Below are 72089 nucleotides of genomic sequence, written 5' to 3' on the forward strand. Positions count from 1 at the left end.
TTAGTTTAAAGAAAGTAGATATAATTATGGGTTAACATATATGAACCCCATGATAACCACAAATCAAAAATGTACAATAGATACACAAAAGTCAAAAAGATGGATCCCAAGCATACTATAAATAAAATCATCAAACCACAACAGAAAAACAAAAAGAAGTGAACAGAAAAAAACTACAAAAACAACTGGAAAACAGTTTTAGAATGGCAATAAGTCATTAATAACTATCAAAAATTCCTTTACATGTTAATGGACTAAATGCTCCAACCAAAAGACACAGGGCAGCTGACTGGATAAAAAAGAACAAGAGGGCTTCCCTGGTGGCGCAGTGGTTGAGAGTCCGCCTGCTGATGCAGGGGACATGGGTTCATGCCCCGGTCTGGGAAGATCCCACATGCCGCAGAGTGGCTGGGCCCATGAGCCATGGCCGCTGAGCCTGCGCATCCGGAGCCTATGCTCTGCAACGGAAGAGGCCACAACAGTGAGAGGCCCGTGTACCACCAAAAAAAAAAAAGAACTAGAGCCTTCAGTATAGTGCCTTACAAGAGACTCACTTCAGGGCAAAAGACATACAGACTGAAAGTGAGGAGGTAGGAAAAGATATTTCATGTAAATGAAAACAACAAGAAAGCAGAGGTAGCAATACTCATATCAGACAAATAAACTTTGAAAGGCCATAATGAAAGACAAAGAAGGGCATTATAGAATAATAAAGGGAAAACAAAAAGAGGACATTACACTTGTTAACATATACACACCCAATACAGGAGCACCTAAATATATATAGCAAATACTAACAGACACAAAGGGAGGACTTGACAATAGTACTATAATAGCAGGAGACTTTAAAACCCCTCTGACATCAATGGGCCAATCATCCAGACAAATATCAATAAAGCAACAGTGGCCTTAAATGGGACAATAGACCAGTCGAATTTACTTGGTATCTACAGGACATTACTTCTAAAAAAAATAAGAAATACACATTCTTTTCCAGTGCACATGGAATGCTCTCCAATATAGATCACATACTAGGTCGCAAAACAAGCATCAACAAACTTATGAGGATAGAAACTATACCAAGCATTTTTCTGACCCCAGTAGCATGAAACTAGAAATCAGCTAAAGAAAGAAAATTGGGAAAAGAACAAACATATGGAGACTAAACCGCATGTTACTAACAAAAATGTGGGTCAACAATGAAATCAAAGAGGAAAAAGGAAAACACCTCAAGACAAACAAAAATGGAGACACAGCTTTCCAAAATCTAGGGGTTGCAACAAAAAGCAGTTCTAAGAGCGAAGTTCATAGTGATGCAGGCCTTCCTCAAGAAATAAGAAAAATCTCAAACAACCTAATCTATCAACTAAAGGAATTAGAAGAAGAACAAAGAAAGCTGAAAGTTGGCAGAAGGAAGGAAGTAATAATCATCAGAGAGGAAACAAATGAAATAGACATCAAAAAACAATAGAAAAATCAAACCAAGAACTGGTTTTTTGAAAAGTTAAACAAAATTGATTAATCTTTAGCCAAGCCCACCAAGAAGAAAGAGAGGACCCGAAAAAACAAAAAGTAGAAATAAAAGAGGAGAAATAACAACCAATTCCACAGAAATTCAAAAAATCATAAGAGAATACTATGAACAATTATATGCCAACAAATTGGACAATGTAGAAGAAATGGACAAGTTTCTAGGAGCATATAGCCTGCCAAGACTGATTCAAAAAGAAACAGACAATATGAACAGACCGATAACTAGAAGTGAAATTGAATTTGAAATTTAAGAAGACTCCCAGGAAACAAAAGTCCAGGACCAGATGGCTTCACTGGGGAATTCTACCAAACATATAAAAAAGAATTTATACCTATCCTTCTCAAACTATTTCAAAAAAGTGAAGAGAAGGGAACACTCCCAAATTCATTCTACAAGACCACAATTACCCTGATACCAAAACCAGTCAAAGATAAAAAAAGAAAATTATAGGTGGATATCATTAATGAATATAGATGCAAGAATCCTTAAAAATATATTAGCTAACGAAAAATATTAGCAAACTGAATCCAACAATACATAAAAAGAATCACACACCATGATCAAGTTGGATTCATTCCAGGGTCACAAGGATGATTCAACATATGTAAATCAATTAATGTGATATACCACATTAACAAAAGGAAAGATAAAAATCACATGAATATCTCAATAGATGCACAAAAAGCAACTGATAAAATTCATCATCCATTCATGACAAAAACTTTCATCAAAGTGGGTATAGAGGGAACATATTTCAACATAATAAAGACCATTTATGACAAACTCACAACAAACATATTACTCAACAGTGATAAGCTGAAAACCTTATCTCTAAATTCAGGAACAAGACAAGGATGCCACTCTCAATGCCTCTATTTAACATAGTTTTTGAAGTCCTAACCACAGCAATCAGATACAAAAAGTAAATAAAAAGTATCCAGATTGCAAGGGAAGAGGTAAAACTGTCACTATTTGCAGATGACATGATAGCCTATATAGAGAACACTAAAGTCTCCACACAAAAACTATAAGAACTAATAAATAATTTCAGCAAGGATGCAGGATACAAGATCAATACAAAGAAATCTGTTGCATTTCTATAAAATAATAATGAAATGTCAGAACAAGAAAGTAAGATAAAAATCCTGTTTAAAATCACATAAAAATAATAAAATACCTAGGAATAGACTTAATCAAGAAGGTGAAAGACCTACAGGCTGAAAACTATAAAACATTGATGAAAGAAATTGAAGATGATTCAAAGAAATGGAACGATATCCTGTGCTCTTGGGTTGGAAGAATTCGTATTATTAAAACTGCCTTAGTACCCAAAGCTATCTACAGATTTAGTGCAGTCCTGATCAAAATACCCAGGACATTTTTCACAGAACTAGAACAAATAATACTAAAATTTATATGGAACCCCAAAAGACCCCAAATTGCCATAGCAGTCCTGAGGATAAAGAACAAAGCTGGACGTATAATTCTTCCAGACTTCAGACTACATATACGACAAAGCTACAGTAATGAAAACAGTGTGGTATTGGCATAAAAACAGACACATAGATCAATGGAACAGAATACAGAGCCTGGAAATAATTCCACACACCTATGGTCAATCTCTGAGAAAGTCAGCAAGAATATGTAACAGAGAAAAGAGTCTCTTCAACAGGTGGTGCTTGGAAAACTGGACAGCCACATTAAAAACAATGAGATTAGACCATTCCTGTACATTATACAAAAATGAACTCAAAATGGTTTAAAGGTTTAAATATAAGACCTGAAACTATAAAACTCCTAGAAGGGAACATAGGCAGAACACTCTTTGACATAAATCACAGCAATATTTTCTTAGATCAGTCTCCTAAGGCAAAAGAAATAAAAGCAGCAATAAACAAATGAGACCTAATTAACATAAAACCTTTTGCACAGGAAAGGAAACCATCAGCAGAACAAAAATACAATCTACAGAATGGGAGAAAATATTTGTAAATTATCTAACAAGTGGTTAATATCCAAAATACGCAAACAGCTCATACAATTCAATATCAAAGAAAACAAATAACACAATCAAAGAATGGGCACAAGTCTCAAATAGACATTTTTTTCCAAAGAAGATGTACAGATGGCTAACAGGCATTCAAAAATATACTCAACATTGCTAACTATTAGAGAAATGCAAATCAAAACTACAGTGAGGTATCACCTCACACCTGCCAGAATGGCTAGCATCAAAAAGTCTATGAATAACAAATGTTGGAGAGGATGTGGAGAAAAGGGAACACTTGTACATTGTTGGTGGGAATGTAAATTGGTGCAGCCACTATGGAAAACAGTATGAAGGTTCCTCAAAAAAATAAAAATATGATCCAGCAATTCCTCTCCTGGGTATATACCTGAAAAAAATAAGAACAGGCTTCCCTGGTGGCGCAGTGGTTGAGAGTCCGCCTGCCGATGCAGTGGACGCGGGTTCGTGCCCCGGTCTGGGAGGATCCCACATGCCGCGGAGCGGCTGGTCCCGTGAGCCATGGCCGCTGAGCCTGCACATCTGGAGCCTGTGCTCCGCAACGGGAGAGGCCACAACAGTGAGAGGCCCGCGTACCGCAAAAAAACAAAACAAAACAAAACAAAAAACAGTGAGACTATAAGCAACCTTGTTTTATTGCACTACCCTTTAATGTGCTTTACTGATACTGAATTTTTTTTTTACAAATTGAAGGTTTGTGGCAACCTTGCATTGCTAGATGATGGTTAACATTTTTTTTTGCCAGATGATGGTTATCATTTTTTAGCAATAAAGTGTTTTTTAACAAAGGTACATAGTTTTTTTAGACGTATTGCTATTGCACACCTAATAGACTATAATATAGTGTAAACATAACTTAAATGCACTGGGAAACCAAAAATTTCATGTGACTAGTTTTACTGAGATATTTGCTTTATTACAGTGGTCTGGAATTGAACCTGCAATTATCTCCATAGTATGCCTACACATCAAACTAAAAAGCCTCTGCACAGCAAAGGAAGTCATCAACAAAATGAAAAGGCAGCCTACAGAATGGGAGAAAATATTTGCAAATCATATATATAAGGTGTTAATATCCAAAATATATTAAAAAACTCATACAACTCAATAGCAAAAAAACAAAACCCCAAAAAAATCCAATTAAAAAATGGTAGAAGATCTGAACAGTTATTTTCCAAAGAAGAGAAACAGATGGCCAACAGGTTCATGAAAAAGTGCTCATGATCACTAATCATCAGGAAAATGCAAATCAAAATATCACCTCACACCTGTTAGATTGGCTATTATCAAAAAGACAAGAAATAACAAGTGTTGGTGAGGATATGAAGAAAAGGGAACCCTCCTGTACTGTTGCTGAGATTGCAAACTGGTGCAACCACTATGCAGAACAGTGTGTAGGTTCCTCAAAAAACTAAAAAATAGAACTACCATACAATCCAGCAATTTCACTTCTGGGTACTTACCCAAAGAAAACGAAAGCACTAATTCAAGAAGATATATGCACGTCCATGTTCATTGCAAATTTACAATAGCCAAGATGCAGACATAACCTGAGTGTCCATTGATGTCTGAATAAAGAAAGTGTGGCATACACACTATGGAATATTATTCAGCCATAAAAAAGAATGAAATCTTGCTATTTCTGACAACACAGATGGACCTTGAGGGTATTATGCCAAGTGAAACAAGTCAAAGACAAATACTGTACAATCTCACTTAAATGTGGATGGAATCTAAAAGAAAAATCTTTAAAGTAAAAATTTTATACAGAAAATAGGTTGGTGGTTACCAAAGGTGGCAGGTGGTGGAGGTGGGCAAAATGGCTGAAAGGGGTAAAAGGTACAAACATCCCATTACAAAATAAGCAAGTCATGGAGATGTAATTTTAACAGCATGGTGACTATAGCTAACATCATATTGCATATGCGAAAACTGTTGAGAGTAAATATTAAAAGTCCTCATCATAAGAAAAAAAATTACACGTGGTGATGGATGTTAACTAAATTTACTGTGGTAATAATTTCACAATACATAAATACCAAATCATGTTGTACACCTCAAACTAATATAATGTTACATTTCAATTATGCTTCAATTAAAGAACAAATTTAAATGAATTTAAAATTTTTAAATGTTTTAAAAAATATTGATATTTTTTTCCTTCATTCCTAATCAACATCATATCTCGACTCTTTTGCCAGATTGTACCAGGAAACACATTCCCAAACAGAGGAGAAATAAGCTCTTCCTTCCTCCTCTCAGAAGATTGTGGGCTACTGAGTTAAAACAATGTGGTTCAAAGCCTGACTTTATTGCATACTAGCAATAAAGTCTGAAGCGCCTACCGGAGAGAGATGATGTAAAGATTAAATGTAACATCATTAAATTTCTCCCTTCCCTTTTCTCCCTTTACCAGATTTTTACTATAAACTCCAATGTGCTCTGAGCACCCTTTCCCCACATCAGCACTTGGGTCGGATGAGTTCAAGTGCAAAGCATAACCCTGTGTCACTTTTTCTTGAGCTGAAATGTACTTTATCAAGATGTTTGTCCATATTGATCCTGCACCCTCACTCACCCTCTGTTTTACTCAGATCCATGATCTCTTCCCAATGATTTTTCCTTATTTCTGTAAATCCTTGACTGTACTTACAGCATCTTTGGTTCAAGGCCCAGTGAAGTAGAAAAGTTCCTCAAAGATTACAGAAATCTCTACCCTATTCTATGATGCAAGACAGAACGGGTTGTCCTATTGTTTGTTGGATTTATCCTTAAACCAGTTCCCTGAAGCTGGCAAAATAGTTAAAACATTTCCACACTTCACATTCACATAATTTAGTCCCATGAGATGAAAAAGTATTTATTTCAGTGACTCTCTCCAAAGAGCAGGCAAACCTTTCCCAGAAATTCTCAGAAAAACTCCCATGGCATTTCATTGGCCTAAGTATGGTAAACTGCGTAATTTTAAGCCAAGTCCTGGCAAAAGGAATGCCATGCCCTGATTCATGAGTTCCTAAAGGAATGGGATAACCCTGGCCAATCAAGTTCACTCTCTGAGGATGGGGCCAACTAATCCTGAATCACATGGGTTCTAGCAGGGTGGAATACTTTGGTGATAATTGAAGAACTGTTAGGATGGATAAAACAATGAATGGAGGCTATAAAAGAAATCAGTAACATTCACTGTGACTATTATTTAGAATTTATTAGAGTCAATGGATCTGTTCTCAAATTCTCTCTCAAGCTATATGACCTCACTGCAGTGATGAAAAACAGCTGCTATAGTACAGATAATGTACGTTTCTAAAGAGGTCTGCTTACAAAGTAAGCAGTTCTTATACAAGTTTTTCTACAACAGAATATGATTTTGAAACAAGAAATGACACAAATGGAGATTTCTTACCCAAAATCCCAAAAGGAAGTTTATATATAGTAAATGTTTTATGTGCATTGTTTTGAAAACAAAAATTTAAAAATTGAGTATTTTGAGCTTAAAATTAATCCCAATAATATTCTATCTCCATAGACTTCAGTTAAAAACTCTCAGAAGGGGCTTCCCTGGTAGCGCAGTGGTTGAGTCCGCCTGCCGATGCAGTGGACGCGGGTTCGTGCCCCGGTCTGGGAAGATCCTACATGCCGCGGAGCAGCTGGGCCCGTGAGCCATGGCTGCTGAGCCTGCGCGTCCGGAGCCTGTGCTCCGCAACGGGAGAGGCCACAATAGTGAGAGGCCCGTGTACCGCAAAAAAAAAAAAAAAAAAAACCCTCTCAGGAGTTAGAGGAAAACTACGATTACCCCCATAGTAAAAGAAATCTTTAATCTAAATAGTATGTTCCCATAAAAAACACATTTCCTAATTTTCTATCAAAATTCTCATCCACTTCTGAAAACCACTACAGATGAAGTGGGTAGTAGGAATTTTTGCATTCTTATAAGCCAGTTGTTTGCCCATTGATTATTTCCAACCAAAAGTACTGAGCTCAAATTCCAAAATCATTAAGTCCTTTGAAAACTATCTGAGGCTAACTGCAGCCTCCTGTCTTTTACCACGTAATTAAAAAAAAAGTTCCTTTGCGTGAGTTTAGTGGACGCCAAGATCTGGAACAGTTTTCTGACCTGACCTGTTATACCCTGAATATCATTTGTAGGAATGAATAGTCTTTCAGGTGTTACAGACAAGTTTAGGACATAGAGAAGAAACTGAAAGGGAAACACAAAGACTTAAGAGCATGAAAAGGAGAAAAAACTTAGATGACCCATAATACAGAGGATAGAATACTATGAATTGTTTAAGTTCTAAGATACCTATTCCTACTACAAGGAACTTGAAGTCTAAAGGTTTGGATGAATAGTGTCACATATGCCTCAATTTTTAATATGTACATCAAATTACATTTGGAATGTTTTCTATCCAAATCAAACAAAATTTTAAAAGTTGAGATAAAATGACCCATGTGTGAACAGTCACCCTTACCTTGCAGTCAGGGAACTCTAGCATAGTCAGTGAAATGCTGCAAAAACTCATATTTCCTTATTATTACATACATCGATGCCTTAAGATCATAATTTTAGTGATATGACAAAGCAGGATCTATGTCTTTCAGTCGAGTGACCAAGGCATTCTACAGCAGGGTGAAAAGAGACATCCAGGAACAGAAGGAAGCTATGCCTATGATGACAAAATATTCTGAGTGAAAAATCAGACACAGAGATATTAGTTCTATGAGAGAACATGCATTTGTTTACTTGTCCATGTCATTTGGGAACTGTCGCTCCTGATGTAATTCCAGTGGCACTGACATAATAGCCCCAGCTTCTCTTGCCTCCAGTGCTGGCTAGTCAAAGAACACCATTTCCCTGGACACACACATTGGATCAGAGCTGGCTCCACGAAACCAGCATGGCTATTCAGAGTTCTTTTGTGGAACTGATATGGAAACTTGTTGGAAAAATGGTCTCTCTCCTTCTGACACTGAGAACTATATGGATAATAGAAGCCTGGAGATGGTAATGGCCATTTTTGGAATACTTTATAGACTATGCCTAAGAATAAAGTCATTATAGAGGAAAGCAAAGCCAAAAGACAAGTGACATACCTGAATTACATTTCCCTCCCTTGAATTTTTCTCCACCTAATAAAAACCCTGAATTTCTAAACTCTGAATAGGGAATTCCCTGGTGTCCAGTGGTTAAGATTTGGTGCTTTCACTGCGGTGGCGGGGTTCAATCCCTGGTCAGGGAACTAAGATCCCATGCTGCCAAAACAAACAAGAAGACAAAAAGAAAACCACTCTGAATAACAATTTTGTTTGACACGAACATGCTGCTGATGTATAGATTTTTACAGTCAATATTGTAGAATACATGGAAGAAACTATGCTTCTCACAATAAGGAAGGCTGTCATAAATGTCTTCAAATAGCTGATCAAAATTTCCATTTTACACTTCTATAATTTGATTTCTTTGCATAGGAAAAAAAATTATCAATCTTTCACATCACGTTCCTCTGTCACTTTTTTCATTCAAAAAAATCATGAGGATAAAAACCAGTTATTGTGAGGAGTAAATCAGCTAATATTAAGTATACATAATAATACGTGATAACATAGTAAATCAATAAATGTTAACCTTTTAGAATAGATTAACTGGATACTAAGCATCTTAACACCTAAAATACAAAGCACACGTTAACATGTGATTGGACACTTCTTTTAATAAGGAAGCTTGAAATGTTTAATATCCTTAGTAGAACCCAGCACCATCATTTAAAATATTTATTATTTTTCTACTTTTTCCAAATGATGAGATGGCTTCTTCAAAAACACCAAACTGGCTGAAATACATGGGTGGAATCTTGGCTCCATCAATTACCACCTTTATAATCTTGAGCAAATTATTAACCTCTTTGGGCCTGTCTCTCCATGTATAAAAATACAGAGTGAGATGCTATATGAAGATGAAGTCAGTACGTGAAAGCACAAAGTGACTTTAAATACAAAGTGCTCAACATGATGTATATTTTATTATTACTATGATTATTTCAGAAAGATGACTTTAATATTACCTACTTATCTCATAAAGTAACATTTTTGGTGATTCCTCTACATTTTAGAAATTCTTCAGACTTTAAGAACTTGAAAAGAAAACCTTAGATATCAACTTGTAAAACATACTGATGAATACAAACAAAATGTCAGTGAAATGACTTACCATATATTACCAACTGGTTTAATCAAAGGCAATGCTGAATCTAGAACCCAGGTTTCATAATACAGTTAAATGTTCTTTCTTCTCTACCACACTGCACAGATTTAAAATAAATCCTTATGCTTTATTTTTGAAATAGGTAAATATACCTACTAATTGTAAGTGAATGGAAAAATATTCTAAATATCAGTGAGCATATGAAAGCAGTAAACTGATAGTTTTAAATATCCTTCAACAGTGAAGTTCCTGTGTTCTTGAGACTAATATAGAATAAATATAAAACTGTAATCATGATCTGGTACAGAACACAATTATGACAATGTATGAAAACAAAAAAATGTGGTCAAATATCCCAAATATTTAAATATTCAACATAACAAAGGCTAAAACTATAGGTATAACTCAAAATAAAGTACAAAAAAAATCTCTCATAAACTGTATTTTATACAGCTTGTTACTACTGAGAGGGATTGATGATTAACTTGATTAACTTAAAATAAGTAACTATAAGAGAGTTAAATTTTAAAAGTGTATTCTAAAAGTAAAATAGAAAATACCTAAAGTAGCTAACTTATCAAAGTTACACACAAACCAACACAAAACCTGAAAAAACAATCCTATAACCAGAGGAGATCCAAAAATGTTATCAGATGAATACTTAACCAAAATACTAACGAAACTCCACTGTGTACCATTAGTTCTTATATTAGAAATAAAAGTAAGCTTTTAATATAATTGACATAAGTTAATCATTTCTGATAAAATATGCAAAAAGAGACAAATGGGGTTCCCACAATTCCTGAACACAAAGCATTCTTTTATGTCCACTAATATATAAGGAAACAAACTTGCATCCAGACAAGAAAGAAATACAAGACATAAGTGTCAATCTTTACCAATTTATTTTATACAAAACAGTAGCAATGTAGAATATGGGAATTATCTTCCGCTGCCACACACGCAAGTTGTGAACATTCCAAGCCAATGTATACAGTTTGGAGGGGAAGGCTAAACAATAGCATCAACCATGCTACTGAACATGGGAATTTTTTATCTAAAAAGACTAAAAATTAGATAGCAATGTCTTCTTAATATTGCTGTCATCATTGAAGACGGAAGAAACATAAAAAGTGACTTTAAGATTAAAAAAAAGGAAAAACCAAGAGGCTGCTACAACACTGCCATACAGTCAAACCATCATATTTCAATATTTGCATACTTGATAGCAGCATTATTTTTACTGAACCGTGTGCACCTACATTTAGAAATACATCAAAGCAAAATATTGTGGCAGTCATCCATCAAGATCCAAAAGAAAGAAAACAAAAAATAACTCTAGGATGAACATACTATATGTAGGTGAACATTTATGGAGACTGAATCAATATCTACATTCTTGGACTGTTCCATTCTGCCCCAATAAAAGTCTCAACTCAAATTGTCAACTGAGCATTTTTTGGAGGATTTGAGTTTTTCCAGTTCTTATTATACTGCATGCTTGGAACAAAGAGGGTCATAATAAATCCTTCTACACAATGAACTTTAAGTAGACAGTTGAAAATAAATTTACTACTTGTAAACACACACAAAAAGAAAAATACAAGATTCTTTTTATTTTTAAACAATCAGTGCTTCCAAAAGCACATTATCTTCTATATCGACCTCTCTCCCCTCGGTCTCTGTCCCGATCACATAATCGCTCTCTTTCTCTTTCTCTATCACGTCCTCTATCTCGTTCTCTGTCTCTCCTGTTATCTCTAGGGCGGTCTCGCTCTCGCTCCCGATCTCTTTCACGAGGTCTACTTCTCCGACCACTGACAACAGCTTGTGTTCGACGAAGGAAATCATCCACCCTCATATCATAATCATGCTAGAAAAGGTAAGAAATGGGTAAGGTATGTCAAAAATCAAATGGAATTTATGTGTTCCTTCATTGTAGAGAAAGAATCTAAAGAAATGCCCTATTAATTCACAGAATGTAATTTTGACATTGTTTAGAGAAAGGATTTTGATGTCTTACTAATTAGACACCTACAACAGAGGATTATTCAAATCTCATTAAAAAATCACTTCATGCAGTTTTCTATTTAACTTTGATGATTTCTCCATCCAATCCCTTTAGTAAGATTTATGCCAAAATAATCAGCTGATGACCATCAACCACATGATCAATAAATACATCAATACATGCTGTCAACTACACTAAATGTCATCAATGTTTTTCTGCAACAGGTGAGCTCTACTTATTTTTCCTCCTTTGAGTCTACAAACTAAACCAAACCAACTCTGCCCTCTAAAGGTGAAATTAAGAATTCTTCCATTCCTGATTTTTTTCAAACTGAATCATTCATTGTTAATGACAATTTGTGGAATTTGACAGAATTTTAAGAAAATATGTACTGCAGTAAGATTGTAGTCTATTCCACACAGAGCTGATAATACACAAAAGGTTGAGGAGGACAACGAAGGGTAAGATAAGCAACTGAGGTGCAAGGTTGTTACCGTGGATATTTCTAAACTTGACCCCTGCTCTAGATTTCTACTCTTAGTTCTCAATTCTTTACTTACTGAAATTGGTCTCTTCAAAAGTCAGCTTAAATATATAGAATATAAGGTTCAAAAACAATTTCACACTACCTTTCACATATAATAAATATGTGAATATTACCTAAGTATGAAATATATACATATATACTAACAAAAAAGCTACAACAGAAATAGAACTTGTTTAAAAGTACATTTTGATAAAACAATCTCAGAAAAACTTCCTTTTTTGAAAATATGATCATTTACAAAAGGCATTTTTAAAAACACAACCCAGGTAGTCAACTAAGATTTCATCATACATATAGGCTGTATATTTCTTCTTCTGTGACTGAAAAAACAAAAAAAACCACTAAAAATTAAAGTCTATTAGTCAATTAGTATTCTCAAATTGTTTAACCAAACATTAAAGATCCTAGTATGACTTTATTTTGAAGGATTAGTATCTTTATGAGGATAAGGAAATAAATGACAGATGAAAGTATCTCAAAGATAGGCTAGGAAACTACTGCTCTGACTGGTCCTCTCAGATATGCATGCTCTTCATCATGTGGGAAGATAAAAGGATGTTTATGTGGCCCAGCACAGAGGGGTGTGTGTGTGTGTGTGTGTGTGTGTGTGTGTGTGTGTGTGTGTGTGTGTGTGTGTGTGTGTGTGTGTGATAAAATCAGCCCAAATACTATACTGAAGACCCAGAAATCTCAAATATAGTCTGCTTAAATAATCAAAGAAACTAGCCAATTTTAATAAAAACAAGTTGTGAATTACTTCAAAAACAGCCTTCAATAAGAATGTGAAACCGTCTACCACTCAACATAATCTGGTATCCCTCACATTCAAATTATCTACAGAATTCTAAGTAGTTCCCTCATACTTCTGCCTTCTCATTCACTTACTACTCGTTTATCTCTGTATCTTGCTTCATGTGGTACTGGGTGATGTCCTGAGTAGGGGGGATGAGCTTGAGGAGGTGGAGCATGGTGCTGATAGTAAGGATGGTGTGGAGGTTGTTCCATTCCAGGATAAGGAGTCTAAAAAAAGAAAACCACTTCCATAAGCATCTACCAAACATCCTTGTAAACAAACCATTCTTAGAATTCCCCTATCCAAACCACCCATCCCAAACAAATAATTTACTCTGTACAAGCCATTTACTTTGATGGCATTAGGATTCATCAAAATACCCTCTTTATTTGCTTGTTGAAAATGTGTGTAATAAACTCTCTAATTACATATCTTCCAAAATTTAACATTTATACATACCATTTACATACTAATAAAAACAGCGAGCCCTCACTACACAGTGATTACTATGAATCAGGCACTGTCCTAAGCACTTTACATGGCTCATTAAATTCTCACAGCAACCCTACAGATAGGTACTATTACATAATCCTAGTTTACAAAAGGGAAACTGAGGCACCAAATGGTTAAGTAACCTGCTTAAGATCACACTGCTAGTAAAGGGGTGGAAGTTAGACACAACATCAGGCATTCTGGCTCTAGAATCAGTCATCTTAACCACTATGTACAAATGTATTCTTAAAAAAAAACAAAAAACTCAGGGGCTAATGAACTTTTAAATGCCATTATAAAATAATGGAAAATCAAAGGTATTTCTCCCCCTAATTAGTGCCAAGATAATATTATTAAATATTTTCTTTTACAGAATCTAAAGGAAAGAAACCTCATAATTCATCTATCTGTACAGAGTAACTAAGCGAAACAAAAGTCAGATGGAAATGCCACATTACAGGCAGCATTTAAGATAAAAAAGGTAAGAAACAATCAGTACTTAAACTTCCAAGTTTTTTATTTTTTAGGGATTAATTGCTTCAGCTATCCTCAATACCTTAAGATATATTCTAAGAAGAATACCCAGTTTTCTTAAAGAAAGGAAAAAATATTAAAGTTTAGGAATAGGGTCTAATTAACCTTATTTAATATAGAGAATTTACTGAATATTAGGGTCAGGCACTATGCTAAACTTAACTTGTATTTTGTATATTTAGCTTCTTGACAATCCTGAAGTTGACATTAAATGATATTAATGACTATTCCATTAAATTTTAAGCCATAAAAGGATAGACATAATGTCCAATTTATTCACCAACATATACCCAGAGCAAGCACAGTGCCTGCAAAGAGTAGGTTCTAAATATTAGTTTGATGAGCCAAAGAATGAATGGATGCTTATCGAGTTTTACAGATAAGGAAAGCTATAAGAAAAAAATATATTATGAAACTTGTCCAAGGTCAGATTTGAGAAGGGAATGTATTTGAACCCCAAAGAGTTTGCACTACTAGCCACTACAATAATAAATCATAATACTCATCAATTAAGCCGGTACTATTAATATAAATCAAATCATTCATTAGCCTTTAGTTTTAAAAACAGCATGCAAGTATATATCACCAAAGATATGTATTTTAAGTCTCCTAATGGGTAACTGTAACAATCATATTCCAAGTAAGCACTTAAAATGTATGGAACTGCAAATGAAGTTAAATAACTTGCAAAAACAGAATAATACAAACCATTCCTTGCCAAGGTGGTGGTGGTCCCATGTTATGAAATTCCCTCACATAATCATTGTAGGACTAAAATGAAAGATGATAATGTTAATAAATAAATAAAACGCCCAGAAGTTATAAATCATATACAGATTTTATGTACATTAAATTTAAAAAGTGAGATGCTTACCCCATTTAAAAACACATCTCGGCGAACTCCTGAAAACCGTCTGTTGGGAATAAGATTTGTGAAACTAAATTCAGGTAATTCATAAACCAGTTCCAAGAATGTAATTCAAAACTAAGCAAGAGTGAACCCAACTTACCTATCTACTTCCTGGTATCGTGGATCCTTTAAATACCCTGTTTAAACATCAAGCATTTTAGTATATCAAATATATGTATTTTATTATGGCATTATAATTAAACCTTCCTTACCACTCAATTCAATTCTTCCCATGAAATAATAGTGATGCTATTATTGTATTATTCCACTTTCAGATCTTCTTCTCAGATTACATGATAAAAGTAACTAAATAACTTACTGATATCACAGAATTATAAACTGCTAGAGAGATTTTCATATGGATCTTCTAAATTCACACCCCACTTCTTGCTAGACAGAAATTTCTTCATGCTGCACCGTAAGGAAGGTAAGGGCAGAGGAATTATCTTGAGGACACCGTAATAGGGCTTCCTTAAAACAAATGTTTACCTCTACCTTGAGTATACACAAGTCTTGCTAAGTCAACCATAGTTTTAAAAAAATGCAAACGTACAGGGAGAAAAGCAAAATTAACAAAAGTTGCAAAAATGAAGATATATACATTTTATCAATAAGTGAAAGAACCATGGTAATAAGAGAAATATTCTCCCTCCTTTTCATAAGTACTCAGTAAATTAAAAATGTAAAAGAATCTGAGTGGCCAAGTTACTGGGGAAAAATTTAATTTTACTCTCTGGAATATCCCATTTTGGAGAAGAATGAGGCTTATCAAGCCACTTGCCACATACAGTGCTGTAATACTAACACCAACTTCCAAACTGCCTAATTTTTATACGTGTATCACTGACTGTTTTAAATATCTTCTCTTAAATACACTTTGCCTTTTTCAATTCCAGTAAGGGAAAGACTAACTGAAAAGCTGCTTTTAGATTAAACCAAGCATTCCCCATTCCTCTCTAAAATAATGATGTCAAAAGTATTTTTATTTAGAAAAATACAGCATTATTTCCGTTTCCATTTAAAGCTGTATACACATGAAATACTAAGTATCAAAGGGAATAAAAAGCTTAATACAGTGTAAGATCACTGCTTTCCCTAACTACATTTAATCTTAAAAGCAAAAGTGCAGTTTCCATTTGTGCAATAATGATAAATTAGTAATTTCAGATAATTAACAGATTATGATAATAAGTCACACTAGAATAAACAACCTTAACAAAGAAGAGGAATTACTACGTGATTAATAATTTCCTAAGGTTTAAGTAGTCGCATCCTAAAGTTTTCTCACTTTTAAAACTATAGGGTCATGATAGAAGTTTGTGTTGTTGTTGTTTTTAATAATTTCAAGTCAAATATCTGCAGGATTATAAAATATTAACCTGGTCTCTGATGAAACTCAGGGGCATAGTCAATCCTTGGTTTCTTTCTGCTGTTATGAATATCATAATCTTCTGGTCGACGCCTACACAAATTAGACACATTAGAAATTAAACCAAAAACTGCTGGGAGAACAAACAGCAAAGCAAGTGTTTCTGACAGAAATAAGCACACAAAAAAGCTCATTATTTCCTTTAAAATAACACCCTGATTTTTGGTGAGCAAATATCTTAAAATTCCTAAATTCTAATTCCTCAAAGTAATTACTATACACCAATCCTTAGATGTATCGCTGGAATAGATATTCTCTGTAATCCTCATGCTATGACGAGGCACTTGCAAAGAGTCATCTGCTCAAAATACATACATCACATTTTAGTAATCTAAACAAAAGTAAATGAGCTGCCCTCAAACAAATATAAATATCCAGTTTAACAAAACACTTTCCCAAATAAAGTCTCCATTCAGGTAAAAGAAAGGGGAAAAAAAACTATCATCATTACACAACAGGTAACTCTAAAATCTATATATTTAAACGTATTAATGTCATTTTAGGCTAAGTCTAAAGAAAATTAAGAATTTCTTAAATATTTTTCTTCTGCTTTGCACAAAATTACACTTTTCACATGATCATACAGAAAATTTGATAATTAAACGTGACTTTACAGAAAAGTTTTGAAAATCTTAATACTTTGAAAAACCAATTTCTAAAGTTAATAACATTTAGGAATTATGGGCATGTTTTCCAGAGACAATGCCTTAAAATAAAACTGGCACGTAATGGGGCAGAGTTTTAACAGAGTTCATAAAACGAGTTCAAAGTGTATTCTTTAGAAGGTGACAACTTTACTATCTGCAGAGGGCTGCTCTTCACTATCTTCCATAAATCTCAATGGTTAATGTAAATACATCATTAAATACACTTCATTTTACTTAGCATTTAATAAAGAGCTACACAAAAGAAAAACAAAAATCCAAGTTTTTAAGGTAATAATAAATACACCTTTTTACCCTTAATGTAAAAAACTCCATGATAACCTGGTATCACTAGTTTTCCAGCTATTTCTCTGCATATCAACTGTTTTCATTAACTTTTGCAACACAAGTTCACTCAAACTACAAAGCTGCAACAAACCCAAGCCCCCCAACAGAATAAAAACAGTTGCATCTACAATAAATAAGACTAAGAAAATTAAAAGCTGGTTTAAAAAAATAAACATACCGCTTTCTTGTAGTTTGGGGAGTGCATTTACGACCGGTATAAAACATGATAGTAACAGTTCATAAAGTAGTCCAACTACTGACTTTAAGCTGTAAGCCACATACAAATATGGAGGCCCTGGCAGGCTTGAGAGAAGGTGTAGTGTAAGTATAGTTTACAGTCCATTGCAAAACTGAGGTAAAAACTTCACTTGTATGTACTGTATTGCACTGGAAACCTCTTAGCTTAAAACTTCAAAAGACATCTTGGTGCTCAGTCCTTTTAGGCCAAAAATAAGGGGGCTCTGCCAGGTTTCCTCCTACCTACTTGACAGTGTCCTTCTTAAGCTCAAAGAAATGGGGACTCTTGTTGGATTATCTGTACCTACCACAGGATGTTTCCACCAAAAGGAAACTTAACCAAAGGTTTCATCCCATCAACCACACATCCAACAGTCTTTAGCAGAATATTTTAGATTTAGCTGTATGCAAATCTATACAGGGGAAGGTGTTGGGTAGAAGGGCATATATCAGTCCTTTGCAAAGACTTCTCCAATTCTGTAACAAGTTAAACCCCCTTTTCCTGGAAAATGCTGTTTAGTTCATAAGTAGTGATCAATAACCATGGCGATCCTCTAAAAAACACTTTAAGTCCACAGGTACTGCCAGCATCTGGAAAAGCTGTAAACAGACACAGCAACAGCCCTTCTTTTTGGTTTGTTGCCGGGTCTCCCAGGGCCACTTGATCCCCTTTGGAAAGAACCTATTGTTTTCAGAAGCTCAGCAAGATGTGTGAATTCACTGGGTACAAGTTAGACAATATTTGACAATGGGGTTAACACATCACGATGGTAAAATCTGAAACAGTCCCAATAATGCTCCTCTTGAATATCAAAATAACTTAAAATATTTTATCCTCTAAATGAGGCGTCATCTTCTGAAAAAATATTAGTGATCCTTTATAAAAGTCCCATATCTGATAAGGCTTATCCAGAGACACACCTGAAAGAAAAGGCTTTTTACAAAATATTAACAATTTTTGCAAATAAAGACTTCCTCCTCGTCCTCCTTTCTAGCCTGTTCTTAGCAACAAAGGCCTACCTCATTTCAATGGTATACATTGTATTATCAGATTATTATCTAATCTAAACTGGTTATCACTCTTTAGCAGATAATTTTTTCTGCATAAGGAAAGATCCCCATTTTCCTCTTGAAAAATGACTGAGACCAAGGTGACCATGTGAAATCCTCAATGAAGCCACAAACTAGTCCATGCAGCTTGATTTGAGGATTTTCTCTTTCTTCTTTACCGCAGGACAAACTTTTGACGAATCACATTCCTCCATCATGTTATTCTGATACATGTGCCTATTATCAGTCCAAAGAACGTTTCTAACCTTCCCACATCCCGGACTGGTTCTCGACGGGATGGACGTCCTCTTGACCGGGGCTGAGAATGCATTCTTCTCTTGTGACGCATTTTATGAATGACCTGATACAAGTCAATACTTTCATCAGGGGGAAATAGAAGACAAAGCTGGGTTCCACATTCAAGTTCAATTTCCTAGAATAGGAAAGTAGTAATTTACAAGATGAAAAAAAAGGAGAAACTTTCAATAGACTTGTATTTTCCTGATGTACAAGAACAAAAACAGATTGACTTGGAGGCTTCCTTCCCAAGGCTGATGATCGTATGAGATTCCGATAAATTTCCTTGAAAGGTTTCTAAAAAACCTTTAAAAGTGTTTCACGTATTTATATAAGGGGAAAAATTAAAAGTGTAGAATCTCCAACGTTAACTACACAAAAAATTCTGTGACAATCTCCCTCTGCAACAAAGGAATATTTCTTTGTGCAAAACACAGAAGTATCAGGACAAAGTCATCCATCTCAATACAGTGGAGGAAAAACGTGTTAGTGTGTCAACAATTTTCATAATAATAAATTGCTAAATGCACTTAAATACATTATATTAACTAGAAAAACAGACTAAATCTACAGACTTTTTAAAATTAAGTTTTATTTTCAATTACCAATATTTTCACTTAGGAGCAATGAAAACCTGGTTCAAAATTACATGTAGAAACCGTAAGGTTCACAGGTTTGGGTTTAAGTCACGGCACACTTTTAATTTCATTTGCAGATTTGAAAACCTGACTACACATACTTATCTCCTTTTCATAAAGCTTCCTTCTACTCAGAAAACTTCAGCAAAGACATTAAATGGCATTTCTAAAATATATTATACAAAGTTCAGAATCTGTCAAACAGTAATAACATAATGAAAAAGCATGTAAAAATCATGCCAATTCTCTTTGAAAACTTTTCCTTCAATTGTATTAATGAAGTACTATATAAAGCTACCTTTCAACATTAACGGAAGTCAGATTAATCAATCAAAATCACAGTAATCACAAACTCCAAATAAGAATATTTTCCCTTAATCTTTCCCACAAATTCAATCAAAAATGGTTTTAAAATATCCTTCAACAAAGATCTCTAAAAGTGTTGATTAAATATGTTTTTTAAAGAATCAATTAAAACAACAAACCTGTCCATCACGTCCGATCTTTACTGGCTTATGTTCATTCCAAGGATTGGTGAGATGAGCCGACTTAGTGAAGGGTAATTCACGCCTAAATACAAAGTAATATTAATTATATTACTTTGCAGAATCCTTATACTACTTTAGTAGTGAATTCCTATGTTAATCATGATTTAAATATGACTAAAATTTAAGACTGATAGAGCTTATTCCCCAGAAAGGGAGCCCCCTTCAGACACACTCTTTCCACATTCTCAGATGTTCTCAAAATTTTAAAAAGCGAAACAATACGCTTAAGATAATGAGCTTGAAACCAAGACAGTTTGGGGTTTAATCCCAGCTATCTCTCAGCTTCTCTGAGCCTGAGTTTCTTCATCTTATAAACAAGGATATCACCACCTTCTTCATACTTGTTTTAAGCAGTCTGCATATGAAATAACATATCAAATGTTTAGCATATTTCTTGCTTCTGTGCACTAAAAATCTTGTTTTTTTTTTTAAATAAATTTTTTTTTTTGGCTGCGTTGGGTCTTTGTTGCTGCGCGCGGGCTTTTCTCTAGTTGTGGTGAGTGGGGGCTACTGTTCGTTGCCATGAGCGGGCTTCTCAATGCGGTGGCCTCTCTCATTGTGGAGCACAGGCTCTAGGCATGCGGGCTTCAGTAGTTGTAGCGCACAGGCTTAGTTGCTCCACGGCATGTGGGATCTTCCCGGTCCAGGGCTCAAACCCATGTCCCCTGCATCGGCAGGTGGATTCTCAACCACTGCGTAACCAGGGAAGCCCCTAAAAATCTTGTATTTTTAAATAACTGATCACAAAGAGATGAAGCTTAACCAGGCAGTTAATACCAAATGAAAATACATGCCCCCTATCCTTGGTTCAGGGCTGCTTTCCCAGATTCAAATGTCCTCCCTCCTTTTGATAAGGCAATACTCCCCACCATACATGGAATGGCTCTTGACAACACAAATGTTTTTATTCATAAATTCCTATATTTGCATGTATTAATTATGCCCTTCACTTACACTACAGTGCTATACCTAAATAATTTAAACAAACTCTGGCTCTAAGCTGAGCCATAGGATAAAATGGTCTCACCAAGTTAAAAAAAGATACCCATAAGTACTTGTCAAAAAAAAAATCGAAAATTAACATCATTCAATAAGGTTTCATCTATTTGTGCATAAAGTAATACCAAATTAAATAAATGCTTTAATTAAAGATTATATATATATATACATATATACAATATAAATGAAACTGCTCAAAACACATACAAAGATGAATAAAATAAAGAGCTTGCATTCCTAACCTTTCTTCCACAGCTTTTATCAGAGAGTAAACAAGCACACACAATTATTTTGTAAAAGAATGGGTACCATAAATAGAGTACAGAAGTTTTGTTTTCAATGTGCATGGTCATATCTATTTTGGAAAGAAAGAAAAAACAATCAGAAAATGCTTCCTGGAAAAGGTGGCATATGGGATAAGCCTGAAAGAAAAATGACTCAGGAAAAGCCGTATGTAGAGAGGTAAGGCAGGGTTACATTTGAAGCAATGAAAAGGACCTGAGCAAAGACATAATGGAGAAGAAACAATACAAGCAAATAACCTGGTCCAGTGGACCAGCTATATAACCATTTATTCTAACCTTATGTGAATTTTCTTAAAGATGAATATTAAACTCCCAAATTTTACACAACTATTTTTAAACCTCAGAAAATATTTCGACATTTACAGGAAAAGAGAAGTATATCTAAAATTAAAGTATCAAGGTGGCATGATCTGTGGTGGTGGTGATGTGAATGTATGGGAGAAATGGGCAGAGTGTACAGAAATGCCTACTAGGTACTACTACTGGATTCCTCACCTTAAAGACATCTTACCTCACACATCAAGAGTGGTTCAATAGTGTATATACATACATAAAAATATGTGTGTATGTATCTACGTACACACACACACACACACACACACACACACACACACACACCCTTTACAGGGAAGGCAGGGGGAAAGAGACTATCATTAAGCTAGAATAAGTCCATACCAAAAGCCTAGAATATCCAGATGCAGATCTATAGTTAAAACTGTACTTTAATAGCTTCTCAGATTTTTCCTCTCAGTTGCCAGTTAAAAAAAGGTTACGGAAAGGAATAAATAACCTACAACTACGAATGTGTAGGACGGTTACAAATTATTATTGTACAGTTACCACTGTTATTTAAACATTAGCAATGGAATACCCTAGGTCCAAAAAAAAGGCATATGTTGAGCTGTTTGAGTCACTTAGGGTTAAAATTCTTTGGTGGCACTGGTTCTAACTAGATTCTAGAGACCTCTGCCCACTGTTTTGACAAATTAATCCCAGACTGAAAAGCACAAAGAACTATGAGGCCTTAGGAAAAACAGGGCTTAGATTAAGACTAAGAGAAACTGCACATCTGTGGTCATCACAATTATAGAGCAGGCATCCTAAAAATCAGCTTTTGAGCAGACATGTAATGAAAAAGCCTAGAGATGACTGTCTTTACTGTGAGTACCCTAGGTAACATGGCAGTGATTCTCTGACTTAAGGAGCTTAGAAAATGGGGCATATTTAACAAAAGAACATGAAACTGTACAGAGGCTCTTACGTACTGACAGCTGTTTTGGTCATTAAAACTAAAAGGAATAATATCGAGAAACCATGAAAGAAAAGAGAAATGGGTTATCTGGAACAGACAAGAAAGAGGTGAGGTTAAAATACAATATAGTCAGTAGATTTAATTCTGGTTGAATGACATTCTATAGATTTTAGCCTTACTTTGATCTAACTCCCAGCAGCAACTTAAGTCACTTTTTAATGCCTCCTTTCCTATCTGCTACCATACACCATCTAGTTTTAAACTCCGGTGTGCCTACAGGTTTGAGGTGCATGTAACAATTCTGCATTTTAATAATCAGATACTACTGATGCAGGTGATCCAGGGACCACACCTCAAAAAACTTAAGGCTAGTTATTATTAAATCCAAAAGGTGCTTAAATAAAACTCTAATAACTATCATATCTGAAAAGAAAATATATTAATAGCAGTTACTATTACTGATAGCAAAGCCTTCAGGGTTTATATTTATTAAAGTTTCATCCTTTTAACACTGAAGGTCAAATGTAATTCTCATTTCACACAGAAAACTAAGAGTTCAAGTGACTTACTCAAAGAAATGTCAATGTAATAAGAACACATGCCCCCTCAGAACTCTGAAGTATTTTAATATTACTCTTTAACGCACTTATGAGTATTTAAAAATAAAGTTAGTTTTTTTTTTAATTAAGAATATTCTTTCCAGGTAAACCTAAAACTTACTTAACAATAATAAAAAACATTACTACACAAAATTTTACACAAAATCTTAGCAGAATGGACTATTTGGGTTTGTACCTCTTCTGATGCTAGCTATATATATTTCAAATGAGTTAGTAAAAGAGCCAGTAAGTCAATGAAGAAGAAAATGGAGACGATAATCTGTGAATAAATTAAACTCATCTTCTAAAATTAAGAAACAAATTTCCTTATCAATAATCTGAAAATGAAAGTTCATAAAAGTAACATTCAAAATAAAATTTGCTACCACCAATCTAAAACTGGGTAATTATTTTTCTCCTAAAAAAGCATCACCTCCAAATATTTTCCAGTGACACCAATAATGTTTCTAGTCATTAAACCATAGACTTAACAAATCTCTCCTCTGGCCTTTACAGTTATCCATCCAAAAAATTAAGTAAAAATGTCTATCTCTGCTAAGAAATAACTGGCACCTTGTCTTCCCTATAAACTGCCACCAGATTTTTAAATTTTATAATTTTGATTATGATTTAACTTTAGAAATTAAGAACTATAAATCTATATTTTAAAACCCTGGGTACAGTGGAGTATGGGAATATCATCTATAGTCTCACCACCCTAACAATGCATTCCAACATTATAATTATGTATCCTTTCATTTGTTGTATCTTTCCATGTTATTACATGGACAATTATTTTTGTGTATTACATTTAAGTGACAAACCATAATTTACTTAACCAATTTCCTATGAGAGAATTTAGATTGCTTCTAATTTTTCCCTATAGAAAGTAATGACAGGGGCTTCCCTAGTGGCGCAGTGGTTGAGAGTCCCCCTGCCAATGCAGGGGACATGGGTTCGAACCCTGGTCTGGGAAGATCCCACAAGCCGCAGAGAAACTGAGCCCATGCGCCACAACTACTAAGCCTGTGCTCTAGAGCCTGCAAGCCACAGCTACTGAGCCCAAGTGCCACATCTATTGAAATCTGCGCACCTAGAGGCCGCGCTTCACGACAAGAGAAACCACCGCAATGAGGAGCCCGCACACCGCAACAAAGAGTAGCCCCTGCTAGCTGCCAACTAGAGAAAGCCCGCCTGCAGCAACGAAGACACAACACAGCCAAATATAAAAATTAATTTATTTTAAAAAAAAAGTAATTACAGGATGAATAATGGTGATATATTTATATGTGCATATAGCTTTTTGCTACTCTATTAAACATCAACCTAATACACTATCTCTACTGTATCACTGCCCATTTTCATAGTTCCTCACTGTCCCACAGCAAAGGTTTATTAACTCCTTAGGCAGGCCCACATTTCTACCCATCTTTGCCTTTTGTTCTTCTCTTTAATGACTATCTGCTTTATTTAAAAGGTGGTTCCCTATCCTATCCACACACCCCACTCACACTCCCCACCCCATGGTTTCTGATTTCATGTCTCTTCTTTGTGCTACTTTGCCTTCTGAATATGAACAGCGTTTTTCTTTCTTATCCAATTCCTCTATCCTCATCAAAAATCCACCTAAGCCAACTTAATGACCATAATCCATATGGTCCCTTTCAGGTAATTCTTATTTAGCTAAAGTTAATTTTACAGGTAGTAGATTCGTGCATGCCATATAAAGTTCACTTAAATAATTAGCTTTTCATATTGTTGAAATAGCTTTCTAAGCCCAAGATGGAGCCACTCCTGTCCAAGGTGCTAAGCCAGCAAACTGAAACTTAGATAACTTTCATGCTCCACTTGACCAGAAATGCAATATATCCAGTCAGTCAATCCCCAAAGCCAAGCCAACTCTGGGCTTCCTCATCCCAAAGAAGGTTGACTGTGTGGTCCCATCTAATCAGATATTTTCTTATTTGTCTGTTTCTTATTCTTTACTATTTATCCTATAAAAGCTTTCTGCCTTCTGCCCCATTTTGCAGTTCTCGACAAGAGACTATCCATTTGCTGAAGCGTTAAGTCTCTCTGTATCATCTAAATTGACTTCTTTAATCATTTTTTTAAAACAATGTACAATCGTTCAGTACGGACAAAAAAAGTGGTAAATAACTCAGATTTCAAAGTAAGTCTACTTTTCTAACAAACATTTAAATCTTAACTACTGCAGTTTCAAAAGGTCACAATGCCAACTAACATGATTTGCTAACTTCCTTAAACACTACTTGTTCACAACTAAATTAGTCACCTCCAAAATGCTCTATTAGCCAAGTCAAAGGGTGACTATTTTCCCACTCCACAGTAATAAAATGGCATGTTAAATCACTAAACATAAACATGTGCTAATAACATAAGCAACTGTCTGATTTGTAAATTTACTGCCATAATACTAATGCAGAGAACAAATGAAATACATAAAACTCTTGACTAAATAAATCTTTGCCCTATGCATTCTACATTACATTATAAAGGTGGTGAACAATACAATCTAAGCATATTAATGTTACTTTTACTTTTAACATTGTTAAATAAACTCTATAGATCCCAATCAGCCTAGGAATGACACCAAAATAAGGGGGAAAATAATTAGAATAATAAATTAAAACTAAATAACTGTGGAGTTTTAACATTATTCTCAACTGGTAGCCCATTCAAAACAAGAGCAACTTTAATTATCTACACTGAAGTGTGTAATTTACCTGCAAATCCAGTCAATTTTAAAGACGCCTCCCAGCATTTTAGCATTCATTCCTGCTGGAAGTACCCAATGTATAGGAGATCCTCCATGGTGTGATTCTGAAGAAAGTCTTGCAAATCCTAGGGGAATAAATCACAACATGATATATAGATGCAAATATAATTAATGTTTTTACATATCCAAATTATTTTTACTCTTACCTTGAAATTTTCCACTCTCTCTCACAGAAAATATTAAGATAACACTCCTTGCAGATCTGAATGCAGCATTTAATTTCTTCTCATTTACTGGCAGTGTAGACCATACACCCTATATAAATGATGTAAAGATCAAAGATTGAAATTAATGTAAATCTTTTATGTTTCCAATTACATTTGCAGAAGACCAAGGTTACCAATAAGCTATAATGAATAAATGTCCTATTCATTCATAGGACATTTATGAATAATGTATGTCAAAATAATGGAATAATCTATTAAAAACTTGGGAAAAATATGGAGAAAATTACCAACCTTAACAAAATCATTAAAACAACTAGTAAACACACGGGGACAGGGGGCAATCAAATCATATGGGCTAGAATTTTAGATAATAAAAACAATCACCTACAATTTAAAATCAGAACCATTTACTGTGGTAAAAACATTTTGTTTGAAGGTGAATCACAACGTGTACATATTTTTCTTTAAAAACTGTGACTAACCAAATAATTTAAAATGATCATGTTAATAAATCCATAAGTGAAGAATTTCTGTCAAGTTTCTAGCATTTCTCTCTTCTTTCTATTTAAGTTCAAATTTTCATGTATCAATAGTTTGACTGAAGAGACCTGTGTTTTACGTTGAGCTGGAACATAGTTATTATTTCCAAAGCATTTTAAACAATTCTTTGATCATGAAAGATTAAGAGGCAGCAATGGTAATGTAAACCAGAACCTCTAATTCAGTTTAATCTGCTGATACATACTAGACCTCATTCTCACTAGATGCTTAACTACTTCTGCCTAAATCCACTCCAGCTAAAGAACAGAATAAACTTCCACTATTTAGTGTATTATTCCTTCCATCTGTAAAATTTAGTGGGTAACCCTCAACTTAAGTTAGAAATATAGGATTATTAATATTGACAGAAATACAGTTTAAAAAATGCTTAATTTTAGTTTTAACTTTCTCAAAGTCAGTAGAAACTCTCTTAAAACAAAAATACAAAAATATTAGAATAGTTGGTATAAAAAGTAGATGCATTTTTGTAACAAAAACATTTTTAAAAAAATTAACCTTACGACATCCTATAGCAACTGGGCATATCCCTTTTGTAAAGCCCAGGGTGGGGCTTTAAACTAAAACTAACTCTTCCCTTTTCTTCTAAATCCAAGTGATCTTACTTCTAAAAGTAAAAGAAACTCCCTGGAAAAGAATTCAAGAAAATCTCAAGGTGTAAAACAAGCAGCAATATAAAACAAAACTGGTTAACTAAAAAAACTTTATAAAATTTATTAGTATAATAAACTAGCAATTGAGTATAGAAACACAAAAATCCAAAGAAACACGGCTTTTTCAGTACAACGTATAATTATATATTCTTCAAATACTGAATATTTTTAATTCTAAACTCATCTTCAAAAGATTTAAAAGAAAACTCAAATTACTACTAGGTTGCCTAACCAGTCAAAAAAGCAGACCCTACATGGCAACTGGACTATGGATCTCTAAAGCTTTAATGAAAATTACAGTATGTCATGTACTCAAGTGATACTCAAGTCCACCTTCACATTTAAATTTTCAAGATTAGGATATTTCAACAGAACTGATGCTAATACCTTAGCTTTGGCAAGGGACACATTCTCATGGTTGTTACTCTTTATGAGAAAAAATCTCGCATCCTGTAGGACATATTTGAGTTTACTGGTTTGATCTGAAAAAAAGAAATCCAAATTGATTAAACAGAGGCATTATCACACAGAGGGATATAAGTTGTACTAACTGAAATCAGCCCTCCAAAACCCAGCTAAACTTTTAAAATTCATAATCACCCATTCAACCTAGAAAGCTAAGCCACAACACATAATAAAGCAAAGCTAAGAAAGACACCAGCATTTTGCAAGAAGGCAAACCTAATATAGTAATGTTCTAATATATCAGATCCATATTTTTAAGTGTGAAAATGACTATAAATTTTATAGATCTTTATCACATTAATCATTTAAAATTTACTAATAGACCATTATGCTACTAAAATATATATACCATCCACTCTGTCCAAAAACTGTTAAGATGTCCTAAAATGTCTGCTACTGTTCTGAAAGATACCCAGTAAGAAGTGAACATGGAGCTCTGTGTAAGACTAAATTATTTTTTTTCCCTTAATGTAATATATCAGAACATTACTACATTAAAACCAACTATTAATGGAGAACCAATAAGGCAAAATAATGACTTTTAAGGAAGCATGCAATGAAAACAATTTCAAATTTAAATGATACCTTTTCGGACAGCACGAACGGAAGATGATAATTTCTCATGCTTCTTTTCTGAACCTGTATTTAGCCAAAGTACATTTGTTCAGATTGAGCTTTAATAGAGATAAGACAAAATTTCTACAGTCTTGTCACATAAAGTTCTCATTCAAGACAAATTATTCTTCCTGGCGCACCCACACACACAAAAAAAAATACTTCTCAATGTGTACGAGTGTTTTGCTTTTTGGGTTGTTTGGATGTTTTTAAAAATATTTGAACAGTTTCTCACTCAGAAAACTAGTCACTGAATCATCATCTTCCAAGAAAAAAAAAAGTGAAATTCCACTTAAGCAGTAACAGAACAGGATTAAAATAATAAGAAAAAGCTTAGTTTCCTCTAGATTTATTACACTGAACATGCCAGAAATCAATACTAATGAATATTAACAAGTTCACGCTAAACTACAGCCTCCACACACTTTTTACAGCAGATTACATTAGAATCAGTCAGATATGATCACAAATAAAATGAGAATACCTGCATATGACTCTGATGCAGAGCTTCCACTTCTATCAAAAACAATAGGAGATATGCCTCTAGCTCTCTTCCTTTCCTTCTTTTTCTCATCTAAAAAAGAATTCAGACAAGATTCTTAAAAACATTACAATATAGGTACCGTTAGTCAAACAAGAATGTATCATCATGCATCTGGATTTTGCATAATCCCTAAGTATTATTCATTACTAATCCTTCCTGACCCCCTCAATTTCCTAAGATATTCCAATTCAGACACTGTTCAAATACTAAGGACATTTTGTTATTTCTCCTACCAACTTTAATCAAATAAAAATACACAGCTATAATTAAGAACTACTTATCCTATATATAAAAGGTCTTAAAGTTCTAAAAGAGAAAAAAATTCTGCAAAGCAAACACAACTTTTCTTTCAATTAAATTTACGGTGTTCCCTTCTATGAACCAAGTACCACTGTTTTAAGTCCTCTTTTTAAAAAGTATACTATCATTCTTCATCACAATTCCAACTCTGATTCTATCTTAGATGTCTGATGAACCCCAGAACCCAAAGCCTTTCAATTTTTTTTTTTTTTAAATTACACTATAGTAAATTAGCGACTCCCCTCTGGTTGCCACTGCGTGCTTTTGTATCTTCAATTCCATTCTTCCTGACCACTTCCTTCCTGAATTACTGCTTATTTTCAAATTCAATTTAAAATTTATCTCTAAAATCTCAGCGATAGTCTATGTATTTCTATTAAAAAGCTGGGAATCTTCAGTAGACAGAAGAGGTTTGCATTACCTATAAGAACCATTTCAGGCTTAATTTGGAAGCATATAAATGAGGGCCTAAAATGGAATTAGACTCTCCTGTATCTGTTGGTATTTTAATTACACCACTATAAGCACCTTTACTTTTCAGCTAGAAGGAATATGATGGGAGAAAATGCATATACTTATTTTTATAAAAGTTAACAGAATGTTGAAAAATAATAATCAATGATCTTTCATACAAACTCCTATTTTAAAAGCTTTAAATAAATTATTTCCCTTAATCCTCATAACAAACTCATGAGATACATAATACCCATTATTCTCATTTACAGAAAAGGAAACCTCAACTTAGTGGTGTGGTTAGGCAACTTGGCTAGGGTCTCACAGTTCCTGAGTGGCAGAACCTAGTTTCTAACTTGAAAGTACAAGCCATGAGCAAGAGAATAGAAAAGATATTTTACTTCTATTCTTGAAAGGGGATTCTAGGTTTAAACTAGTTTAAGATGGAAAACTCCAAGGACAAAAGTTCCTTTTCTTTTAGTTTAAGTATTTTTCCCTTTGTAATTTACTACTAATTCCTTCTGCAAATAGATGTTAACAAGAAGCTTGTAAATGATGCTGATTTTCCTAACTTAAGGCAAAAAGGAAAGGCAAAGCAGTACATATTGGCACAACTTCAAAGCCAGGCCCATTTAAAGCTAGCAACTTGGGAACATAATGAAATTTATATAACTAGCTATAGAGAAAAGCATTTATTTACAGGCTTGTTGGCCTTGAATGATACCTGACCTTTAAGTTTTAAAATCCTCTCCCTCAGGGTAAACTATAAGACTTCAAGAGAATAGACTGAAGCCTTTTAGTATAAAATGACTAAGAATCTCGCCCAAACAGATAACAGGAGTTTTTGTCATATCCCAAATCGCTTTCTCATCTATGTCTGTTTTGTTCACTGACTACACATTCTTATATAGTGTTTGGCACACAGAAAGAACTGAATTCACTGAATCAATGAGTATGACATGTACATGAAAGAGATTAGAAAAATAACTGTTTAAAAAATTTATTTTAATTATTTCTTTCAAAAATTCTAGCATGTTTCTTTTATTCTTTTCCTCTTTGAACAGTTAGGGATCTAAGCATTATAAATTGTTGACAAAGGTAATACATCTCTTCCTGCTGTTTAAAAATAATACTTTACGGTTCTAAGTACTAAAAGAATCTCTCACCAAGATGATGCAGGGACTTCCCGGGTGGTGGAGTGGTTAATAATCCACCTGCCAGTGCAGGGGACACGGGTTCAAGCCCTGGTCCAGTAAGATCCCACATGCCGCGGAGCAACTAAGCCCATGCGCCACAACCACTGAGGCTGCGCTCTAGAACCCGTGCACCACCGAGCTCACTTGCCTAGAGCCCGTGCCCCACAAAAGGAGAAGCCACCACAACGAGAAGCCCATGCACTGCAATGAAGAGCAGTCCCTGCTCGCAGCAACTAGAGAAAGCCCGCGCACAGCAATGAAGACCCAACACAGCCAAAAATAAATAAATAAATTTATTTTTTAAAAAAAAGATGCAGGAAATATAATAGAAGCAGAAGTAAGATCTCGCCCAACAATTTTTATGTAATGTTAAATACAGCATTACCATGAAAAATCTCCAAGAATTTATTATCTTTTTTGTATAAATAACCTTCACTGCTCTTAAGTTTATGATCTCCTCTCCCGACTATTATTCTCAGGTCAAAAAAACAATTGAGGGCTTCCCTGGTGGCGAGTGGTTGAGAGTCCGCCTGCTGATGCAGGGAACAGGTTCGTGCCCTGGTCCGGGAAGATCCCACATGCCACGGAGCAGCTGGGCCCGTGAGCCATGGCCGCTAAGCCTGCACGTCTGGAGCCTGCGCTCCGCAACAGGAGAGGCCACAACAGCCAGAGGGCCGCGTACCGCAAAAAAAAAAAAAAGAAAGTCATGTAACAAATAAACCTTTAACAACCACCAAGTGTGTCACTTTTATAAGGAAATTACTGAAATTTTGAGAAAAAATAAGGTAAAATAAACTGGAATCTAAAAAATTCAAGACACAAAAACTAAACTGTGATCCCTTGTATTTAAAAATCTTTAAAAACATTTTTTACCTCTGGTGGAGTTCCAGATCCACCCCGTTTTTCTCTCACACATTATTACAAAGAGAAACCACTCCAAAATAAAAATAATAATGTCCTGCATACTAAATACAGTCTTTAAAAAATGTTCCACATAAGAGCTCTTCCAAAGAAAAGCCACAAATTTTCCTTTAATATGGAAAGTAAGAGTTCCAGGCAGGTATCTCTTTTATAACAGTAAGTCTCTTAACAGTTTTAATATCCAGGTTTTATAAAACTATTGGCTACCATTCAATCTGAAATGTCTAATCCACAAAAAACATAAAGTATGAATAAGTATCTTGTTAAGTATCAGCATCTAGGAACTTATTAAAAATATAAATTATTTCAGGCCCTACGTACTTATATGTCTCCCTCGTTTGACTTAAACAGGATAAACGTTCAAGTCTAAGAAATATCGTTCTTAACAGGGACACCAAAAAGAAGATTCCTATAATAAAATGTTCCCTACTTTTACAGGTTTGACACATTCTCCACAATAAATGAACATTCATTCATATTGCCAATGCAATTTTTGTTCTCTATCCATTATCATAAATTACAAAACGTATATCCCATCAGTTTGCAAAAAGTATTATGGGATAGTAGAATTAAAGATTCCACAAGTTTTTTTTTTATATCAAACCCAACTACTCATCTATTCAGTTTAACTCTTTAGCCCCCTGTCAAAACCTATCTAAACTCCCAAACCTAGAACTCTAGTGAGCAAAAGGCTAGAAGCACTTCAGCTGCCAATTAGAAAGTACCTGGTCATTTGCTCTTATCATTTACACTATATCAAAAATATGATTTACTAACAATGTACTACACTAAAATGATAAAATTCTATAATAATGACATTTAACTATCATATATATCAAAAGAATAGAATTTTTCTTGTATTCCAATATTTAGTACATTTGGCCTATGTAGGAGATCTGGCTGCATCTTTACATAAGACATAAGATGAGTATAATCATCACAGAGTGACCAGCGGTCTCTAAGTACCCTGGCCTCTCGTTGCTCTACCCTCTGAACTTCCCCCCAAAAGAGGGCTCCCTCAGTCTAATGACTGCAACTACCTACCATTCTCATATTCAAGTCTCATGGGTCAGATAAAGTGGCAGGGCATGTAGCATTGAAGGAATGACCCAAGATGCCTCTTACCCAGTCTCTCCACAATAATTTTATACTCTTATTTTCCATCTGGTACCTTTACACCCAGCCCTCTGGAGACCCTGCCCGTCAGTCAACCCACAGGAACAAAAATGAAAGAAAAGTTTGTGCTCCCAAGAGAAAAAGAAAGTTATTTTGGTTTCTGTTGCCACATGATGGAAATCTAGAGGCATTTAACATGAAGATATTTTAATACCTAGCAGACAGGTTCCATATGAATATACTTCAAGTACATCAGTGTTTAAATAAGCTGTTGTTGACTAGTATGGAAATCTAAGAATTTATAACATTAAAACCTCAAATACATTTCCTTATAGAGAAACAATCAGACTAGTGTATTTATAATACAATCAATTTGTAGCTGGGAAATGCCTTTTAAGATATGTAAATCTTATTCAAGTACATTTATAATACTCAAAAGCACACTATTAAAAAAAAAAATCACAGGACAGTCTTACTAACATCCCCCCCATTGCCTCAAAAATTTTATAATTCAATTTAAACATGTTCAAGAAAAAAAAAAAATTAAAAAAAAAAAAGACAAACCTTTACATATAAAAATTAGTACCTGATCCATCTGTTCCTGAACCAGATCTGACAGACCCATCCGTGAAGGAAACAGATTCAGAATCGGAGTCGCTAGCCTCACTCCGGGTGTCATAATCATTTCCCTCTTCCTTCTGGTCTCTCTCATCCTGTTCATATTCTTCTTCTTCCTCCTCCTCCTCTTCCTCCTCCTCCTCCTCTTCCTCTTCTTCTTCCTCCTCTTCCTCCTCTCCATCGTCATCCACCTCTTCATCTTCCTCTGCATCTTCTACTTCTTCATCTTCCTCCACATCTTCCGCCCCTTCCTCCTCATTCTCAGTATTGTTGCCTTGCTCATCAGAAGAACCACTGCTGCCAGTCTCATGGTCAGAGCCATATTCTTCAGAGTTCACTTCCTCCTTGGAAGATTGGCTGGATCTGCTTGCACGTCTATCCACTTCAAGCCCAATTCTCTGATGTTTAAAGAAAAAGGGAATCAGCAGTCATATAACAGACAAGGTCAGAGTGAATAAATAGTTCTAGCCTCAAAAAGAACTGCTTTCTGTATTATATCTGCAATAATATTTACTACCTCAGAACCATCTGGTGTAGGGGATTTGACCCTCCTTTCAGGATCCCTCTTCCGCAGACATGTTTTCTCAGATTGACTCTTATAAGGTTCTCTGGAGGCACTACTTGACAAACGAATCTTCCGATCAACTTCTAGACGTTTGTTTCTTTCAGATCGTTGATATTCCTCATTTTTATACTCTGTGACTGACTTTCCTTTTGTATTAACCATTCTTTTGTTATTGCTAACTGATGAGCTCAGTGGCTTAGAAATCAATTGTCTTGAATGAACAGAAGGCTTTTGTCGCTTTGTGTCAGTAGATTCCATTCGGTCACTTTTTCTTTTTGAACCTTAAAAATACAATGAAAAATATATATATAAGAATTTGGGTATTAGACTTATTTCACCAAAGTTTAACAGGTAAATATATAAGAGAATAAAAGCCTCACTTCTTTAAAATGTTTTCTGAAATACCTTTACTCCAAAGTTAATCATAAAGAAAACACAGCTTTCAAACACTGGAATAAATACATGAGACATTTCACACGTTTGGAAAAAAATATATTACTCTCATTCACATGGAATTGGGTACCACTGCTTCTTATGATTGTGCTTTTGGTGGTAAGTGCCTCAAGGAACAAGTACAAAAGCAAAGACTCTTTCTTAAGAATTTGATCTCTACTTTGCTATTTTAACAAAAATAGAAATCTTACATACCCTTTTTCTCATTTTTATCTTGTTCACTCTCTGGATTATAGAGTTCATCGTCCTGTTCTGGTACTTCAGTCAAAATATCATCTAGAACATTAAGTTCTCCATCTGGAAGCAAAAGATTAAAAAGTAACAGGGAAAAATCATTAACATTAAGCATTTATTTCTGAGTACTTACTGTGTTGAGGCTACGGAAGTATGAGAACATAACAACCTTCAAGGAGCTTTTATTTCAGGATCAAGACACAAGAATAATTCCTATAAAACGATATAAAGTAAAGGATATGATGCACAGCTCTGGTCTACAAAGCCAGGAGTATATATCCCGTAAGGTATGAAAGGATATACTGGGGTACAAAAAGAAAAAGTGAGACCTTCTGTATTTGTAGCTCATCCTTTAATGTCTAATGTTTGTACCTGCTTTAAAATGTGCACAATAATAAAAATACATGTGTGTAATTTTTAAATAAACATACATTTATCAAAGATTGTATACTCCAGGCAGAATACTTATTACCATTGTACAGTCGAGAAATCTGGCACACTCCAGCTTAACCAAGCAATCAAGATTAACATCACTAGCAGTGGGTCAAATCAACAACATGGAACCCCTGGAATGATGCACTATGTATAGGAAAATTCTGTGATATTCCTATGCAAAACCTAAACCTATACGAGTAAACAAACTTCAAACCAACCCAAATTTAGAGGCATCCAAAAATGTCACAGTTCATTCATGAAATACAAACACTAAGGAAATACTTCAGATTAAAGGAGACTAAAAGATACAATAACTGACACAGCACATTATCTGAGACAACTGAAAAACTAGTGAAATCTAAACAAGGTCTGTAGATTACAAGTATCAATGTCAATTTCCTGATTTTGATAGTACTACAGTTAAGTAAAAGAGAATTCTACTTTTTAGGAAATACATACTTAACTATTTAGGGGCAAAGAAGCATCATGTCTACAACTGACAAAAAGAGGGAGAAAGAATGAGGCAGAAAGACAAATGTGGTAAAAATGTTAACATTTGTGGAACGTGGCTGAAAAGCAAAAGAATTCTTTGTACTATCCTTACAGCTATCCTGTTTGTCTGAAATAATGTCCAAGTAAGTTAAAAGAAGAAAATTACTGACGGGGTACACAATCAAAAACATTTGAGGCTGCTGGCATGGACTATAAAAGTATAACTTGTTCAGACAAGGAAACTATTGACTGTAATTGATACAGTCAATGATCGTGAAAATTTAGAACTCAGTTTTATTACCCCATCACCTTCCCTACCCCCAACCCAGTCCAACTGGATAGAATAAGTCTTAGAAATACATGCAACTATGTATTTACTACTTTAAACTTTTTTTTTTTTTCAAATAAGGCACTAAAGCTAATGGTAAATGTTTTGAACACTAAATATCCTGGCATCAAAAAATATCTTTCCAAATCTAAGGTGACGTAAAGAGAGGTATAAAATCATAAAAACTGATGAGATAGGACAATTGTATCACAGCTCCAGCCAAAAAGGAAAGCCCACTAAAATTATAGCAAGGATTATTAACCTGAGGTCTATGAACAGGTTAGATGGAGTTCAAATATCCCAAGAGGGACAGAAATCAGTGACTCAAGAGAACTAAAACAGATAATGTAGGCATAATAAGAAGGAAAGCAAGGTCACACAGGATATGGAAAAGGTAACAATGTATCTTCCTCTGTGCTTGGAGTCACTGCTGCTACTTAATAACATTGACACATACACACTACTATATATAAAATAGATAACTAATAAGGACCTACTGTACAGCACAGGGAACTCTACTCAACTCTCTGTAATGGCCTATATGGGAAAAGAATCTAAAAAAGAGTGGATATATGTATTTGTATAACAGATTCACTTTGCTGTACACCTGAAACTAACACAACATTGTAAATCAATTACACCCCAATAAAAATTTTTAAAAAACACTGAAAATTACCTATGCTTGGAATAGAATGGTAACTGATTTCTTTGAGTGGTAAGAATGCTTTTCTGTACTTTACCATTTTTCTAAAATGAATACATACTATACAGACTGTTAATCATTTTTATTTACTTATTTTCTTAAATGGTACTGAAAATCAAGATATGCCAACCAAAAAGGCTTCTCTCATCCTCTGGGTTCATGTTTTCACTGAGGAAATTCCCTCAAGACCTGAATGGTGGCAAACACAATTTTTGGACGTTATATTGTAAATAAAAAATAAAAACATACAATTTGATTTTTTAAAACCCAAGTTTTTCAGATATTCAATGATTCTTAGGTCAAAGCTCTCTAGTCAGTAAAAAGTGGGTCCAACAGATCTTGAAAAATAAGATATCTGTAGAAACAAAAGAAAAAAAAATACAACTAGGACAGCAAAATAGGCAATTAAGTAAATACAGTGCTACACAAATCTTTTCATGAAATACTAGTTCTTGATTAAAAATATCCACTTCAAAAGCCTGAACATTCACATGAACTTTTATACATGCTAAATCCAGGCATGCTAAACAAGGAATGAAATAACTGTGCAGGTTAATTAATCAATTTAAATTTCAGACATGCCTAAATCATGGTTTCCCTATAAAAAGGGTATTACTGTCTTAAAAAGCTTTAACAAATAATTTTATTAGTCAAATTCAAAGATTGGTTGCAGTTTTAGAAAGCATCTACAAAATTTTAAAATATTAATCAATACTTGCTTTTCTAACATTTTATCACTTTCACACATATCATACATGACACACACAAGGTATGATTTAGATCCAATACTCTGCAGATAAAGAAATAGAAGCTCAGAAATTCAAGTTGAGCAAATTCACACGTCTAGAGTTCAGGCTTTCTAAATTTACGGTTAAATCAGATGGGGGACATTAAAATCATCTTTTTTTTTTTAACATCTTTATTGAGGTATAATTGCTTTACATTTTGTGTTAGCTGCTACTGTATAACAAAGTGAATAAGCTACATATATACATATATCCCCATATCTCTTCCCTCTTGCGTCTCCCTCCCACACTCCCTATCCCACCCCTCTAGGTGGTCACAAAGCAGGAGCTGATCTCCCTGTGCTATGCGGCTGCTTCCCCCCAGCTATCTATCTATTTTACATTTGGTAGTGTATATATGTCAATGTCAATGTATATATGTCAACTCTCTCACTTTGTCTCAGCTTACCCCTTTCCCCTCCCTGTATCCTCAAGTCCATTCTCTATGTCTGTGTCTTTATTCCTGTCTTGCCCCTAGGTTCATCAGAACCCTTTTTTTTCTTTAGATTCCATATATATATGTGTTAGCATACAGTATTTATTTTTCTCTTTCTGACTTACTTCACCCTGTATGACAGACTTTAGGTCCATCCACCTCACTACAAATAACTCAGTTTTGTTTCTTTTTATGGCTGAGTAATATTCCATTGTATATACGTGCCACATTTTCTTTATCCATTCATCTGTCGATGGACACTTAGGTTGCTTCCATGTCCTGGCTATTATAAAATAAGCATCTTTAAACAAAATATAAGAAAACAAAACTACAAAGTATCACTGAAAGGTCATGTGCACTAGTAGATTAATTCCAAATTAGTGCACCAGAAAGCTCCATATTACCAACATTATAGCACCTTAAATTTACTTTAAGATCAACCATAACATCCTCACTTGATGGTCTGCAAATTTTTATCCATATTATAGTCTATGACATCAAAAACCTAACTGTGGTTTTATCACAGTATCAGCCAACTAATAAGACCTGCAGGACAAATTCAGCCCATGGCCTATTTTTGACTGGCAAGATATAAATGGTTTCTTCATTTTTAAGGTTGTGTTTTAAAAAAAAAGGAAAGAATATATGACGAAGACCTTATGTGGCCCACAAAGCCTAAAATATTATTTTCTATCTGACCCTGATATAAAAGATCACATTTTAATTTACTTCTCTCCACCACTGAAATCGCTTATATATTTGCTGAAATATGATACATAGGAGCAAGAGATTTGTATTTGGAAGCAAGAAAATCCAGGTCATCATTTAAGAGCTAGGTATCTTTAGGAAAGTCCCAGCCTGAGCTCCAGTTTCTTCACCTCTGAAAAGAGGCATTTAGAATAAAAAGATCAGTGTTTGGGGAAGGGAAGGGGGTGGACGGGGCAGTTATTTGATGCTTCTGAACCTTTTGTTAATGACTAGGGTACATTATACACAAAATCTGGTCCAGCACATAAAATAAAATCCTCTTTTCTCAATAAGACAAATGCATAAATGTTTCTACTATCTACTGCTGTAAGTTTAACATGCTACCCCAAAAACTTGGTGACTTAAAACAATACAGTAATTTACTATTATTGCTTATGGTTCTGGGGCTCAACTAGGGTCTCTCACGCGGCTGCAGTTAAGGGTTAGCTAGAATCATCTGAAGGCCTGCTTATTCACATACCTTGGCTGGGAAGACTCAGAACAGCTGGGGTTCCTAGGGCACTCCTTTCTATGGTCACTCTCCCCCATGACAGCTTCAGCGTAGGCCGACCTCTTTCATGGTGGTTTAGAGCTTTCATGGTGGTTTAGGCAGAAGCTCAGCAACAGTGCCACAGTATTTTATTCAGAGACAATCACAAAAGTCTACTCAGGTTCAAAGAGAGGAGCCATGGACTCCACCTATTGTTGGTTGAAATGTTAAATACCTGATAGATGTTTTCAAAACTACCACCACCTGTTTAGTTGTGCTTAAACTTAGGGATTTTAATTATAAATATAAGGAGTACTCTTAAAAACCAAAATCTCGTTTAAAAAGGTGAGAGTTCATAGTATTGGGTTATAAAGCTAACAAGCTGCTTCCTCTGACCACTTCATGCATTGGCTAGAGAAAGGAGTTTGTATATATTTTAATTCATGTTTTCAATTTAAAATGAATTAGTTATAAAGAAAGATTATTTTAGTAGTCTCAGAAGCTACTACTATTAAAGACTATCACTGGCATATCCTTTTTAGAAAGAAATAACTGTCTTTAAGCGATAAAGTAACATCCACCGGTTCTCTAGGGTGACTCTCTTTAAACTACTTTAATGTTTTAAATCACTCACTTTATCCTGAAATTTAGCATTATTATTCTGTATAGTGATATGTACATATACAATTTCTTCACAGTAGTTTGACAGCAGCACCTTAAGAATATCAGCAATAAAATGAACAAAGGCTAGCAAATGCCAGGTTAAGAATTCTATATAAAAAATAACTCAAATGCAGTATTTCTACAGTTAAAGCACTTCATTTTTTTTGAGAAGTCTACATAAAGAACTATACAGTCTTTTTTTAAAAAATCCTTTTAAAACCCTGAAAATTGTGTTTTAGATGCCACAACAAAATGAATTTTTCCACAATATGTCAGTGCAACAAATTAACTCAAATGAAACACAAACAGTATTTCCATTTACAGCTAAAGTTCAAAGCCATTCAAAGTTATACACTAACAGCCTGTAGGATGAATCTAGCTCTTGGATGCTTTATTTTTCAAAGTGCCAAGGATTTAATATAAAAATCCAGACCCTACATTTAAAAAAAAAGACTATTTGATCACTAGGGGCCCAGACTCCCATCTGAAAAAAACCAGATGGAGCAGTCCTGATAGTCTTCTGTTAAGACACAGAGAAGGTAACTTGTCACAGTTTTGCATGAGACAATCTGGGTTTATGCCCCATACATCAGTGTATTTACTAACATTGCCTGAACATATACCATGCTTACCCCTTTACTGTCTATAACCTAACACTCACCATTACCTATTGTACTAAGTAAGTACTTTATCTGCCTGACCCTAGAATGCATATAAACCCACAACTCCTGAACAACACTGATGTTAAATAACAGCAAAAAAATTTAAGGTTCAAGACACTGAGGCACAGGGACACCAAACTTCAGTTTTAGTATATGTGATACTTTGTGGATGAGTAGGAATGCTAAAGGGGACAAGCCTATTCAACTCAAGTGGATTAACTGCCTTGAGAGAATACAAGTGCTATGTCGGATCTTACAAATTTTCGAGAGGATTCCCAAATTCAGATTTTTATTTGAAATTGTCTTTTAAATGCTGCCTCAATTAAAAACAAAACAAAGCAGGCTACTGCTAGCTTGATTCCTCTATGGAAATGCAATAATCTGTGAACGTTTTGCATTCACAATATATGATGTTTTTATACGGACTTCATTATCATCACTTGTTAAGCAAGCATAATCTTAGTTATCACAAACTATCAATATTATTAACAAACTGAGTTTTGGGAAAGAGGTACAGATCCATGGGTATAGGAAGCAAAACAAGGAAACAAAAAATATCCCAAATGAAGCCCAAAGAATTAAAGTACTGTGACTTAAATCTCAGTTCTGAATCCAAATTTAATGCTGTTTCCACTCTACCAGAATTACACCTCAACCTTGAAATTCCTGGCCCAGGAAGGCCACAAACCTTAACTCCAGGGATATCAGTGTAGAAAATTAACCTTTATCTGAGACGCAGTTCATTTTTTTGACCCAGGAAGCTTCTGGGTCAGGAGATACAAAGTACTATTTATTTCAGGATCCAGCATCAGACTAAGACCTGAAATATTTAAAGAAAAAAAAAACAAAAACCTGGGTACTTAAATATACTACTTATTTTGTTTTCCAATACAGGGCACCATAATACATTACAGTTTTTATTTTAATTCACTTAATATAGTTTTAGTCAGGTTTGGCAACGTAGCAAGATTTCCTGGAGCCTCCCCTTCTGTTGTGTTGTACATTAGACCAGTCTCTGTTACTTTTTTGTCACTCAAAACCGTCATTCTTCAAGAAGTGTAGAGACTTGGATTTCCTATCCCATCCAAATTTCCTGTCTTCCAAAACGCATACAATTGAAGTCTAAGGAGGGCATTTGTAATTTTTTTCTCCTACTTCTATTATGGGTAAAACAAATATATCGGAATATCAAATACATACTCTATGCTTTACAAAGCCCTAACTAAAGTGGACCAAGTCAGTCTAACCCTAAGGACTTACTATAGTGAGGGCTACAGTGTGTATATACATATATGTGTGTATATGTAACCATGCATACATATTTATATGTATTTGCCTGCATGAGTGTGTGTACGTATATAATTTAAACTGGGAAACTCTTAACTTTGGACATCAATAGCAAATATCACATAACTAGTCATAACTAGTCAGTCATTAATGAAGTCCAACCTTGAGCTAATGATTTACAATCTTCTAAATCATTTATTCGAGGCACTGAGACATAATTACTGTACACCAGGAACCTAGTAAACAAGACATACTCCTGGCCTTCATGGAGCTTCCAGTCTGGTAATGCAGAAAACATGTTACTTTCAAAAGTGGTACCTCATTATCCACATTTTAGATACATTAACCTTGTATAATTGTTCTTCAGAGAGAAATGTTTAAGAGCTTAAGAAATAAAATATAAACCAGGTGTTTATAATGTAAAACGCAGAAAAATGGCAATTAACACTAATTAATACCACCAACATTCCAACATCTTCCACATCCACTTTTTGGACAATCACCACAGGAATCAGGAAGCTGGCAAATTCTCCAGTTACAGGCTTCACTTTCTAGGTATGGGTATTACAGCAGCATTTATAGAAGGTAATGTCTGCTTATTACACAGCTAATGTGCAAAGCCCAATAATCCAAGGACTTTATAACTGAAAGTGTTGTAACTGCTCTGTAATTTATAGCAAATTTCTGCAACTTAAACTCATTTCTTATCAAGATCTTACACCACTTACGGAATCTTTCAAGAAAGGACTTAAGGTTTGTGACATGTCTAAGATTTGTGATAGGGCTTACCTTTACAATTTCCTAGTGTTTAATTGTCATCCTACTGATGACAATAAGTACTTGGCTTCCCATTTTTCCTTGTTCAACATGAAAAGAAAGAGTCAAGCATTAATTCTAATTCTGGCTATTATTCTAGCTGTTTGACAAAGATCAAGAAAGTGAGACACCCTAGGCCTCAGTTTCCATACATGCAAAGTGGGTTATTCTAGAAATCTGCTCATTCCAAAATTAAATAAGCAATTCCAGTAGGTATGTATCTGCTAGCTTTCCCAGTAAACTAGAGACAATCTTAAACTATAAGTACTTACATCATAAATTCTGAAATGAAGCTGAACTATGAAAATTAATTTTTTAAAAACTACACAAATGTGAGGCCTTTCAGAAGCTGGACAATTTAGCTGGACAATTTATCCTGAGTATTGCTAACAGGTGGCATTACTACTTCCCAATAATTGTTACAAAGTTTATGCATTTAGACGTTTTCATCACTAAATCCGTTTCTAAAACAAAATTTATAAAACATCACCTACTTTTTTCCTCCGTGTACAATATTGTGTCTACTCCATAACTGACTTACAACTATGTTCACCTTAACAGACCCTGAACTCTTGAGAAGTACTGAGCTTTTACTCATTTATCTAGTTCATCTCACCCACCACAACCACCACCCACTCCCATACACACAGATCATAGATTACACTCTGAAACAATCAAATGTTGACTGAATTAATTCTTCCTGATTAAAATCATCTACTTAATACTACTTTACTACTAATTAAAGCAGTTTCTTTTATTCACTAACACCATGTAATCCTATGATCACATTCCTTCTGGACTTCTCAAAAGGAAGGGAGAGGGTTTTTAGGATTCGTTTAAGGAAGGAAAATTAAACTACTAAAACCTAATCACCGAGCTGCTTTGAGATAGGAGCCATATCTTAAACATATTCCCACCCACTCCGTTGCCCAAGCCTGTCCCTATTATTGAGCAGTTCACTGATTCATGAAAACTCTTTTAAGGAGAAAAATGAGAGGTCACAAGTCTAATGGAACTTGACTCTACAGCCCACTTAACAAATCCTCCCTCCCCCAAATCAATTAGCCACACAAAAGAGTAGATCCGTAAAATATAGGACAGCAGCTGGCCAGATTTTTATCAACTATAACCTTGCCAAATCTATCATGGTAATCTTAGGGTTGTAAAAAACCTTAACGTACCATCCAATCTAGACCACTCTCCAGACTTGTACTGATTCAGGATCTACATTAACATTTCCAGGGCTTGGACGGTCGGTATTTAAAAAGACATGACATTTCATTCTGGCAACATCAGTTCTCCCCATATTTAAAGTAACCGTAGCCCTCCGACTCTCTACAAATTATATCCATTTGTTCCTGGTTGCACCCTCTAGGAACTACGCACAACGTGTGTCTATCACAATAGTGGCCAGGATTTTTCCTGCCTGGCCTAAATCACATAATCATCTTTTCAAACATTACGTTTTCCAAAATAAGTATATGAGGAACCAAACAGGCCATTCTTGCCACTTTGCCTATTTAACAGAACAGCCATAAGTTACTCGTAGACATTTTGCGAAATTATCTACCTATACCACTTCTTAAATATGCTTACTTAGTAGATTACCAGCTTTAAGGGTATTAAGGGTTTTCGAAATTCAGCCTAACAGAAAAGGCTGTTCTGAAGATACGCATTACATCCGCATGCCACTACCAGGAAATAAACCTAAGGGCCTGCAACTCAGAACAGGCCTTCTCTCAGCCGCGCCCAGGACACATAAACGTTAAGTGAAGAAGGGAATTAGGATTAAAGAAAAATCCAAGGCTAGATGAAGTGTTAGGTTATGTGGAGACAGGACGAAAGGGCAGGCCTGGTCTTTTCCAATGAGTCCAAGCGCCTCGATGGAGAGACCGGCTCCGCGCGGAGAAAGCTAACCTCCCCTACCCACAACGACGACCACGGCTCCGTCGACCCACTCCCGAGCCCCGCCTCCGCCCATCACCTTTCTCCGCACTAACCTTTCTCCTCTCGGCTGTCGGCCGCCATTGCTCCCCTCTTGTTTCCGCTGCTGCCGCCGCAGCCGCCACCGCCGCTTCGACGCGACTCGCGCGGGCGCCGCAGCCGCGGCAGCAGAACCACAGGCGCGTCCGTCAGTCCGTCCGCTGGGCTTGCGCGCTTCGCACGTTAGCCTCTACCACGCACCCTTCCCGACCCACCCTTTCTCCCCACTTCTTCCCTTTCTCCCTTTTCCCCTTTCCTCCTTTCACTCCTGCCTCCCCCACCCCAGGCCCAGCCTTCCCGTTGGGGCTTAGGAACGGGAGGCGGTAACGGGGAGGGAAGGGAAACAGATGGCGACAGCGGGCGGTGCTAAAATGGAGCCTGCTTCCTGCGTGAAACAATCCCCCTCCCAAAATGCCCTGCGCTGTTTACGCTTCGTTCCTCCCTGGGAACGTCACAGTGCGGAGAGGGCGGGGTGGCAGGTCAGGCAAGAACGTGACGTAACGTCAGCACGTTGCCCCGCCCCCCGCAGCCCGGAAGTCCCTGGAATGAGTTCTATTTCTAGTGATAAAAGTCTCCCAAGTTTACAGGGAGCCTGCTGCGCTGGGTATTCCCAGGTGGCTCAGGTTTCTCACCTGAAGCGCCTATTAACGGAGCTTCCAGCCTCAAGAAAAAGATGGTTTCTGTCGCTCCGCGGGACACCTGATTCAGTTCTGGAAATTGGAGACTTATTTAGGACAAGTCTGGGCCAGTCCCTTTGCAGCCACCACTTTCTACTCTAGGTACCGGATGTACTTTCTTGTTTGGTGCTACAGGCTTACCCAAAGGCAGCACAGGACACAACCAGCTCACTTGTCACAAAAGCCTACTAGTTTCGTTTTTAACTGGGGAAGGGAATTATATTGTATTTTAAAATAGCTTTGTAATTCACATAAATTTGATTGAAACATTTATCGAGGTCCTGGGGTACACAGTTGATTTAAACAGACTATTGAGAAATTAAAACTACAGAAGTGATGAAAAATTATTTTACATGATATGGTAAGATCTGCGAGGAAACTTGCTTAAAGTTCATTGTCCAACGAATGAAAATGTAATTTTGCTTCACTGCTCCATAACTGAGTTTACAAGGGAAAAAAAATTTGAAGAACAGAAAAACAAGAAAAGTAACAGTGTTATAGACATAAAAACATAAAAACAAACTACAAACTTATGGCAAGTTTAGAGAAGGACAGATCTATGGTGTCTTGGTCTTTGATTGCCCTTTTAACATAGAGACCAAACTGAAGGCAGTGGGAAGATTTTAAGTAGTGGGAAAACACAAATAGAGATTCGTTTGGAGCCATCTGGAGGGCTTGAAGGGAGAAGAGAGAAGGAAATCAATTCAGTAAATATAAATCCAGCTTTGTATCAGATGCTTAGGAATCAAGCGTGAATAGGACAGTATTTCTGCCTTTCAGGAATTTTCAGTATGTATAAGGAAGAGACAAGTTAACAGGAAGTTACTGTGTAAAAATAATAGCTAAAAATTGTGTGTGCTTACTGTGTGGCAGAAACTGTTCTGAGCACTTGACCTACACAATCTGATTTCATCTTCTGAAAACACAATTAGATTAGTATATTACTAGCTCTATTTTACATAAAAAGAAAGTGAAGTAATATGAAATTAAAGTGCCCAAAGTTATTAGTAGTAGTAAGTAACATGACTCAAATTAAGGCAATTTGGATCCAGCCACCACCTAACACTGCCTTATGTGGAGTAAGCTCAGAATGTTATTGGAACTTCTAGGGGCATGTCACTCAGACTGCTGGAGGGTACAGAATAGAGTAAAGGAAAGCTTTCTGGAGAAGGGAAAATAAAGCCTAGTTGAGATCTAAAAGCCTCCTAACCTAGGTAAAGGGGAGAAAAGACAAGGGTGGTGGGCAGAAAAATGGTTTTCATGTTAAAAAAAAAAAGGTCCTAGGTGGCAAAATTGCCCATGGTTCAATTCAGGTTGATATTCAATGGTTATGTAAGAAGAAGCTGAATCAAGAAAAGCATTATATATGTTCTATTCATTTATTATTTCAGTCAACTAGTATTTATTAAATTCCTATCCTGCCCCAAATGTTGTAATAGGCTCCAGAGTTAAAAAATATACATGGTATAGAATCTGGTTTCTCTTTTCAAAGAGTTCAAGTTTATGTTCTAGTGAGGGAGACAAAGCAAAAGTAAACAAATTAAAAGTCATGACAAATTCTATGGAAGAAACAAGAGGTTAATATGGCAAAGGGTGCGGTAGGGGGGGAATGGGTGGAGGCTTTTTATATAGAAAAACTAGTAAAGTCCTCTCTGAGGAGGTGAAGTTGAGACTGATACCCAGTAAAAGGTGGGGATAAGGGTCTTCCAGGCAGAGGACAGCACACCCAAAGGCTCTGAGGGAGAAAGAGGCCTTGGTGTGGTCAAGGGTCTAAGGAGAACACCAATGAGCTGCCACCCAGATAATGAGTGAGAGAGCAAGTGGCTGAGATAATGTTTGAGGGACAGGCCTTATGAGAGTAAGGGCCTAATCAGGACCCAACCCTAAACAAAAGCAGTATAAGGTCTACAGAGAAACAGAATTTCAAAGGTGAGCCCACTGGAGCGTGAGGAAGGAAAACACCTTTGGCTTTCCAAAGATCCACGCCTGTAAAATGTGAAAACAAGCCAACACAAGTTCAAGATGATCAGCACTCCTCAGAGGAAGACAACAAAATATAAAATCTTTGAAACATATATTTCACAATATTTAATATCACATCAGGCTAGGGCCAGGTTATATAGCACAGGTTGCAAACTGGTGCCTGCTGACCTAAGACTTTCCTTGAACCATCAGTGTTTATGTGCTTTTATTGAAGCTTAATGCCTTTAATCAGGGCATGCACTTTCCAATAAGATTTCCTCCACCACCCTTCTCAATTGCCCTACCTTTGACCAATATTACTGATTGAAGTATGTATCAATGAAGTGTGTGGATTCAGAAAAAAGAAAAAAAAAATTGATAGCTGTGTTCTGTCGCCCAGGGAAGGTTATGTAGGGTGGAGAGTAAAGGAGACTCAGTCCAGACTCTTAGAGAATGTCAGTGAAGAGAATATGCAATATGAACCTAGAACATCTTCTCATATTAGAAAGTAGTAATCAGAGAATGCCAGAGACCTATCAAACTATGGAGCATTTTGAGCAGCTGTAAAGATACAATTGCATTGGACTGAAACATATCAAATATGTTTAAATCCTTGAATTCATAATAGTTCAGAAAAATTCATCATTCCCCTTTGGGTGATGCTAGGGAACCAGTTCATTATTTTGAAAACTGGTAAAGAGAAATCATCATTTATCCGTCTTTCCAATTAGAAATGTATCTCAGGGTTACCAAACAAATAGTTGATGAAGGGAAGTTTCTCTTTAGGGAAGTATTCCAGCTACTATGTGGCCAGGGCAAAGCAATGATAGAAGTAGGACATCACCATTTTATAACCATTATGAAATAAACAGATCAAGACAATGGTTATTAATGGCTGCTAATTTGTATAACAGAAAGACAATCAGATGTTATGTGCCTCCTGATGGAAGTACCTAATTCTGTCTATGAAGCAGTCTTGCCAAAAAGCTAAACCTGGATCTCATCAAGACTTTTGTCAGTGGTTCTCTAGCGGGGAGGGGGCGGGGGGTGGTGATTCTGCCCCCAGGGGACATTTGGCAGTATTTGGAGAACTATGTGGTTGCCACAACAGAGAGCGTGCTGCTAGAATATAATGAATGGAGGCCAGGGATGGTTTTAAACATCCTGTAAGGCACAGGAAAGCCTCCCACTTTAACAAAGAACTATCTGACCCAAATGCCAACAGTGCTTGTGCTGAGAAATCGAGCTCTGGGACACAGACAAAGCACAGGTGACTGTGTTAAGCTATCCCCCACAAATACTATTAGCAAAATCCAGACAGTAGGAAACTCTACAGAACAAACAAGCAGATGTCTTCAAAAATAAATTCCAATGAAGAAGGAAAGAAATAGAGAGGAGTAAGTAATCTATACACTAAAATAAACTTACAAGAAATATAAAAAATGTAAACCAATTGTAGTACATGGATGTTATGGGTTGAATTGTGTTCCCCCAAATAATATGTTGAAGACATAACCTGCAGTACCTCAGATTGCAACCTTATTTGGATATAGGCTTGTTTTATATGTAACTAATTAAGATACGGGTATACTGGAGTAGGGTGTGCCCTCAATCCAATGACTGGTGTCCTTATAAGAGAGGAAAAGAGACACAGAGACAGAAGTACACACGGAAAATTTGGCCGTGTGACAAATGGAGGCAGAGGTTGGAGTGATGCAGCTAAAGAATCCCAAGGGTTACAGGCAAAAACCAGAAACTAAGAGAAGCAAATAAAGACTCTCCCCTGCATATTTCTGAAGGAGTATGGCCCTAGTGACATCTTGATTTCAGACTTCTAGCCTCCAGAACTGTGAGACAATAAATTTCTGTTGTTTTAAGCCACCCAGTTTCTGGTACTTTGTTACAGCAGCCCAGGAAACTAATGCCATGGATCTTATTTAGATACTGATTTGAATACGTGAATACACTTGCGTACACACACACACACACACACACACACACACACACATACGGAGTCATACACATATCAGCAAACTTAATATTGAGTGAATGATGATTTTGAAAGAATTGCTATTAATATTTTTAGTTTAATAAGTTAAGTTTAAAAAATAGTTCTCGGGGCTTCCCTGGTGGTGTAGTGGTTGAGAATCCGCCTGCTAATGCAGGGGACACGGGTTTGAGCCCTGATCTGGGAAGATCCCACATGCCGCGGAGCAACTAGGCCGTGAGCCACAGCTGCTGAGCCTGCGCGTCTGGAGTCTGTGCTCTGCAACAAGAGAGGCCGAGATAGTGAGAGGCCCACGCACCGCGATGAAGAGTGGCCCCCGCTTGCCACAACTAGAGAAAGCCCTCGCACAGAAACGAAGACCCAACACAGCAAAAATAAATTAATGAATTAATAAACTCCTACCCCCAACATCTTCTTTAAAAAAATAATAAATAAAAAATAGTTCTCATAATTTCATGATATATACTAAAATATCTGTAGATGAAATGACATGTTATCTGAGATTTATTTCAAAATAAACTTGTATAGGGCAAGGGGATTTGGGTGGCATCATACAAGTCAGCTCATGAGCTGCAGATATGTATACATTCATAGAAAAACATATTCTCTACCTTTTTTAAAAAATATTTTAGATTTTCTTTAATAATTTTAAAGAAAGGCAGAGCAAGAGAAACCAATGAAGAAAGTTAAGGCGATATCAAAATGCCATTTTCCCTAATCCATATTTATCCTATCAGAACTAAGAAGTAATTGAAAGTAATCTTTAATGTAATTAGAATTCTATATTTAAATATTTGCTATTAAAATAAGGTTATGTGATCAATGACAACAAGGACCTACTGTATGGCACAGGGAACTCTGCTCAATACTCTGTAATAACCTAAATGCGAAAAGAATTTTAAAAAGAATAGATCCATGTATGTGTATAGCTGAGTCATTTTGCTTTACACCTGAAACTAACACAACATTGTTAATCAACTATACAATGTAAAATAAAAATTTTAAAAATAAAAAAAATAAGTTTATGTGAGAACAAGGGTACAACTGTTTAAAAAATGCAGTTTTCATTTCAGTCATGTTAATAAGGAAAAGTTATAGGGGTTATAAAGGACTGAACTCTAGATTTGTTGAACATTCAAGTAAACTATTGTGTACTTATTAAAAGCACATATTTTGCAGTCATAATAAGCTGGTACAAATTCTGGCTCTGCCATTCACTACCATGTGATCTAGGAGAAATTAACCTCTAATCTTTAGTGTCTTTATGAATGAAAACTTAGAACTCATTTTCAGAGTTGCTATAATGTTTAAAATGGTTAGAAAAGGGCAGTTAAATGTTCAATAAGCTGGAACTACTGTTATTTTTTATCATTTCTGTAGTTCAGGGATGATGGATTGTTTTATCAATTGTTGTTGGTGAACTTAATCAGAAAATGTAGCACCAAATGACTCTAAATAGATTTTTGGCTTAGCTGTCTATATATACATATGATTTCCTGAGTAAAGATTAGTAAACTAAAAACATACAGCCAAAACTTCTCTTCAGATCTCAGGGATCATCAAAATATTATTTAAAAAATACAATACAGCTTCTAAAGTGGGAAGTTCCTTTTAAACTGATGGTAATGAATTGTGAATTGAAATTAACAGAATTTAGATAGCAGTAAAGTGCCCAGAGCTATACATATGGAGAGAAGAACCATGATAGGATTGATTACCAGATTTCAGTTACTATTGGGTTAATATCAGAACAGAGATATTAGGGGACAAGCAAAGCTAGAGGAGGAGCAGTGGGAGGGAACTTTGGAGATCTAGCCCTTCTGGGGTAGAAATCTCATTCATACCTCCTAATACCCCAGGTATCCACCTGAGACACCAGAAAGGCCACACCATAAGAATAAGGACTTTAGCCTAAAGTAAAGTCTAATCATGACCTACTCAGACAAAGACTAAAACCAAGGCCCAGGAAGACCCACAGGGGAAACAAAATGTGGAAGTTGCATCTTGCATATTAGAAAGGATTTAAAAACTTGGATTGTTCCTATAAAGCATAAACATACAATCTACACAAGTTCAAGGTGATTAGCCTTCATATGACTGCAGCCTTAATCTGACCTCAACTTCATGAGCCAGAACTGCCCAGCTGAGTGGTTCTGAAATACCTGACCCACAGAAATGGCAAAAGATAATAAAGGTTATTTTTAAGCCACTAAACTTGGGAGTGTGCTGTTTCATAGCACTAGATAAGTAATACACAATGTCATATGTAAAAATCAATTATATTTCTAAATATAGCAACAAACAATTGGAAAATGAAATTTAAAAACATTTACAATAGCATTAAAAAACATAAAATACTTAGCAATACTGAAAACTATAAAAGTGTTGACAGAAAGAAGACCTAAATAAATGAAAAAATACTCATCATGCATTGAAGGACTCAATATTGATGTCACTTCTCCCTAAATTGATCTATAGATTCAAAACAATCTCATTCAAAATCCCAATGGATTTTCACAAAAGAAATTGACAAAGTGAATTTAAATTTGTAGGGAAATGAAAAGGACCTAGAATAGTCAAAACAACTTTGGAAAACAACAATTTTGGAGCATCAGCATTACCTGATTTCAAGACTTATCATAAAGCCATAGTAATCAAGACAGTGCGGTACGTATTAAAGTAAGACAGGGGCTTCCCTGGTGGCGCAGTGGTTGAGAGTCCACCTGCCGATGCAGGGGACACAGGTTCGTGCCCCGGCCGTGGAGTGGCTGGGCCCGTTAGACATGGCCGCTGAGGCTGCGCGTCCGGAGCCTGTGCTCCGCAACGGGAGAGGCCACAACAGTGAGAGGCCCGGGTACCGCAAAAAATAAAGAAAGAAAGACAGATAGATCAATAAAGTATGATATAATCATACCTAGGCATGGAATACAGAATTAAATGTAGAGATAATTTGTTATATTCAAATACAGTTACATAATACAGCATTAAAAATGAACAAGAGCTACATGTACCAACATGGTTAGATTTCAAACACATAATGTTAAGTGAAAAAGGAACTTTCAGATTGCTATGGTAATATTGTTTAAATGTTAAAAACACACACACAAAAATACTATGTATTCTTTTATAGAAATAGATATATGTATGAAAAATACAAAATTATAGACCAGAAGTAATCTTCAAAACAGTGTTTATTTCTAGGAAGGGAGGAAGGAATAGAACTCAGAAGGGGTACAAAAAGGATTAAAAGCTTATCAGATATGCTTTATTTATTTAAAGACAAGAAAGACCTGAAATACACGGCAAAGCAATAACATTAGTGAGCACATGAGGATTACATTACTGTCATCAGTGTCTGAAATATTTCATTTAAAAAAATTACACATGGAATTTCAGGCAAATTTTTAAATGGAACATGTTGCATTATGCAATTGTGTTTAAAATAGTTGCTCAAAGCTGTAGAGAAACTGAGCCTTTGTCTCTTGGCCTTCTCCACTAGAGTCCTTGTTTCTGCTCATTCTAGCTTGATGCAGACTTGACAGCATTTCCTATTCCTAATCAAGTATATGTAGGTGAGAGGAGAGCACAAGATAGGACTCATATCCTTTACTGAAATGGTTATCTGGATCTCCAGATGCATAAAGCCTAGCTTGCCTTCACAGCCCAGCCCCTCTTCTATTGCCTGCCTGAGTGCCTCTGTAAGCTGCTATGTGAGCTAATGTGCTAGGGCCTGATTTGCTGCTCCTGACACTATATTTTCCCATCTTCACCCATGCCTTGTAAGGATGAGGTGTTTTTATAAAATAGCACATCAAGAAGTTTAACATAATAACGGAATACATCATTAAGAGAGATACAAACTTTCAGCTTTAAGGTGACTAAATTCTAGGATCTAACGTACAGCATGGTGACTATAGTTAACAGTACTGTATTGTATACATGCTTGCCATTGCTTAGAGAGTAGATCTTAAGTGTTCTCACCACACCAAAGGAAAATAAAAAGGTAATTATAACTATGTAAAGTGACAGATGTGTATATTAACTTGATTGTGGGAATCATTTCACAAAGTACATGTACTTTGTACATGTACAAATACTTTGTATTTCTAAAGTACATTTTAGATCTTAAACATATACAATTTTTACTTGTCAATGATACCTCAATAGAGCTGGGAAAAAAATAAAGTAGAAAAAAAAAGGAGAGGAGTTGTTTGTACTGTAGCTGCTCCACTCTGAAAAAAACATTCGCGAAGGACCTAGGCCTCTTAAGGGCAAGTGGGTCTCTCTAGGCTTTTTCTCTAGGAGAAAAAGAGGCCAAGGTGCTCAAAATCCTGAGGAGGAGAGCAGAAGGCTAGAAACGAGAGTCTGAAGGAAAGCCTTAGAGAAGGGAACTTCCTGAACCCACTTGAAATAGGTTTATAAAGACTTAAAGATACACCGATAGGAATCATTTAAAATATTTAAATATGTATTCTGCACCACCTTCTGGAATCTGACTGAATTCATGTTTGGCTCCTAGTAAGGACTTGGTCCTTTCTGGTATTGGACTTGCCTGAAGCTCTTACAGAACTTCCCAAACATGAGGAAAGGTTACATTAAATATACCACAGTAAACATTGCTAAACTATTGAGTATAATGCAGCAGAGTCCTTGATATAGCACTGAACTGCTGCCTGCACAATTTAGTATATTATGTAGTCTTAAAATAACTAGCATTTGACTAGCACATTTACTGAGAACTTCTCTTTCACATATCTTATCCCATTTAAACTTCACAACCAGCTTCTGAGTTAGATTCAATAAACATTTATCCTAACAGCAATTATAGTTTTAATTTTAAAAATCAATAAAAATAGGCCTGTTTAAATATTACAGGGTATTTTTAAATTTGGAAATGTATTAATCTTTTGATTTGAAACCAGGTACCTGAAGCTGTTCTTCTACACTAAGATGTTAATGTCAAGTTTTCATTTAGTTTTTAAGTGTACCACAGTAGGCAGCCTTGCATTCTTTAACAGAAATTCTATTGGTTTAAGCCTTTTAATAGGAAATAAATTTTCAAAATATAAGTACTTCCAAAAAAGAATATAATTTTGCTCAGCTTTTTTAAAAAGTATCTAATCCTGGGATATTTAAAGAATTCTGGAATTTCAAAGTTGTTCTGCTTCCTTTTTAACAACGTTGATAGCTGACATTTACTGAGTACTGACTATATGGAGTCTACTCTGAACTCTGCCTGTGTTTTACTTCCCTTAATCCATCTAACACCCCCATGAGACCTTATTGTTATATTTATTTTACTGAGGATGTAAATTTCTTTTGAGTAAATGCTTAAGCTTTCAGGGTTTTCCTTCTTTTCCTCTTCTCTTTTCTTGGTAGCATCTTGGCACAGGGGTGTGCTGGATCTCTCTGGCTGCCCTGATCCATTTTTCATACACTGTATCCTGCTGTGTACCTTAGAAAGCTGATCCATAGAGACTGGCCAATTGGCTCCCTTCCTTGGTTTTGTTTGAGTGCAGTCAACGGAAGGAACAAACAGAAGACCTGAGAGTAGAGTAAGAGTTGAAACATTTATTTTCGTGACTACCTCCATGCAGGATTACCAGAGGTTGGCTCTGTTCTTTTATCCATGGTCCCAGTTCCTAGCAGTCAACACTATCTGTACAGTTATCCTAACTGGGCTCTAGTAACTCCAACCTTCATTTGCTCATCCTGGCTTAGGGTACTACTCTGGACTGAACTGTGTCTCCCCAGGACCCTTATGTTGAAGCCCAAACTCCCAATGTGACTGTATTTGGAGACAGATCCTGTAGAACCCAGGGACAGCCCCTGAATACCAAGACAGAACTGTTCCAGTGTCACTCTTAGTCTTCTGCTCTTTTGGGGGGGACTGTAATGGGAATCCAGGCTGACAGACCTGGAGCAAGTTGAGGAGGATTCTGGGAGCTCTACAAAATCAGTAGCAAGTGCTGTGAAAGACACAAGCCAAAAAGGTAAAGGGAACCTGAGGCACTGAGTACCTCTCTGACCTGCTTAGGGCTAGCCCAGTGAAGAAGAAAAACTTAGAAACTCATGTTTACAGAGTTAAATCTGTCAAGCAGGAAGAACCCAGGGTTGGAAACCAGCTCAGTCCTTCAGGTCTGAGAAGTCCAATGCGCCTGACGGTGCTCTACTTTCTGGTTCTTTAAAGAATGCTGTTTTTGTTCCATTCTCCCTGTTTGAATGGGTACAAACTTAGTTCTCTTCAGCAGCTGGAAGACATTCCTCCTACGCTTTTCCCTTCTTGGCCCAAGAAAGTACCCACAAGACAGTAGCACCTGGTTTCTCAGGTGCTGAGGACAGTCAGATCACTGCTTGGACTCTGCTTTGAGTAGGGGTGGTAAATATCCTGCCTGAGTGGCTTTCCCTTTCCTTCTCCCCTCCTGTTCCCATGGTGAACTGCTCTGGTTATCACAGAGTTTTATTGAACCCAGCTGCAGCTGCCTGGCCATCTGGATGCTGTCTGCTGCATAGCCATATGATACACTGGAGGGGGGAGGCTGTTCACCTCCCCTGCTCTACAGGATGTTGTGGAAATCAGGGAAGAGAAGGTGGTGAGCCGACCCTTATTTCTCTCTCCACTCCCTCTCTTCTATAATACATTCCCCATCTGTGTCTCTTCTGTTTAAAAGGAGAGGAAGCAGCATTAACGGATGGAGGAGACTATGTGTTACTTATCCACTTCTCAATAAATATTTGTTACTCCTAAAAAAAAGGGGGAAAAGGATATACAGTGTTGGGAAAACTGGATATACACATACAAAAGAATGAAACTGGATCCCTATCTCACATAATACACAAAAATTAACTCAAAATAGTTTGAAGTCTTGAACATAAGACCTGAACCATAAAGCTCCTAGCAGAAAACATAGGGGGTAAGCTTCTTGACATTGGTCTTGGCAATGATTTTTTGGATTTGGCAACTAAAGCAAAAATAAACAAATGGGACTACATCAAACAGCAAAGGAGGGCTTCCCTGGTGGCGCAGTGGCTAAGAATCCACCTGCTAATGCAGGGGACACAGGTCCAAGCCCTGGTCCGAGAAGATCTCACATGCCACAGAGCAACTAAGCCCGTGAGCCACGACTACTGAGCCTGTGTGCCACAACTGCTGAGCCTGCGCGCCTAGAGCACATGCTACACAACAAGAGAGGCCACTGCAATGAGAAGCCCGCGCACCACAACGAAGAGTAGCCCCCGCTCTCTGCCCATGCACAGCAACGAAGACCCAATGCAGCCAAAAATAAATAAATAAAATAATTAAATTTTTAAAAAAAACAGCAAAGGAAACCATCAACAAATGAAAAGGTAACGTATGGAATGAGATAGTCATATATCTGATAAGGGGTTAATATTCAAAATATATTTTACAAACTCACAAAAGTCATTAGCAAAAAAACTCAAACGATTCAATTAAAAATAAAGGAAATGAATAGACATTTTTCCAAAAGAGGATGTACAAAGGGCCAATAGGTACATGAAAAATACTCAACATCACTAACCATCAAGGGAAAGCAAGTCAAAACCACAATGAGATACCTCAGATCTGTTAGAGTAACTGTTATCAGAAAGACAAGAAACAGCATGTGTTAAAGAGGATGTGGTGAAAAGGGAACCCTGGTGCACTGTTGGTGGAAATGTAAATTGGTGCAATCATTATGGAAAAGAGAAGAGTAGGGTGGGGTTTCAAAAAATTAAAAACAGAACTACCATATAATCCAGCAATTCCACTTCTGGGTATTTATCCAAAGGAAACAAAAAACACTATCTTGAAAAGATATCTGCACCCCCATGTTCATTGCAGCATTATTTACAATAGCCAAACCACGGAAACAACTGAAACGTCCATCAATGGGTGAATGGATAAAGAAAATGTGGTATAAAAAAAGAAGGAAGGGCTTCCCTGGTGGCGCAGTGGTTGAGAGTCCGCCTGCCAATGCAGGGGACACGGGTTCATGCCCCGGTTTGGGAAGATCCCACGTGCCGCAGAGCGGCTGGGCCCATGAGCCATGGCCACTGGGCCTGCGCGTCCGGAGCCTGTGCTCCGCGACGGGAGAGGCCCACATACCACAAAAAAAAAAAAAAAAAGGACATTTTGCCATTGGCAACGATATATAGGGACCTTGAGAGCATTATGCTAAGTGAAATAAGTCAGACAGAGAAAGACAAATACAATAAGATCTCACTTATATGTGGAATCTAAAAAAAAAACCAAAACCCAAAACCCAGAACCAAAACCAAAGAAACTGAGGTCACGGATATGAGGTAGGGAGAGGGATATGGAGTGGGCAAAATGGGTGAAGGGGGTCAAAAAGTACAAACTTCCAGTTATAAAAAGAGTAAGTCATGGAGATATAATGTATAGCATAGTGACTATTGTTAATAATACTGTACTGTATATTTGAAAGTTGCTAAGAAAGCTAAGTTTAAAAGTTTTCATCACAAGATGAAATATGTGGTGATAGATGTTAACTAAACTTAACATGACAATTGTTTCACAATACATACATACATCAAATCATAGTGTTGTACACCTAATACTAATACAATGTTATATGTCAATTATGTCTCAATTAAAAAACAACAACAACAATAGTAAGGTAGGGAGAAGTGGAGAGAAACAGGAAGAGAAGCCAGAGGCCATGAATTTAAAAAAACCATAGGGTCAAGAGCAGAACACTACAGTATGCTGTTAGTGGCGTAAACGGCAAAAATGAATCAAGGCTAACTCGCTGTAATGATGGACTGATTGCAGGAGAAGGAAATAAGAAATTCCCACTTCTGAGATGTATTTATTAGCATTGTTATTAGATCAGTATAACTTGTGAAACAATTAGACCTATTTTTGTATCCTAAATTATCTTCCAGTTGTTTATTTTTTGTGGCACTTGCCTAAAAGGCTACGAATTGGGAAAATGGCTGCTCCCTATAAGGAGTCCAACATACTTCCCAAATGTAACATTTTCTTTCTACTTTCCTTTAATAGAATTTAATTTTAATCAATGTTCTATAAGTGTGTATACTTTGTATAAAGGAAAACTATGTATTTATTTGTATATTTCTCTTTTTTTTTTGAGATATCATCCAGCCTGCCTCAGTTAACCACTCCCTGCTCTGTAGTCCCATGACACTTTCTGTTCTCACTGTGGTTACTTGTGAACATGGCTATCCAAACTGCTATGTAGCTATCCAAACTCACAGTCATCTCTTAGCAGTAACTTATCCTTAAAACTGCCATCCTATTTTTTGAACCAACTATACTTCAATTTTAAAAATAATTTTAAAAATTGTAGAAGAGGCAACTGTATTGTTATTGTGTTATAGCTAGTTTAAAGGAACCTATCTTCTAGTACAGTAGAAGTAATAGATAGAAGAGAAAAGGGTACTTTGACTCCTTTAATTGATAGTGAGCTGATAGATATTTAACAACCAGCACTCCAGAAGGATAAACCGTCTTTGTAGTGTTTGACAATTTCTGTGGTATAAGTACTTCCATATTATCATGACCTATTTCAAGCTACCAATATGACACCATATCACTGAACAAAGTTGAGAAGTGTGCAGTAACACACAATTATATAGTATTTTCACCACACACATGCAATAGATGTAAATGTAAATAACCTCAAGAACATAGATAATATTGGATTGGCTCAAGATGGTGGAGTAGAAGTACGTGCGCTCACTCCCTCTTGTGAGCACACTGGAATCACTACTAACTGCTGAACAATCAATGACAGGAAGACACTGGAACTCACCAAAAATAATACCCCACATCCAAAGACAAAGGAGAAGCCGCAATGAGACAGTACGAGGGGCACAATCACAATAAAATCAAATCCCATAACCACTGGGTGGGTGACTCACAAACTGGAGAAAAATTATACCACAGAAGTCCATCCACTGGACTGAAGGTTCTGAGCCCCAGGTCAGGCTTCCCAACCCAGGGGTTGGGAAATGGGAGGAGGAAATCCCAAAGAATCAGAGTTTGAAGGCTAGTGGGATTTGATTGCAGGACTTCGACAGGACTGGGGGAAACAGAGACTCCACTCTTAGAGGGCACACACAAAGAAGTGTGCTCATGAGGACCCAGGGGGAAGAAGCAGTGACCCCATACGAGACTAAGCCAGACCTACCTGCTAGTGTTGGAGAGGCTCCTGCAGAGGCAATGGGTGGCTGTGGCTCACTACAGGGACAAGGACACTGGCAGCAGAAATACTGGGAAATACTCCTTCCTGTGGGCCTTCCTGGAGTCGGCCATTAGCCCCACCAAAGGCCCTGTAGGCTCCAGGGCTGGGTTAACTCAGGCCAAACAACCAACAGGGAGGGAACTCAGCCACACCCATCAGGAGACAAGCGGATTAAAGTTTTACTGAGCTCTGCCAACCAGACCAACACCCAGCTCTACCCACCACCAGTCCCTCCCATCAGGAAGCTTGCACAAGCCTTTTAGATAGCTTCATCCACCAGAGGGCAAGACAGCAGAAGCAAGAAGAACTACAATCCTGCAGCCTGTGGAACAAAAACCACATTCACAGAAAGAAAAACAAAATGAAAAGGCAGAGGACTATATACCAGATGAAGGAAAAAGATAAAACGCCAAAAAAAAACAACTAAATGAAGTGGAGATAGGCAACCTTCCAGAAAAAGAATTCAGAATAATGATAGTGAAGATGATGCAGGACTTCTGAAAAAGAATGGAGGCAAAGATAGAGAAGATGAAAGAAATGTTCAACAAAGACCTAGAAGAATTAAAGAACAAACAGAGATAAACAATACAATAACTGAAATGAAAAATACACTACAAGGAGTCAATAGCAGAATAACTGAGGCAGAAGAATGGATAAGTGACCTGGAAGACAGAATGGTGGAATTCACTGCCATGGAAGGGAATAAAGAAAAAAGAATGAAAAGAAATGAAGACAGCCTATGAGACCTCTGGGACAACATTAAACTCACCAACATTCGCATTATAGGGGTCCCAGAAGGAGAAGAGAGAGAGAAAGGACCTGAGAAAATATTTGAAGAGATTACAGTCGAAAACTTCCCTAACATGGGAAAGGAAATAGCCACCCAAGTCCAGGAAGTGCAGAGTGTTCCAGGCAAGATAAACCCAAGGAGAAACACGCCAAGACATGTAGTAGTCAAATTGACAAAAATTAAAGACAAAGAAAAATTATTACAAGCAACAAGGGAAAAACAACAAATAATATAAAAAGGAACTCCCATAAGGTTAACAGCTGATTTCTCAGCAGAAACTCTACAACCCAGAAGGGAGTGGCATGATATATTTAAAGTGATGAAAGGGAAGAACCTTTTCACAGACAAGCAAAAGCTGAGAGAAGACAGTGCCACCAAAACCAGCTCTACAACAAATGCTGAAGGAACTTCTCTAAGTGGAAAATACAAGAGAAGAAAAGGACCTATAAAAACAAACCCAAAACAATTAAGAAAATGGTAACAGGAACATGCATATCAATAATTACCTTAAACATGAATGGATTAAAGGCTCCAACCAAAAGACACAGGCTGGCTGAATGGATAAAAAACAAGACCCATATATATGCTATCTATAAGAGACCCACATCAGACCTAGAGACACATACAGACTGAAAGTGAGGGGATGGAAAAAGATATTGCATGCAAATGGAAATCAAAAGAAAGTGCAGTAACAATACTCATATCAGTAAAATAGACTTTAAAATAAAGGATATTACAAGAGATAAGGAAGGACAATACATAATGATAAAGGGATTATTCCAAGAAGAAGATATAACAATTACAAATATATATGCACCCAACATAGGAGCACCTCAATACATAAGGCAACTGCTAACAGCTATAAAAGAAGAAATTGACAGTGACACAATAATAGTGGGGGACTTTAACACCTCATTACACCAATGGACAGATCATCCAAAATGAAAATTAATAAGGAAACACAAGCTTTAAATGACACAAAAGACCAGATAGATTTAATTGTTATTTATAGGACATTCCATCTGAAAACAGCAGATTACACTTTCTTCTCAAGTGCACATGGAACACTCTTCAGGATAGATCACATCTTGGGTCACAAGTTAAGCCTTGGTAAATTTAAGAAAATTGAAATTATATCAAGCACCTTTTCTGCTAATAACGCTATGAGATTAGAAAAAATTACAGGAAAGAAAAGTAAAAAACACAAACACATGGAGGCTAAACAATACATTACTAAATAACCAAGAGATCACTGAAGAAATCAAAGAGGGAATCAAAAAATACCTAGAAACAAATGACAACAAAAACACGATTATCCAAAACCTATGGGATGCAGCAAAAGCAGTTTTAAGAGGGAAGCTTAGAGCAATACAATCCTACCTCAAGAAACAAGAAGAATCTCAAGTAAATTATCTAACCTTACACGTAAAGGAACTAGAGAAAAAAGCACGAACAAAACCCAAAGTTAGTAGAAAGAAAGAAGTCATAAAGATCAGAACATAAATAAATGAAATAGAAACAAAGAAAACAACAGCAAAGATCAATAAAACTAAAAGCTGGTTCTTTGAGAAGATAAACAAAATTGATAAACCATTAGCCAGACTCATCAAGAAAAAGAGGGAGAGGACTCAAATCAATAAAATTAGAAATGAGAAAGGAGAAGTCACAATGGACACTACAGAAATACAAAGCATCCTTAGAGACTACTACAAGCAACTCTATGCCAATAAAAGGGACAACTTGAAATAAATGGACAAATTCTTAGAAAGGTGTAAAGTTCCAAGGTTGAACCAGGAAGAAATAGAAAATATGAACAGACCAATCACAAGTAATGAAATTGAAACTGTGATTAAAAATCGTCCAACAAACAAAAGTCCAGGATCAATGGCTTCACAGGTAACCTCAATCAAACATTTAGAGAAAAGCCAACACCCATCCTTCTCAAACTCTTCCAAAATATTGCAGAAGAAGGAACACTCCCAAATTCATTCTACGAGGCCACCATCACCCTGATACCAAAACCAGACAAAGATACTACAAAAAAAGAAAACTACAGACCAATATCACTGATGAATATAGATGCAAAAATCCTCAACAAAATACTAGCAAACAGAATCCAACAACACATTAAAAGGCTCATATACCATGATCAAGTGGGATTTATCCCCGAGATGCAAGGTTTCTTCAATATATGCAAATCAATCAATGTGGTACACTATAATAACAAACTGAAGAATAAAAACCATATGATCATCTCAATAGATGCAGAAAAAGCTTCTGACAAAATTCAACACCCATCTATGACAAAAACTCTCCAGAAAGTGGGCATAGGGGGAAGCTACCTCAACATAATAAAGGTCATATATGACAAACCCACAGCATACATCATTCTCAATGGTGAAAAACTGAAAGCATTTCCTCTAAGATCAGGAACAAGACAAAGATGTCCACGCTCACCACTACTATTCAACAGAGTTTTGGAAGTCCTAGCCACGGCAAACAAAGAAGAAAAAGAAATAAAAGGAATCCAAACTGGAAAAGAAGAAGTAAAACTGTCACTATTTGCAGATGACATGATACTATACATAGAGAATCCTTAAAATGCCACCAGAAAACTACTAGAGCTAATCAATGAATTTGGTAAAGTTGCAGGATACAAAATTAATGCACAGAAATCTCTGGCATTCCTATACACTAACAATGAATGTTCAGAAAGAGAAATTAAGGAAACACTCCCATTTACCACTGCAACAAAAAGAATAAAATACCTAGGAATAAACCTACCTAAGGAAGTAAAAAACCTGTATGCAGAAAACTATAAGACACTGATGAAAGAAATCAAAGATGACACAAACAGATGGAGAGATATAACATGTTCTTGGATTGGAAGAATCAGTGTTGTGAAAATGACTATTCTACTCAAAGCAATCTACAGTTTCAATGCAATCCCTATCAAATTTCCAATGGCATTTTTTACAGAACTAGAACAAAAAAAATCTTAAAATTTATGTGGAGACACAAAAGATCCTGAATAGCCAAAGCAATCTTGAGGGAAAAAAACGGAGCCAGAGGAAGTAGACTCCCTGACTTCAGACTATACTGCAAAGCTACAGTAATCAAGACAATATGGTACTGGCACAAAAACAGAAATATAGATCAATGGAACAGAATAGAAAGCCCAGAGATAAATCCATGCACCTGTGGTCAGCTAATCTATGACAAAGGAGGCAAGGATATACAATGGACAAAAGACAGTCTCTTCAATAAGTGGTGCTGGGAAAACTGGAAAGCTACATGTAGAAGAATGAAATTAGAACACTCCCTAAACAATGTTCATTGCAGCACTATTTATAATAGCCAGGTCATGGAAGCAACCTAAGTGCCCACTGACAGACAAATGGATAAAGAAGATTTGGTACATATATAAATGGAATATTACTCAGCCATAAAAAGGAACAAAATTGGGTCATTTGTAGAGGTGGGGATGGACTTATAGACTGTCATACAGAGTGAAGTAAGTCAGAAAAACAAATATATACTAACACATATATGTGGAATCTAGAAAAATGGTACAGATGAACTGATTTGCAAAGTAGAAGTAGAGAACAAACATATTGACGCCAAGGGGGAAAAGCCGGGGGCAGGGTGTGGTGGTGGTGGTGGGATGAATTGGGAGATTGTCATATATACACTAATATGTATAAAACAGATAACTAATAAGAGCCTGCTATTGGGACTTCCCTGGTGGCGCAGTGGTTAAGAATCCACCTGCCAAAACAGGGTTCTCGGGTTCAATCCCTGATCCAGGAAGATCCCACATGCCATGGAGCAACTAAGCCTGTGTGCCACAACTACTGAAACCCGTGCGTTTAGAGTCTGTGCTCTGCAATGAAGAGTAGCCCCAGCTCACCACAGCTAGAGGAAGCTCAATCACAGCAACAATGACCCAACACAGTCAAAAATAAATTAAATAAATAAATAAATTTATTAAAAAAGAACCTGCTGTATAAATAAATAAATTAAATTAAATTTTTATAAAAGAACATAGACAGTATTAAATTTTAGTTGAAAGAATTAGAAAGTGGTGAGTTTTGAAATTTATTACTTTTGTTTTTGATATAGTTTACTTAACTACAGTTTCATATAATCTAATTTTTAATAATCCCTGTGTTTAACAACCAGTTTGCAAAATTTCTAAAAATCTCACAATTGACTCTCATAAGTCATTATAAGCCACTTCCAGCAAACCACTGCCCTCAGATACACTGCTCCCAGTGGCCAAATCAGTACAACATCATTGTCTTTCCTGGCCACAGCTAATGAGAGTAATGCAGAATTTAGATGTGAATTAAGACCGAGAATCATTTTCTATGTGTGACTGAAGCTATAATTAACACGTGAATATTTAAGCTAATCACTTTTCGACCATAATGTAGTCTGAGTAGCAGATAAGACTGATCTTCCAGTAAAGAAGAAGAAATGTAAAGGGAAAGCAAAGGAAAACACCAATCTTGGTTTTCTTACAGTATTCTATTGTCAATAGTTTTCAGCTGCAATTTTTTCTGAGACTTGGCTGCATTTTATCCCTGGATTTGGACAGATAACCTTACATTCTGTGGAATTAATTAATCAAGGAGGCCATTATACTGTGATGGCTCTAATGCCATGGTGGCTGATGTAAGCAAACCAAAACCTAAGCCTGTAAATGCCTCAAGGCTATGAAATCAAACCACTAAGGACAACCCATCACAAATAGCAAACTAGGCTTGAAGCTATAGCCAGTCAAATATATTCCTTTCTTTGTTTTTATGCTTTCTTATATAACGTCTTTCCCCGGACTCTTGTCAGCAGAGGGCTCCTAACCGCTTCCAGTTTGAATCCATTTTTGCTCAAATAAACTAAAAAATTTTAATATGCCTCAGTTTATCTTTTGACACTGGTGACAATGCAAAATGGTACAGCCATTAGAAGGCAGTTTGGCTATTTCTTACAAATTAGACATACTCTTACTACAGGATCCACCAATCATCCTTCTTGGTTTTTACCCAAAGGAGTTGAGAATTTATGCCCACAGAAAAACCTGCACATGGACGTTTATAGTAGCTTTATTCATAATTGCCAAAGTTTGGAAGCAACCAAGATATTCCTCAGTAAGTAAATGAATAAACTGTGGTGCATCTAGACAATGGACTATTAATCAGCATTACAAAGAGATGAGCTATTAAGCATGAAAAGATGCAGAGGAATCTTAAACACATTTTAGTAAGTAAAAGAAGCTAATCCGAAAAGGCTACATACTGTGTGACCCCAAATACATTCGGGAAAAGAAAACTGTGGAGACAGTAAAAAGATCAGTGGTTGTCATGGGTTGAAAGTGGGGAAAGGATGAATAGGTGGATCACAGAGGATTTTTAGGGCAGTGAAACTACTCTGTATGAAACTGTAATGATGGATACATGTCATTATGCATTTGTCCAAACCCAAAGAATGTACAACACCAAAGAATTACCTAAGATAAACTGTGGACTTTGGGTGATTATGATGCGTCAATTTAGGTTCATCGATTATAACAAATGTACAACTCTAGTGGGGAATGCTGATAATGGGAAAGCCTATGCATATGTGTTGGCAAGGTTTATATGGGAAATCTCTATATCTTCCTCTCAATTTTGCTATGACCCTAATACTATTCTAAAAAAATAAAGTCTTAATATCATTAGGACACTTTTTACTTGGGTAAGTTTGGACTTAAATTGTTCCAGACTTTCTGAAACAGCTTTCAGGTCAAATTTCCAGGAACATTTTAGAAATTCTGTGGGCTAAGTGGAACACAGATGTGCAGCCACTACTTTTGTGAATGTGTGACTAGGACGTCAACACAAGCTGTGCTCCTATACATCAGTGCTTCCATCTAAACGGACTCATTTGACCAGAACAACAAGTTCACCTGCCAGTGCAAGGAGAGAAAGGTATAATAAAAAGAGGAAAAGAATGAAAGGCATTTAAAAGTTGAATAGTTAAAATTACACTTAGTTAATCATTGCATTTGTTTTTCAAGGGCTACAATCTTTTGGAGAAAGAAAAACAAGGCAGAAAACAGATTGAATGTTGGAATTAATATGTGCAGGATTTCTGTAAAGAATCTAGTCTATCTTCCTTATCTCCATATTAAGCCTTAATTTTATCCAAAACTTAAGTAGTCGAACCTACTTCCCCACCTTCCTCCCCTTCTTGCCTCCTTAGGTTTTTTCCCACAAGTATTTATTGTACATCCATTACATGGTAGATACTGCCCAAGACACTGTTTTTTGTGCCAAAATAAGGAGTCTGAACTTGACCTCTTGATCTGTAGTTCTCAAAGTATACTGTGCATAAGATTCATAAGGAAAATTTATTGAAAATGTAGATTCCTGGTCTTGAACCCAGAAATAAGATTCAGGGGTTTGTTATAAGGCTGGGAACCTGCTAATTTTTTTTTAAAATTATTTATTTATTTTTGGCTGCATTGGGTCTTTTGTTGCTGTGCCTGGGCTTTCTCTAGTTACAGAGAGCGGGGGCTACTCTTCAGTGCGATGCATGGGCTTCTCATTGCGGTGACTTCTCTTGTTGCAGAGCAAGAGAACGAGTTCTAGGCACACGGGCTCAGTAGTTGTGGCACACAGACTCAGTAGTTGTGGCACACGGGCTTAGTTGCTCCGCGGCATGTGGGATCTTCCCGGACCAGGGCTCAAACCTGTGTCCCCTGCATTGGCAGGTGGATTCTTAACCACTGCGCCACCAGGGAAGTCCCAAACCTGCTATTTTAACAGGCATCTTGAGTGACTGGAGGGAATAACATGATTGGATCGTTTTAATACGATAACTCTATCAAGTTCTCTATGCATCTAGTAATTTCATTTGCAACAAGCCTGACTCTGCAAGTTTTTGTCTCTCTTTAAGAACTGTGGAATCAGGCTCTCTGTTCTAATCCAGACTCTGCCACTTAGAAGCTATTGATCAAATTAACCTCTTTCAGCTCTGCATCCTAATCTGAGGGTATGCGGGAATCAGAATAGCTGCCTCAAAGAATTACCTTGCAGATTTAGCAAGTAAAGCATGTATGCCAACTGGTATACAGCAGTAAGCACTTAAAAAATGGAAGTCATTATCGTTGTTGTTATTGATAGTAGTTTTACCACAGCTTTATTTTTTAAGAGGGAAGAATAGTAGGACATACAGTTTTTGCCCCAATAATTAGTTGGGCTCCTGGGGCATGACTAGACAGATGATTGCTTCAAAAGAGAAAATGGTTCTGACTGATTCTATTATCTAGAAATAAGGCAGAGATGATTGTGTTAGCAAGAATTTTATTTTACACTTTCCATGTATTTACTTATTAAATCCCTGGATAGTATTTTCTACCATTATTGCTGCTCTGAAAATTTCTTCTCATTGTTTAATTTAAAAGAATTGAAATTATACCTAGCCCAGAGAAGGAAATATCATCTGCTCTTGACACACACCTAAAAGATGTCATTAACAGAGATAAGGAATATAAAAGCAGAATCAGGATTGTAAAGAAGATAAGTTCAGCTTGGGTCAATTTCTTCACCACTTACATACACCTAGGGTCTTATATTCTTAAACACTAAATTTAATTGCATACATTATCTTATTGATTCTTCATAATCACCCTATGAGGACAGTACATATGCAAAACATATGGGTGTGTCCTCAGGTTTACAAAAGTGTTTGCAAGTGAAAATATGGTGATTTAGAAGTCTTGCAGAATGGAAGTAGAAAAAATCATTTAAAATTAAAATTGACTCTTCTGCTTTTAAGTTCTGTTAAAAGATAAACTGAGGCATAGTAAACATTTTAAGAGTTTAGTTCAGCAAAAATCAAATCAGCCAGTACCAATCCAGAAGTAGTTAGGAGAGCTCCATCCACACGAGCTGGGGGAAAGACAGTGAAGGCTGAGTGCAAAGTAAGGAAATAACTGATTGGCTATAGCATAAGGCCTAATTGGCTATTTGTGACTGACTGTCCTTAGGTTTTGATTTGGTAACCTTGGCATTTATTGGGTTAGGTTTTGGTTTGCTTACATAGACTGACATGGCATTTAGAGCCACCTCAGTCTAATGGCCTCCTTGTTTAATTAATTTAACACAACTAAGGGAACAAGCAGAAAACCACTAGATTAATTGTTCAGAAAAAAGTCAAACCTACCCTCCCACCTTCCCCCTTTACCAAGAATTAGCTGAGGAATAGAAACACGGAGGAATGCAGGATTTCTACCATTTATGTGGGTTTGAGCCAAATTTAAACAATACAGAACAGACTACTTTAGTTGATAACTGGATTACACCTAAAAACAAATGCCTTTGAGGGAAACTGGGTAGTGTAGCAACAGAATCGTGGCTTACCTGAAGACAGAAGGGAAATCTTTTTTTTTTTTAATCTCAAAATCTGAAGCTAAATTTTTAAAATTTAATTTATCTTTTTTATATTTTTATACAGTAGGTTCTTATTAGTTATCTATTTTATACATATTAGTGTATAAGGGAAATCTTTTTAAGCGCTGTGTTAAAACATCATTTTTAATTTTCCCTACAACCAGGTTGAACTACTCACATGTGTTCAATTGTTAGCTCTTAAAGATATAGAGGCTCTTTAAGAAAACAGTTTTTGGCGTAAAAGATTAAATTATAAATCAGTGAAAAAATGAGCCAGTAAAAATAGTTACAGAATTTACTCCTATATCATTAAATATTAACTTTGACCATGGATTTTTAAATTGATGTGTCATATTCCATCGTATGAATGAACTATTGGCTACGGTCCAGTTGCACACCATTGTATCTAGCTCCAGCAGGAAGGAATTTATTACCCGGTATTAGATGGCTTAAACTTGTAATGGCAGGCGCTAAGGAGCTTCCGGGAACGACTTCCACTCGCCAAAATCACACCGCCAACCCTCACTTCCGAAGCAGCACTGCCACTAGGAAGTCACCAAACCAAGAGGTTTCGGCGGACAGAACAATACTGGCTCCGCCTGGGTTCACAGCATCAAAACCCGCCTCTGCTGCGGTCCCATGTCCACGGATCTCTTGTCCCTGTGTGGTGGAACCCACTCTCAACCCTAACAGCTAGGGCATCTGGGAAATGTAGTTTTTACTTTCCAACCTCAAAGGCACAGAAAGAATACTAGAAGCCGACTGGAATGCAAGTAGAACATTGTTATAATTTACTTAACCATTCGTTAGATTTTTAGGTTGTTACATATTTTTCTCTATGATAAATAAATAAAATAAATTCCTAAAAGTGGAATCTTAGTCAAACAGTATGAATACTTTTCAAGTTTTTAATAATTATTGCAGAACTCCCCTCTTAAAAACTTATACCAGTTTATATTCTTTCTGGCCATCCTGTTCCATATTGTCAATCATGATTAATGCATTTGCTCATACTTTTAAAAAGGAAAATGACACATCATTTAAAAACTTCTAATTTCTTTTGCTAGTAAATTTGAACAGTTTAATTCTCACTGTAGGTGAAGTACCATCAAGTCCTTAGATTACCCATTTCCCCAGTATTTCTCAGCAATGCATTCATATGCATTATCTCTAATGATGGTAATCATCCATATATATATATATATATATGGATATATTTTTCCATATATATCCATATATATCATCCATATATAATTACTATTAGTTAAATAAATAACTTTAAGATCTAGTGACCCCTTACTACAGCCCTGTGTTGGTAGGTAAACCATCCTCTTTAGGTCTTTCAAGTAAACACCAAGGAAACTTTCTTCTTTTACTGTCTCCAAAATTAAATTAATTAAAAAATGAATTAAACTTAATTAAAGCCTGTAGACCATAACTTAGAAGTAAGATTACGTAACTTGATTATGATGCCATCACTTTAATTTAGGTGCAAATACTAGACTTGAATCGTAAGCATCTGAATATCTATGGGTATAACTTTATGATATTTGTGGGTTACATGTGCACGGGTCCAGGCTCTGAATTTCTTGCCACTCACAGTAAGAGCCATGGAAGGAAAGCTGCTTTGTGAGGAAGAGCTCTATAGCTCAGGGAGGTCTGAAAGGTCCAAACATAGAGCTGTCATTACATCTGCTTGAATCCACTGACAGAATCACTAGGCCTCCCTGATTTAATGCGGCTCCATGAATTCCCAGGGAACCCCTGGGCTGTCAGGACAACAGTTCCCACATCATTTTCTTCTAGTAGGCATCATGTGAAGCATCTACTCTGAAATGGTAAGAGATTGATTGATTGATTGATTGATTTTTTACTATTCTTGAGGTTAAAGATCCTCTATTTTCTTCCCAAAATAAGCATAAGGAGATTTAGGGAAGGCCTTAATGAATTGTTTGTTTTATTCATATTTAGTGATTTAGAGGAGAAAGAACTTGTTCTAAATTCACCTTTGAAACTAGAATATTGATTTTTCACCAGATTAAGACCCCATACATATGTATTATACTTAAACAGCTATCTTTAAAAGCTGAGCTTACCACAAGACCATAAACTGTCATTACTCTCCATCTAGTGGCAAGATAGGTTACTTGAAAGCAAGAAAAATTCTGAAACTCGAGTACTAGAGCCAAATATTTAAAAATAGAACAGTAAGTATTATAGCATGGAATAAAGCTCACCCCTGTTCTGTTAAATTTTGATATAAATAAAAACTCTACGTAGGGGCTTCCCTAGTGGCACAGTGGTTAAGAATCTGCCTGCCAATGCAGGGGAAATGTGTTTGAGCCCTGGTCCAGGAAGATCCCACCTGCTGCGGAGCAACTAAGCCCATGCATCACAACCACTGAGCCTGCGCTCTAGAGCCCTCGAGCCACAACTACTGAGCCCGCATGCCACAACTACTGAAGCCCGCGCACCTAGAGCCCGTGCTCCGCAAAAAGAGAAGCCACTGCAATGAGAAGCCTGCACGCCACCATGAAAAGTAGCTCCCGTTTGCTGCAACTAAAGAAAGCCCGTGAGCAGCAATGAAGACCCAGCGCAGCCAAAAATTAAAAAGTTTTAAAATACTTTATGTAAAATAATCCATGATTGTAATTTGATATTGTGTCAAGTCATCTAATTTGGAAATGAAAACCCTTGCTGGATGATAACAACCACAGGCCTTTTCTTGAAAGCATTTCTTCTTAACACTTTAAACATTTTATGATCTTAAAAATCTTATTGTTCTTAAGAAAATGCCAAATTATATTTTAATTGTTGCAAGGAGAAGATTTAGAAAATATGTTGCCAAGCAATTTAGAGCAAATCAAAATCAGAATTGGGTCACTGGCAGGATATTTTTGGTGCAAGAACTTTGTAATCTGGAGGTGTTAATCAGAATATGATAGTACGTATAATTAGCAAAGGTAGCTGATAGTCCCAGATTAAGCTGACATTCAATATTGAGCCCATATGGGGTGGTTGCAGTGGGCATCTACCTACTCCAATGTGTTCAACATTCTATTAGGATTAGTTCATGCCATCTAGTTATTAAATCATTTGGGTATTACTCCA

The 72089-nt window shown here is 36.2% G+C and overlaps 1 protein-coding gene across 2 annotated transcripts; it reads right to left on the reverse strand.

Annotated features, from left to right (window-relative positions):
• Positions 1-10650: 10650 nt before the first annotated feature.
• YTHDC1 (YTH N6-methyladenosine RNA binding protein C1) lies at positions 10651-45274 on the reverse strand. 2 transcript variants are annotated; one of them, XM_024741604.1, is made up of 17 exons: positions 44895-45274; positions 35012-35113; positions 34316-34644; positions 33767-34196; positions 29135-29224; positions 28621-28674; positions 27958-28052; positions 26339-26447; positions 26140-26257; positions 20178-20262; positions 19024-19190; positions 16429-16511; positions 15150-15186; positions 15014-15053; positions 14848-14910; positions 13206-13340; positions 10651-11635 (listed from the first exon to the last, which is right to left on the reverse strand). In XM_024741604.1, exons 1-17 carry the CDS (start codon positions 44920-44922, stop codon positions 11411-11413), a joined length of 2190 nt encoding a protein of 729 aa, XP_024597372.1. In that variant the 5' UTR covers positions 44923-45274; the 3' UTR covers positions 10651-11410. The 2 variants fall into 2 exon arrangements, with proteins under 2 accessions (XP_024597372.1, XP_024597371.1); XM_024741603.1 differs by having other exon boundaries at positions 10654-11635; positions 15014-15077.
• Between the last annotated feature and the right edge of the window lie 26815 nt (positions 45275-72089).

This window comes from Neophocaena asiaeorientalis, unplaced genomic scaffold (genome assembly GCF_003031525.2).
Source record: "Neophocaena asiaeorientalis asiaeorientalis breed wild unplaced genomic scaffold, Neophocaena_asiaeorientalis_V1.1 scaffold445, whole genome shotgun sequence".
In the NCBI taxonomy this organism is placed as follows: Eukaryota; Metazoa; Chordata; class Mammalia; order Artiodactyla; family Phocoenidae; genus Neophocaena; species Neophocaena asiaeorientalis.

What these genes read in the sequence shown, in the direction of transcription:
- YTHDC1 (XM_024741603.1), bottom strand. Translation starts at nt 44,922, where the DNA reads ATGGCGGCCGACAGCCGAGAGGAGAAAG. An exon ending in CGTTCGTGCTGTCCGAAAAG is followed by an intron (nt 28,053 to 28,620) that starts GTATCATTTAAA and finishes TCTTTTTTTCAG; the next exon opens with ATCAAACCAGTAAACTCAAA. An exon ending in AGAGAGTGGAAAATTTCAAG is followed by an intron (nt 26,258 to 26,338) that starts GTAAGAGTAAAA and finishes TTATTCCCCTAG; the next exon opens with GATTTGCAAGACTTTCTTCA.